The sequence below is a fragment of the Nicotiana sylvestris genome, chromosome 5 (assembly GCF_000393655.2).
Source record: "Nicotiana sylvestris chromosome 5, ASM39365v2, whole genome shotgun sequence".
NCBI classification, from domain to species: Eukaryota; Viridiplantae; Streptophyta; class Magnoliopsida; order Solanales; family Solanaceae; genus Nicotiana; species Nicotiana sylvestris.
In genome coordinates this window covers 167,305,410-167,372,233 of record NC_091061.1, presented here as the reverse complement: position 1 = coordinate 167,372,233, position 66,824 = coordinate 167,305,410, and the positions used below count along the sequence as shown (strand labels likewise).

Genomic DNA, 66,824 nt, shown 5'->3' with positions numbered 1-66,824 from the left:
TTGGGTCTGACCTTTAATTGAGTCTTAATTCCGTACAGAGGTTAAAACTACCGAAAATACACGTTGTGCTCCTTTTCTCTCTCTTGACATGAGGTTATGAGCTCGTTTTGCTTAGCTGATTTAGAGTAGCTGATAAGCATTAGGTGCTGAAAAGCACTTTTAAGTGCTGAAACTGATTTAAAAAATAAGCAGTTACATGTTTGGATAAAAGTGCTGAAATTAATAAGATGCAGCTGAAGAACTGGGTATTCGAAGAGTTTTGTTTTAAAAAGAAGTATTTTAGGGATAGAATAGTAAATATTTTGGTCAAACTTAAAGTTCTTACCAAACGCGTAGATAAATCAAAAAGTGATTATAAGCTTTAATCACTTTTTTTTGAATTGTATATGTTTTTATCTTGAAATTATATATATATATATATATATATATATATATAATACGTATTCAGATGTTGAAAAAACAAACAATCTTAATCATTCAGTGTTCAGATTTGCATACCACATCTTAATATTCAGACGTGCATTCAGATACTGGCGTCTTAATCTTAAAAAAAAAAAAAAAAAAAAAAAAAAAAAGAGGCCTAAAGCTGGTCTCATAATACAAGTCTTGGGTTTATACTTTATATGTCAGAAACTCTAATTTATGAATGTGCGCCCTCCCGAAGTTGACTGTAAATTAAAATACCAAGAAACGAGCATTACTATTAAAATACCAAGAAACGAGCATTACTACCTCATATCCGTCACATCTCCTTTTTGTGCGCCTACCCCGAAGGATAAATGCGTGAGGGAGTTTTTCCAATTTAAGTGACAATATTCGAAATGGGATTATTTATTTAATTCAGAATCGCCACTTGGGAAAGGTTTGGCTTTTGGTGTCCCAAGTCACCGGTTTATCTTGAATCCCAATTCGAGGAAAATATTCAACTTTCCAAATGAAGTCTGCGAACTAGAAATTCTAAGTAAGGAATTCTGTTGACCTGAGGGAAGGTGTTAGGCACCCCCGAATCCCGTGGTTCTAGCACGGTCGCTTAAATTGTTGTAATGGCTAAATATCTAATTTTTATACATGTTATAACTTGTGTGCTTTTATTAAGTTTAAACCGCTTTTATTATTTTTTTTAATAGAATTGCAACGTCGTGAAAATGCATCTCGAACCACGTCACAATCAATGCACCCGTGGTTGTTAATACGTTCCGACTCCGTTGAGATTTGGAGTTGGGTCACATAAATGCGCACCCGAATTTAAAAATGTAATTTAATTAAAATCGCGTCTAAAAAGTCTAACGCGTTATTATCTTTGGGGAAAACCGTGAAGTTCGCTAAATGGCCCCTCCCGAAATCTAAGTAATTATTAACATCTATTGAGGGCCCCGCAGTTTGTGCGTCTTTATTTGGCGAGGCTCGCCTCATTTATTTTAAGGATATCCTAAAGTGACTACATTTCTATTAAATTCGTTTCTAAAATAAATGAGAAAAAATCCTAATTAGTTACATGCTTAAAAAAAAGGGGCGTAACATATTAAATGCTAGATTAAGACAAATGTTAACGGAAAGGAATATTACTAAAATTGAAATTATAAATAAACTACGGAATCGACAAATAATATGTTCAAAAGAAACTAATTATCCTATAACTAGATTAAACTCGCATTGTTAGATGACTTGAACCGTTGGAATTAATTATTTACGACTATTTGAAACTAGAATCAATCTTAATTACTAATGCATATTCGAAAGTTTATTAAATTCAAACGTTAACTCGTCTTGTTTGAACTCAAATCATGCCATAATGCATAATTCACGAAATTAATTTAAATTCATGTTTTAACTAAATTTAGATACATGTTCACGATTAACCTCCTGTTGACAATATTAAAACCTTCAAGCTAGTGAACTAACCAGTTTTACCAAGCCGATTCACTAAAGACCAACTTATGTTATTTTCCTCTTACTCCAATTGTTAAACAGTTTGACAGTAATGAGCATGCTTAAACATATACTACCTAATAACCAAACTAAAATAGAGTATTATTTAATACATCACTACAAGATGCCTAGTTATGCAAAGCAACCGAAATTTACAGAATAATAATACATGAGATAACCTAAACACAATCAGTAAAAGAGACAAAGAAAAAAGCTAAATTAAAACTTCAAAGTTCCATTCTTCATATGTATTCATGCTTTCACATTTCAGCTTACAATATCGATAAGGTTACGGCCATGTACCTGGTATTGGAAGTAAAAGAAGAGGAAGATCAGTAGAAGCAGCAGTAGCGTAAATACACAGCAACAACAGGTTCAGCAACAACAAAACCAGTAATGACCAGTAGAATAACCCAGTAACAGATTGAAAACCAGCAGTACCAGAATGCAATCACAGTCAAAGCAGAAGAGAGACGAATACAAGACGCAGTAGTTTACTGATTTTTGAATAACACTCAAGGAAAAGCAGCCTGAAATTATTCAAGTAAAAGTTCAGCTTGTTTTTCTCTTTTTGCTCTCAAATTATGATTTCTCAAAATTCAGTCAACTCTCTCAACTTTCTCCTTTATCCCCTTTCTCCTCCTACAATGTGTAAAAAATGACTCTATTTATAACCAAGACTCTTGTCTTGAACCACTAGCCCGAAATATTCCCATAATTGCATGTCTTGCCCCCACTACTTAATGTTTTTCTTATTTAATTCTCTTGTTCCCCATGCCTACATGTTTTGTCCCCCACTATATTAAACAAATATATTATTCTCACTCCATTATGTCTTGTCCCCCACTATATTAAACAAATACATTATTCTCACTTCATTATGTCTTGTCCCCCCACCATGTACTATTGTAATATTATTAATGCCTAGTGGACGGAGCACTCAAAATTAAGGCTCGTTTCCCATTTTACCCCTGAAATAATTTGAAATTACCATAACACCCCCATCAGCTATATCCAAATCCTAATCAATTAACCGATTACGACAGCTATAACCAATTCCGAAAATTCAAAAATTGCAAACAAAGTAAAATTGTTTTATTTTGAATTTTTGGGAGTAATTCTCATATAGGGCAAAAATCACGTGCTCACAGCTGCCCCTCTTTGTCCGAAAACACGAAGAGTTTTCGTGCAAAGATAAAGTGAGCGGATACGAGCGATTTTTGCCCGTTGGAATACTCCGTGTGAAGCTTTTTTTTTTTTTTTGAAAAAGATTTGACCGAACCTTTGCTTCAAAGGTTTCCTACATATCCTGGGCTAAACAGGAATCAGGTCAATGTAGTTCGGGAAGTTTTGGTAGTTGGGACTACCATGGAACTGCGATGCTGCTGTTACTGCTGTTGCATGTTGTTACTACTGCTTCACTGACCTCCTTATTACACCAAAGGAGAATTAAAACTAAGCTAGCTATGCCTATCAACTACTAGTTACAAGATTCCTATCTATAATTCTTTCGCAAATTGATCTTGAGTCTTAGCTGATTCTGCTTGTAGACTTCGATCTGAATCTTGATGCTCGCAAGTTGTAGGCGCTTGTTTATTTCTGCAGCATTGAGTGAAGTGGGATTGGCGGAGCTCGTGACTTCAATCATATTTTGAGCGATACGCACTTTGTTTGTTCCAGTATTTGGGCTCATCTTCTTTTGTTCTTTTCTTCCTTTCTTTTATTTTGGATTGCGACTCACTCCATAGGTCATCTCGATCCCTGTGCCTCGAGGTCAAACCTGCTCAGACAACGAAACAAACAAACGAACGAAATTTTTCTGCCCTAGTTTCACTAGGAAAATTTCGGGAGTTAATTGCCATAAAAATCTACAGAATTGATGAGGGGATTGGAAACCTCAAGTCTAAAAGACGCAACTCAGGGATTAGATCCCTAATGTCGGCTAAAGAAAAATCGCTCAACTCAGGGATTGGAGCCCTAATGTCGGCTAAAGGAAAATTGCTCAACTCAGAGATTGGAGCCCTAATGTCGGCTAAAGGAAACTTGCTCAACTCAGGGATTGGGGCCCTAATGTAGGCTAAAAGAAAACTTGCTCAACTCAGGGATTGGAGCCCTAATGTCGGCTAAAGGAAAATTGCTCAACTCAGGGATTGGAGCCCTAATGTCAGCTAAAAGAAAAATCGCTCAACTCAGGGATTGGAGCCCTAATGTCGGCTAAAGGAAAATTGCTCAACTCAGGGATTGGAGCCCTGATGTCGACTAAAGGAAAATCGCTCAACTCAGGGATTGGAGCCCTAATGTCGGCTAAAAGAAAATTGCTTAACTCAGGGATTGGAGCCCTAATGTCGGCTAAAAGAAAATCGCTCAACTCAGGGATTAGAGCTCTAATGTCGGCTAAAGACGACTAGGGAATGGAGGCCCTATGTCTAAAGTCTCAACTTAGGGATTGGAGCCCTAATGTTGGCAAAGGTGACTATGGAATGGAAGCCCTATGTCTAAAATCTCAACTCAGGGATCGGAACCCTAATGTTGGCAAAAGGCGACTAGGGAATGAAGGCCCTATGTCTAAAATCTCAACTTAGGGATTGGAGCCCTAATGTTGGCAAAGGTGACTAGGGAATGGAGGTCCTATGTCTAAAATCTCAACTCAGGGATTGGAGCCCTAATGTTGGCAAATGTGACTAGGGAATGGAGGCCCTATGTCTAAAATCTCAACTTAGGGATTGGAGCCCTAATGTTGGCAAAGGTGACTAGGGAATGGAGGCCCTATGTCTAAAATCTCAACTCAGGGATTGGAGCCCTAATGTTGGCAAAGGTGACTAGGGAATGGAGACCCTATGTCTAAAATCTCAACTTAGGGATTGGAGCCCTAATGTTGGCAAAGGTGACTAGGGAATGGAGACCCTATGTCTAAAATCTCAAATTAGGGATTGGAGCCCTAATGTTGGCAAAGGTGACTAGGGAATGGAGGCCCTATGTCTAAAATTTCAACTCAGTGATTGGAGCCCTAATATTGGTAAAGGTGACTAGGGAATGGAGGCCCTATGTCTAAAATCTCAACTCAGGGATTGGAGCCCTAATGTTGGCGAAAAATAGGTTGATATTGGGGGTTCTAAACTAACCCTTTTTCTTGGAATTTTCTTCTTATTTCTCTTTTCGTTTTTTTTTAATTATTTTTTTGTTCAGTAAAAATGCAGGAAAGAATTTGGAGGAAACTTCCCTTTTGGGTTGATTCCTTGCTGCAAAGCTGTTTCTTGCACTTGTGCATTTCTTTTCCCTTTTGGTTGCACCTGCTTCTTGCACGGTTGCTTTGGATTGCATATGTTTCAATTTTCCAAACAAAGAACAATTGTCAGTTTGAAAACGGTGGTTGGTTCGGTGGCCTTGATCATTCCAATTGCTTGGTCCCGGCCTCATTTCTGTTGAGAAACTTCGCCATTGATTGGCTTCAAAGGCGACCCCCTTTCAAACTGATAACACTCAGATTTCAGGATTTCATGATGACTCGCCCGTGTAAGGCTTTGGTTCTCATTCCGCTTCCCAGACCTTTGCCTTTGACTTTCTTCTCTCTTTTTTTTCAATGCCTTTGCTTTGGAGGTAATCAAACATCATGATCAGTCGGGATTGGACTGACGCACCGCTGAGGCTGGGTATTTTCTTCACCTCTTGCCAGACGGAGCTCTGTGAAACCGGTCATGCCACCTTTTCTTTCTAACACATTTTGGAATTTAGGGTTAAGCCGAAAAGGATTCAAGGAAAGGTAAACAAAGAGCGGAAAAACGAATTTAAAAGAGAAGCGTCCCTTTCGGGGAAAAAGAAGAACTTATCTGAGGTGCATGCTGGCTTCAAACTGACATGACATGCTTTTTGGACTGGATGCCCGAATCCTCACGAACTTGCATTTCCTCATGAACCAAAACGGATCTATGTTTCCCAACCAGGGAACCTTGCCAGAACTTTCTGTGGTGAAATCATCTTTTCGGCCGACAGCGCCCTTTGCGGGTTTTCGCTAGTCGACCTCTCTCATTTATCTTCTCACTGTCGCCCGATAGTACTTTTTGCGGTTTTCACTAAACGGACTCTCTCATTCTTGGTTTCTCTACTCTCGTCGCCTCATGGTGCCCGAAGGTTTTCACCGACAAGACTCTCTCATTTTATTGCTCTCAATTTTAGAATGCATCGGCTTCCAACCATGATATTTCTTGGTTTCCCCCGCCTTTGGCAATTGATCCGAAGGACTTGTACTTGGTTTTTGGTAAAAAGAATTGTGGATGAAATTACAACTTCGGAACCATTTGGTGTGCCCGTGGTTGAACCATTATTATAACATCTGCCCCAGTTTCAACTTCAGGGAAAATTGGATTTTGGTTTTGGTGTGACTGAACCCCAGAGAGAGGCTGCCTACGTATCCTTTCGGAATCAAGTCAGACGTAGTTCAGGCAAATCATTTGTTTTTTTTTCCGGAGCATCAGGGAATTTTTTATCCTCAAACCTAACTGCAGTGGCTAATCGCGTGGGACTTAACCTTTCCAACTTTATTTTGCCTTTGTAGGCCTTTCTTTTCTGTCTTCTTTCTTCCAACTTCAATTTTAGAGCATTTGGGGGTATTTTGGTTTCTTCAACTTCGCTGAGGCGATTAGCCATGTGAAACTCAACCCTTTCAACTTCAATTGCCTTTATAGGCACTTTAATTTGATTTTCTCCTTCCAAGAGTTTTGATTCCTGAGCATCGGCCGCCATGGCCAGTCGAGGTCGACTTGATGCACCTGCTGAGGCTGGGTGCCTTTTGCACATTAGCGTGTATCAAACGAAAGCCCTGTAAATCAGTCTTGCCATCCTTTCTTTGTCTTGGTTTTGGAACAGTGTTAGACCAAAAGGGATTCAAAGAGAAACAAATAATTGAATGGAGAATGAGTTTAAAACTAGAAGTGTCCCTTTCGGGGAAAGGAGAGAAGGACTTAACTGGAGTACATGCGGACTTCAATGAACATGACATGCTTTTTGGACTGGATGCTTGATCTGTGTAAACCGTCCGACTCTCAAAAATTCATCACAACTTTGCCTTGAATACCGAGGAACCTTGCCAGGACTCTGTTGATGCCGATGGCTGTGAGGATCTTATTTTCGATCATGGGCGCCCTTTGTGGGTTTCACGAGCTGGCATTTTTCATTTCATTTCTTACCATCTCCTTATAGTGCCCGTGTGGGTTTTCACTAACAAGACTCTCTCATTTTCATTTTTCTTTACTTACCGTCGCCTTACGATGCCCGCGTGGGTTTTCACCAATAAGACTCTCTCATTTTATTTCTCTTATTTTGCTTGCGAGGATCTAAGTAACTACATTCTCTGATCCTTGAACATTCTTACCGATTGATCGGAAGGACTTGAACAGGATTTGGGGTAAAACGAGCTTGGATGGAATTACAACTTTAGAACCTTTCTGGCAAACTGTCGCCGAACCACTATAACTTTTGCCCTAGTTTCACTTTTTTTTTTTTGGGGGGGGGGGGGGGGGATCTTGGATTTTATTTTGGTGTGACTGAACCCCAAGGAGAGGTTGCCTACGTATCCTTTCGGAATCAAGTCAAACGTAGTTCAGGAAAACATTTTGTTTTTGATTTTCTTTTGTTTTTCTGATTTGCTTTGTTTTTCACTTTCTTCTTCCCTTCCGTTTCCTTTTTTTTCATTTTCATTGTCTTTTCTTCCTTTTTTTTGTATATATATATTCTTATTTTTCCAATTCTTTCTTCTTCTTTTTTCATTTTTCTTTTTCATTTCAATTTCTTTTTTTTCATTTTATTTTTCAATAATACTTTCAGGTTCCAAAGAGGGTAATCAAAGAAGAGTAACCAGCTCAAATGGGTTTGCAAAGGGTTGATAGTGTTTGGGTAGCAAGAATGAAAGTCTTCGTCATCTCAACCGGAAAATATTAGAACTATATGTAGGATCCAACATAGTACCTTTTGACTGCATTTGTATTGACAGTTATTTCAAGGGCATTTCCTTCGATGTGTCCCAAGTACAACGCACTCTTTTGACAGTACTCTTGTTGCAATGTATGTACCTTTCCAATCTGGACCCAATTTTCTTTCAGCTTTTCCAACTCTTTGTTTTATTTTCTTAAACGTATCTTCATTGCGATCTAATCCTTGATTCATTATTTCGAGGTCTGACGGCTTTCAGGATCCGGGCATGAAGTCCGCAAGCATGTCGTGTTATTGAAATCTACATTTAAGAGAATTGAAAAGAGAATAAGAAAGAAAAATGACAAGATTAAGAGAAGAGACATTCCTAGACATTGAAATATTAATTTCATTTTTTTTTTTGATTTTGATTGAATTTTTTTTTTTTGAATTTTTTGAAGATAGAAGGGTTTATACAAGAAAGTAAGACAATAAAGTAAAACATCTGGATCACACCCTGAGATAATCTGGATGCAGAAAGGATAGCAAGACTGGCTACTGAGACTCCCGTCTGATGGGGAACTTTCATGTTTGGCAACCATTTTATGGATTTTCTTCTATCTCGGCAATGGTTGTAATGGCCTTCAGTGCCGGATCAAATTCCTCATCTTCACAAATCATTCAAACTATTGGCCTGTTGTTGTGGGCGGGCAACAGATTGTTCATCACGTTAGGAGCTTCTTCATCCCGAAAAATGATTCTTTCAGCTTCAATCGAATCTTCAACTGCCCTTTCGAGGGTCCAACAGTCCTTTGTACTGTGCCTCACTGCTCCAGAGTGGTATTCACATATAGTGTCAGCTCAGTGCGGTGGGGACTCGGGGTTCAGCCGAATTTGGTCCACTAGCTGCAATAGATCTAGCCTAATCAGCTTTTGGAACAAGCTTGAATACGATTCACCAATATGGGTGAACTGATTCTTTCTGAAAGGCTCTCTTGGGCGAGGATTGTACCGGAGAACATCTGATTGAGGATTATATGGAGCTTGGTAAGGATGGACATTTCTGGGAAGTGGAGCTCAGTTTTGTGGATAATATTGTGGCCGCGTGTAAGGTTGCGCATTCATCAACGCATACCAACAAAATCAATCACCTGAACAAAACCTGGTTAATTTACTCACACACACAACCTTGTTAGTTTTGAGGCATTTAACATACAGGAAATCGCACGTTGGGATGCAATGCACCTAAACAGTTAAACGCTTCTACCATGTGTTTGAACGAGTTGCATGTTTTATCCCGACCTTAAACTAGCCCTTTTCACTATGTACCTCTTTTCTTTTATTCCTGCATCTCTTTAACCACTTTTGATCTTGTTTTTGCCGCTCTTTTTTGTTTTTGTTTTTGGCACTTTTTTTTAATTTTTCTCTCTTTTTTTTCCATTTTTTACTCAATTATTTTATGCCTATAATCGAATCCGATGGGGATTGCCTACGTATCATGACCCCGTATGAATCAGATCTTGCGTAGTTCGGGAGGTCGTGAATGGAGTAAGTAAACTAACTCTTTTTTTTTTCTTTTTTGGATTTTTTTTAAGCAAAAAATGCTTTGAAAGAATAAAGGCTTTTTTGGATTTTTGTTTCTTTTTGGATTTTTCTAAAAAAATGCTTTAAAAGAAGAAAACGATATTTTTTTTTTTGGATTTTTTGAATTTGACTCTATTTTTATTTTTTGAAAGAAAGACTTCTAAAAATTCCTTTTCTTTTGATTAGAACTTTGAGAATTTTAGAAGTAAAAAAGAAAATATTTTTGTTTGAATTTTCATTTGTTCTCTCTTTTTCTAAATAAGAAAGAAAATATTTTCTTTGGATTTTGGCTGTCGCCTCTTAATTTTCGAAAGAGGCACTTTTAAGAAAATATTTTGGATTTTTGAGTTTTTTATTTATTTACAAAAGCACTTCTAAATAAAAGCGAAAATATTTTTGGACTCATATTTACAAAGTTTTTATGGATATTTACAAAATAAAGACAGCTAAAGAGCAATTTTTTGAATTTTTGTTTCTGATATTTTTTTTTTGGATTTTTTGGAAAAATACTTTAGAATGAAGGAAACCCGTATTTTAGATTTTGATTTTTATTGATTTCTTTTTTTTTTTTTTGGTATGAAAGATATTAGAAAGAAGGAAACCATATTTTTTTGAGTTTAAAAACTACTTCTTTTTTTCAAAAAAAAATTTTTAAGGAAATATTTTCAAAAAAGGGACTGGAAGAAAATATTTTTAGATTTTATTTTGAAAATTGGGGTCGGAACCGATGAGGTTTGCCTACGTATCTCACATATGGTGAGAATCAGACCCGCATAGTTCGGTCAGATAAAACAAACTTCTTTTGAAAAACAAGACTCTTTTTCCATTGGCAAACAAAACCATTTTTCAAAACTCTTTTTTTTCTTTTTTTCTTCATAAATTCGGCAGAGTTTCGACACTATTTGGACGTTGATTTTTTTTCAAAGCAGGCGATTAACTACCTCTATTTCCCTTTCCTCAAGACATTCAAAAGTCGGTCGGCATGCAAATCCGAAACAAACAAATGCACAAGTAGCAAGTTTGATGCATCAGGATGGTCTTTTGTCATTTTGGTACATCTGTCCTAGACAGACCCAACCCCTATGTTGAGCCTCCAATGTCAAATGCACATGATGCAAACAAACGTTCCTACTAGGGATCCGGCATGAAACTGAGTTATTCTAGGTTCGTAACCTGGGTATTTGTTCTAGACTGTGTACAAGAGCGGACAACTCGAGTCGAGGAGGGGGCTACGTACCGGGGACCCGCGAGATCGTCCGGCTTTGTAACTTGTCCGGCCTCTTTCTTATTCAGGGTATGGCACTAACAGAATAGGGAGTCTCGACCAGCAAGCACATCCCCGAAGATGAGAAGAGGAGGGTTTCGGCACAGTTTATATACAGTTCAGATAATATCAAAGCGGTAAAAGGCAACATTTAACACGTTATGCCCAAACATGTAATAAAGATCAGATAATAAAGCCAAATATAACAATTATTCTAATCTCGAATTCTTGAACCCTGAACCCGAGATTCTGGGTTCGTTCCCCAGCGGAGTCGCCAAAGCTGTCACACCTCCTTTTTGCGCGCCTACCCCGAAGGATAAATGCGTGAGGGAGTTTTTCCAATTTAAGTGACAATATTCGAAATGGGATTATTTATTTATTTCAGATTCGCCACTTGGGAAAGGATTGACTTTTGCAACGTCGTGAAAATGCATCTCGAACCACGTCACAATCAATGCACTCGTGGTTGTTAATACGTTCCGACTCCGTTGAGATTTGGATTTGGGTCACATAAATGCGCACCCGAATTTAAAAATGTAATTTAATTAAAATCGCGTCTAAAAAGTCTAACGCGTTATTATCTTTGGGGAAAGCCGTGAAGTTCGCTAAATGGCCACTCCCGAAATCTAAGTAATTATTAACATCTATTGAGGGCCCCGCAGTTTGTGTGTCTTTATTTGGCGAGGCTCGCCTCATTTATTTTAAGGATATCCTAAAATGACTACATTTCTATTAAATTCGTTTCTAAAATAAAAGAGAAAAAAATCCTAATTAGTTACATGCTTAAAAAAAGGGCGTAACATATTAAATGCTAGATTAAGACAAATGTTAACGGAAAGGAATATTACTAAAATTGAAATTATAAATAAACTACGGAATCGACAAATAATATGTTCAAAAGAAACTAATTATCCTATAACTAGATTAAACTCGCATTGTTAGATGACTTGAACCGTTGGAATTAATTATTTACGACTATTTGAAACTAGAATCAATCTTAATTACTAATGCATATTCGAAAGTTTATTAAATTCAAACGTTAACTCGTCTTGTTTGAACTCAAATCATGCCATAATGCCTAATTCACGAAATTAATTTAAATTCATGCTTTAACTAAATTTAGCTACATGTTCACGATTAACCTCCTGTTGACAATATTAAAACCTTCAAGCTAGTGAACTAACCAGTTTTACCAAGCCGATTCACTAAAGACCAACTTATGTTATTTTCCTCTTACTCTAATTGTTAAACAGTTTGACAGTAATGAGTATGCTTAAACATATACTACCTAATAACCAAACTAAAATAGAGTATTATTTAATACATCACTACAAGATGCCTAGTTATGCAAAGCAACCGAAATTTACAGAATAATAATACATGAGATAACCTAAACACAATCAGTAAAAGAGACAAAGAAAAAAGCTAAATTAAAACTTCAAAGTTCCATTCTTCATATGTATTCATGCTTTCACATTTCAGCTTACAATATCGATAAGGTTACGGCCATGTACCTGGTATTGGAAGTAAAAGAAGAGGAAGATCAGTAGAAGCAGCAGTAGCGTAAATACACAGCAACAACAGGTTCAGCAACAACAAAACCAGTAACGACCAGTAGAATAACCCAGTAACAGATTGAAAACCAGCAGTACCAGAATGCAATCACAGTCAAAGCAGAAGAGAGATGAATACAAGACGCAGTAGTTTACTGATTTTTGAATAACACTCAAGGAAAAGCAGCCTGAAATTATTCAAGTAAAAGTTCAGCTTGTTTTTCTCTTTTTGCTCTCAAATTATGATTTCTCAAAATTCAGTCAACTCTCTCAACTTTCTCCTCTATCCCCTTTCTCCTACTACAATGTGTAAAAAATGACTCTATTTATAACCAAGACTCTTGTCTTGAACCACTAACCCGAAATATTTCCATAATTGCATGCCTTGCCCCCACTACTTAATGTTTTTCTTATTTAATTCCCTTGTTCCCCATGCCTACATGTTTTGTCCCCCACTATATTAAACAAATATATTATTCTCACTTCATTATGTCTTGTCCCCCACTATATTAAACAAATGCATTATTCTCACTTCATTATGTCTTGTTCCCCCACCATGTACTATTGTAATATTATTAATGCCTAGTGGACGGAGCACTCAAAATTAAGGCTCGTTTCCCATTTTACCCCTGAAATAATTTGAAATTACCATAACACCCCATCAGCTATATCCAAATCCTAATCAATTAACCGATTACGACAGCTATAACCAATTCCGAAAATTAAAAAATTGCACACAAAGTAAAATTATTTTATTTTGAATTTTTGGGAGTAATTCTCGGCAAAAATCACGTGCTTTTACAATACGCACAAGGCAGTTTAATTTGATATGATTGATATTCCGAACTCAATTTCCTTCCCCATATTTATTACTCCACAGTCTAGTTTCTTCAGTTTCAGTTCATTAAATTAAAGAAGCTAAAGACATGGCTCTGTTTCATAGCCGCATTCCGTTTTCAGCATCTGCATCTCTTTCTGCAAAAAGAGACCTTACTAAATTATTTCTTGGAAGTAACCCACCTGCCAATATCACCCAAAAAAAGTTTTCAACTCTTCATTATGCTTTGACCAATTCCTCCAATAAGCAGTCATCCATATCCACCTTTAGCAAGGTAATAAACAAGGATGCTTTTTCTTTTTTTCAAATACAATGCTGAATTGGGTTTTTCTTATTGTGATTAAAGTTTGTTCCTTTTTTTTGATTGGTTCAGTTGATCGAGGATTTAATTAGTGGGAAAGACTTGACGGAATATGAAGCAGAAGAATCTCTTGATTATTTGTTGGATGGTGCTGATGAAGCTTTAATTAGTGCTTTTCTTGTTCTTTTGAGAGCTAAAGGTGAAACCTTTGAAGAAGTAAGTTCCTTCTTTAACTATTCCCATATTAGTAAAGGTTTATGTATACCCTTTGAATCATAACTTAGGTGAAATAAATATTTTAGTACAGTATTTCCTTTCTGATGAATTTTTTTTCAGAAAATTCTATGCTTTTTGAAGAACAGACCCTAATTTAAAATATAATCTAAAGCTTCCATTTAGATGTACAATCCTCTGCCTATGAATCTGATTTCACAGAACCAGAATGTCTTTATTCGCTCCTTCATTAATCGAGCTAGTGATAATAATTAGGTAGTCGGATTGGCAAGGGCAATGATAAAGCATTGCAGACAAGTGGAAGGCTTAAGCGACGTGGTTGATATTGTTGGAACAGGAGGGGATGGTGCAAACACGGTGAATATCTCAACAGGTGCTTCAATACTTGCTGCAGCTTGTGGTGCAAAAGTAGCCAAGGTTGACAGAGCTCTTTTTTGTTGTCCAAAGTTATTTAATTTCACTAAAAACTGTGGACATTTGAGGCTAAAAATTTGTGGGATTAAATTGCAGCAAGGTAATAGGTCGAGTTCATCCGCTTGTGGGAGTGCAGATGTATTGGAAGCACTAGGCATTGCCATTGAGCTGGACCCTGAGGTTGGTGATATTGCTGTTCTTGGCTGAAAAATGTTGGTAGTTGAGGACTTTTAATATTGTATTGTAGTTCTATGATTATTTTTTTTTATGAAAAGAGAAAAATATGATGTAGTTTTATGAAATGAAGGTTTAAAAATGAAGTTTGCTATCGCATTAGTTAATATTTGCTTTATAAGGAGAGACACTAGATGTGGCGTTCACCAAATCAAATTATTAACGTAATTTAATTACTGAGCCATCTAATAACCATGCATTTATTCTTTGTTACTGGCTTCAGGGGGTGAAAGAGTGTGTAACTCGAGCTGGAATAGGTTTCATGATGGCTCCAATATATCATCCAGCGATGAAGATTGTCAGACCTATCAGGAAAAAGCTGAAAGTAAAGACAGTGTTCAATATCTTGGGGCCTATGTTGAACCCAGCAAGAGCGCCATTTGCTGTAGTTGGAGTTTACAAAGAAGACCTGGTATATTTTCAACTGTTGAAGTACACTAATATCACTTGTTCTATGAATGTGGCTTTAAGAATCTTGTAGTCTTAAATTATGTGAATTGAGGTGCTAAATTTTCTGGTCTTATCTTCATTCTGCCCTTTGGTTCATAGCTTTCTGACCTGTTTCAATGTTATTCTTTATGTGTTGTGTACATTCATTTGGTGAATGAAACATCTCTTGTTGTAGGTCCACAAAATGGCTAAAGCAGTCCAGAGATTTGGCATGAAAAGAGCATTGGTTGTTCACTCAGAAGGCCTAGATGAGATGAGTCCTCTTGGTATGGTCCCCTTCCACGACACTAGTAAATATGTTGTCTTTGGTAACATTGTCCTTTTTAGTTTGACTTTGCTTGTATATCTTTTAGTATGACAATTCATTTCATAGGCCCTGGATTAGTCCTTGATGTCACACCAGACAATATTGAGAAGTTCTCCTTTGATCCATGTAAGTAACTCATGAAATCAGAAAAAGGGCAGCCCGGAGCCAGATGTATTTATTGCTTCGCACTGATAACAAGTGAATGCCACCCTAAGTAGTTGGTGAACTCTGCAGTAAAAAATGATGCAATATGATTAATGTGTTTTTCACTAGTCATATAACATTGTCTCTTTGGGGTAGGCTGCCTACATCACACCCCTTAGGATGCGACCTTTCTCCAGACCCTGCGTGAACGCGGGATGCTTCGTGCACCAGGCTGCCCCCTTTTTTTTATTTTTATATACAACATTGTCTTTGTGAAAAAATAAATCTGACAAGATTATTCTTCAATAGTGGACTTTGCCATCCCGCGTTGTACTCTGGAAAGCTTGCGAGGTGGAGGTCCAGATTACAATGCCGAGATGCTCAAACGCGTGTTGTCCGGAGAAAAAGGGCCGATTGCTGATGCATTTGTAAGTTTCTTTGTCTGTTATGCTTCAAGTATCCTTATAAACTTATCTAATTGATGTAGCTTGTTGTCAGATTTAAGGCTCCTCCTTATAAAAAGATTGACAGAGCACTTGTTTCCATTTTCAATAATGTCATTTCACCTTGAAAGTTCTTACATTATCTATCAAACAAATTCACAGGCACTAAATGCAGCAGCTGCTCTCCTGGTAAGTGGACATGTTAAGAATCTGGCTGAAGGAGTTGCATTAGCTCGTAAGACACTAGTCTCAGGCAAAGCGCTGAAGACACTTGATCTATGGGTAGAGGTTTCGAATGTAAGGAGAATTTCACAGTAATTTCTTTAGATAGAGACTTGATCACATAAATTCATACTGTGTCTTGTTTACTAAATTCCAGGAGGTGAAGGAAGCAATACCTCAGGTCGCTTGATTGATCTTCTGCATGAACTCATTTATAATGCCAAACTGACCATGTTAAGTGCATTTGACCAGACAGATATATTCTTACGGCTCAACTTCGCTGCTAAGTTATCGTTAACAGATTCAAAATCAGAGAAAGAATGGAAGGCACTACTCAACTTGCAATTTTAGCTTGGAGAAGGATCAGAGGAAATTACTTTCTGCCGGTGTCAACAGAAAGCGGAGCTTTTGCATCTATACTCGATTTTGGGGTCACAATTGAACCTATACCCATTTTGCAAAAAAACTTGCAAACCTACCCCCTCTACGATCAACTTTAGATTTATTGGGTCTGAGGTGAAAATTGCCGAGAAACATAAATTTGTTCTTCGAATTTTAACAATCCAATATACTATTTAATACCAAAATTTATTTCAAATGAGCTCAAATTTGAAACATAACCTCCAAATATCATGAGGAACAAATCTCAATCATCAATTTGTCAAAACAACAATTTGCTGCTGTTAGTTTTGGCACTCATCTAGAAAGAACTTTTGTTATATATATATATATATATTTTATTTATTTTATTTTTTTTAATATCTCAACAAGAATATTCAAATTGAAAATAAAGTAGAATAATTTGAGTAGTGTTTATTAACATTGAATGAGTAATAAATTAGTTATATTTTTGTAAGTTTGAAATTGACCAAAGTTGGTCTTGTCCGTTTGCTAGTATTAAATTTGATAATCATTTCCTTCAAAAGTTAGAAGGAATGCTTATAACTGCTTCATTTTGGAATTGAATTCTTTGACTTGAATTCTTGATAATCCGTTTCGGCTTCAAATTCTTAGCATTGAATTCACAATGAATTCTTTACGTTTCTTTCATTAACTTTTGAGAATAACAGCTGCATTTTAACGTTTCATTTTAATGCTTTTTAAATATTGTCTTCTTTGGACGTTACCTATCAGATGGTCCATTTGTTTTTGGACTATATATATAGTTCTCATCTTCAACAACAGTGAAAAAATAAAGTAAAACTTTCTTTCTTCTTTCTTTTGTGCTGGGTTGTCTTCTTATAAATCTTTGTTGTTTCTGTTTCTAGTTATACTAGAAGAGCTTATTGAATCCTGGGGATACGCCTAATATTATTCATCTCGGTGTGGGCGAAATATCCTTAAGGACAGTGTCTTTGACACGCCTCAAGCTAAACCTTTTATTCTCCATAATCATCCAATTTTTCCAACAATCTTAAGGATAATTCCACGTAATTATTATGGAGAATAACATTGCTAATGTTGTTGTTGATGCTACTACATCTGCTGCACCAACTGTTTCTGTTGTTGTTCCATCACCAATTACCTATGCCAAATCTTTTCCTGATATTTCAAAAATTGAGGTTTTTGGTGGAGATAATTTTAAGCGTTGGTAGGAACGGGTGCATTCTATTTTGGATATGCATGAAGTTGCTTTTGCTCTTACTAATCCTAAGCCAACTGAAGCAACTTCCATTCAGATGGATCAATGGGTTCATGCTAATAAGGTATGTAGACATATTATAATTTCTACTCTTTCTAACGAATTGTTCGATGTCTATGTTTCCTACAAGGAGGTAAAAGAAATCTAGGAGTCAATGATAACAAAGTACACTGCTGAAGATGCTACTAAACAAAAGTTTGTACTTGGAAACTACTACAAGTGGGAGATGACGGAGGACAAGGACATAACTGCGCAAATCAACGAATATCACAAGTTGATTGAAGATATCAAATCTGAAGATATTTCTCTGCCTGAACAGTTTGTTGCTGGTATACTTATCGAAAAACTTCCCAAATCTTGGAGTGACTACAAACAACAATTGAAACACAAACACAAGCAATTGTCGCTAAAGGCCTTGGTCAAGCACATTATAATTGAAAATACAAATCGCAAGCAAGTTGTTGCTGACAAAGGAAAGGATATTGCTACAAGAGCCAACCTGGTGGAGAACAATAAGCGGCAGAACAAATCAAATAACAGGTATGATAAAGGAAATGGTTATAAGCCCAAAACCAACAATCAAACCTTCAAGAAAAAAGGTAACTGCTTTGTGTGTGGCAAACCTGGCCATCATACTGCTCAATGCCGGAAGAGGGTTGGGAATGACAATCCCGCTAAGGCTAAAGTAAACTTAACTGAAGCCAAAGCGGATGACATAATTGCTGCAGTTGTTTCCCAAGTGAACCTTGTGGCCAATTTGAAAGACTGGGTGTTAGATTCTGGTGCCACTAGGCACATATGTGCTAACAAAAAAAAACTTTGTGTCTTACACCCAAGTTGAGGAAGGAGAAGAAGTTGTATATCTTGGTGACTCAAGGACGACTCTAGTTCTTGGAAAAGGCAAAGTTCTTCTCAAACTCACATCTGACAAAATTTTGGCATTGAATGGCGTGTTGCATGTTCCTAGTATCTAAGCCAATTTGGTCTCTGTGGGATTATTAGAAAAAGTGGGGGTGAAGGTTTCTTTTGAATCTGATAAGGTCGTGTTGACCAAGAATAATAATTTTGTTGGCAAGGGTTATGATAACATGGCTTGTTTGTACTCAATGTTATCAATGAAAATGCTAGTACTTCTGCTTACTTGATTGATTCTTTTAATTTATGGCATGCTAGATTAGGACATGTATCTTATATTAAAAAAATGCATTTTGAAGGTCTTATTTTAAATATTAATTTTTTGAATATTGATAAGTGTGAAGTTTGTGCATAAGCTAAACTAACTAAGAAATCATGTGCTTCAGTATTTAGAGAATCTGAATTATTAAGTTTAATTCATACTGATTTAGGAGACTTGAAACAAACTATGACTAGAGGAGGGAAAAAATATTATGTGACTTTTATAGACGATTTTTCTAGATATACAAAAGTTTATTTGTTGAGAAATAAAGATGAAGCTTTTGATAAGTTTTTAATTTATAAATCTGAAGTAGAAAATCAGTTAGATAAGAAAATCAAAAGAGTTAGATCTGATAGAGGTGGTGAATTTAATTTGTTGAATGATTATTGTGAGAAAGAAGGCATAATTCACGAGATAACTCCACCATATTCTCCACAATCAAATGGTGTAGCGGAAAGAAAAAATAGGACTTTAAAGGAAATGATGAATATCATGCTTGTTAGTTCTGGTGCTCCGGATAATCTTTGGGGTGAAGCCATTTTATCTGCTTGTCATTTACAAAATAGAATTCCTTATAAGAAAACGGGTAAAATTCCTTATGAGTTGTGGAAAGGGTATCCACCTAATTTGAAATATTTGAAAGTGTGGGGGTGCCTTTCTAAAGTTATGTTGCCTAATCCTAAGAAAAGAAAAATAAGATCTAAAACATCTGATTGTATATTTATTGGATATGCTAAAAGCAGTGCAACATACAGATTTTTAGTAGTCAAAAGTGATGTACTTGAAAACAATACTATTGTTGAAATAAAAAATGCTGAATTTTTTTAAAATATTTTTCCTTTAAAATTTGAAAAAATTTATGATGCTCTTGTTATTCCAAGTGATAATATTTCACATGTTCAAATGAGCTCAAATTTGAAACATAACCTTCAAATATCACGAGGAACAAATCCCAATCATCAATTTGTGAAAACAACAATTTGCTGCTGTTAGTTTTGGCATTCATCTAGAAAGAACTTTTTGGTCACGTCTTCCATTCCTACATTTTCTGTTTCACAGTTTTTATGCCTCTTCCATTGGAGGTAGTCCGTAATCTTAGTCTTCTAAAATAGACATATCTTTAATGCTCTAATGTAGGTCTAGATTCCATAGCTAACTCTTGCACCGGCTTGGGAGCTTGATTCTGTCTTATGTTTAATTATCAGTCATCCCTAAGCTGTTGAAACCATAGGTGTTTTTGTATTTCTTTGCTGCCTCCTATTCTTTTCCTCATTTTTTATGATTTCAAGTTTCCTGGCCTGATCATTGATTGCCATAACGATGCTCTTTAAGAAATCTGATATCTAGACTTTTGATGCTTCTGTATCTTGCATTTTTCTTTCTACTACTAGTATAGGGCATGAAAGAGCGACTCTTCATGATATGACAGCAATACGTGATGGATTGATTTTGGGTGTTATGGCTTTATTGAAGTTTCTGTCTTTTTAGGAATGATATATACAATGCTTGAGGTGTATTAATTAAGTCCACTGAAATCGTGAAAGTTGTCTCAGGCATGTACTGGGTCGTTGTTGTTGTCGTCGTCTCAGGCATGTAATGTAGATAGCTTAAGTGCATCTCAGTTTCGAAAATCTTGAAACCTCGTTGTTTAGACTTCTAATTTTGTCTCATGGTTCCTATTTCATTCTTTTTTATGTTATATGGGAAAATGTAGGAAAAGAAATTGTTGAGTGAATTGTATTTTATGGTATACAACAACGTGTACCATTGTATAAATGGTGCTTTTCCTGATTACCATTGTATAAATAATTTTTGTCATGTTAACCGGGAAAAAAAATTGACTAGAAGGCGAATATTATGTTCGCTGTAGATTTTACCGTCTAAATTTTGTAACCCAAATATGTTCTCTCCCAAATATCACGCCCCAAAATAAGGAGTCTATTTTAAGCGATTGTATATTTTTGTTGGGAAAATGGAGAAATTTTACTATGTGAGTCATATAACCAACATTACTTATGTGGGTCTAGTTTATTTCTTGAGAAGTGGACTCACGTTCCTACTTACTTATTTTAAAGCATAAGCTAAAAAAGACAATATTTAGGTCTACGCTTTCGGCTAATTAGAGGCTTAACTAATGGACAATAAAAGGAAAAGAAGAAAGAAAAAATTAAAGAAGATCAACGATTTCTGGAGAGATAGTATATCTAGATTGCATTATGAGTGTTTTGGAGATGTGATGATTTTTGATACTACATATGGTACAAATAAATATGACATGATTTGTGCTCCATTTGTGGGCATAAATAATCATTGGAAAAATATTTTTTTGGGTGTGCATTCTTAAGTGATGAAACAACTAGTTCTATTGTTTGGTTATTCCGTACTTTTTTGAAGGCAATGGGAGGCATATCACCCAAAACTATATTTACCGATCAAGCTCCCGAAATAGCGGTTGCTATTCAAAAAGTTTTTCCTGATACTTGTCATCGTTTATGCGAATGTCATATTGATAGGAATATCCAAAAAAATATACCTCAACTTTATTGGAAATTGGGATTTAGAGAAAAATATTTTGGTAAACTCCTATAGAGGTGCAAGTTGGAATCAGAGTTTGAGTTGGTATGGCTAAAAATGATTGAAGAATTGGATTGCAGGAACAATAGTTGGCTCTAAAGATTATATGACTTAGGGGAAAAGTGATGTCCTGCATTTAGTCGTTATATTAAATCAAATCAGAGAAGTGAGAGCACTAATAGAGTCTTTACAGAAATGGCTTGCAAGACTATGAGTTTAACTGGATTTGTTAATCATATGAGCAACGGGCAGCCGGAATGCGTGACATTGAGGCAACAAAAAAGTTTAAATGTCGAGGAACACCTAAACTTGTAATAGATAATTGCGGGTTATTAAAGCATGCTGCAACTTTATAGACGAACTATATTTACAAGATTTTAACATGAATTTTTGCAGGGGATATCCAAAAAGGTGATCAATATTAAAATTAATGACACCTGTCATACATACACAATCCCCAAGGGAGAAGGTAGACAAATTGAGATAGTGCAATTCAATTCTGTGGACAATTCCATAAGTTGCAGTTGTCTTATGTTTGAATCTTTGGGTTGATTATGTTACCATGCACTAAAAGTTTTATTCCTTGACTTGGATTTTTCTTATATCCCTACACAATATATTTTAAAAAATGGACAAAAAATACTAAACAAGGGAATGGTTTGGAGGAGTACAACAATAAAAAGAAAACACCAACTTCATCTGTGGCTATTCGCTTAAATAGATAGATGAAAGAATCATTTGCAGTTATGACTTTAGCTGCAAATGATGCCGAGTCTGAAGAAATTGCTAGAAAATATTTCTTTCAAGTAAGGGTTGAGATTACTAAACTCCATAGTGATTATATGCAGAAGGTGCCCATAGGAGTTGTTCCAAATCTAGTACATTTAGTGGGACTTCTTTGGATTCAATGATCAAGTTTTGGATCCAAATAAGAAAAAGGGTAATCGAAATGGATACAGAAGATTAAAATCAAGAACTGAGCAAAAAAAAAGGCGAGCACCATAAAAGACATTAAAAGCTAGAGCAACAGAATAACATGAGCAACAATCCTTGGGATTAAAATTTGAGGTTCAATCTCTAAATAATCAAGTTATAATTTTCAATTTGTCACTAGTATTTATATTTTAATTTACTTAGCGGTCTTGATTTGATTTTTTTTGCTTTACTCCTTTTAATTCAATAATGTAGTTATATGGAGATCAAAACACTAGCTTTACACAACTAGTGACCCAGGCTTCAACTAACCAATTTGGAGGTGGCATTGAGAACCAAAGTTCAAACATCACTAGAAAAAATGTTGATTTTAGTGGCCAAGCGAATTGAGCGTAGAAATCGAATTAGTAATTGAGTTGGATTTATTAGTATTGAGATTGATAAAGATTGTACTTATTTATTTTAATTATGGATTATATTGAATTACGGATGAACTGAATGATAGTGTCAGAGAGATCAATTGAACAATATTTATAGTATGAATAACTTGAAGAGGCAACATATATTTATTATTTTATATTATTTGACCTTGATTTATATTTGTGTCTAGTGATGCAATTGTGTATATCCTATGTAGCAATGTTATCATGGTGTATGCTAAATGTATTTGGAGCAACGTAGTTTACTATAGCTTGTTTATATTGTTATATTTTATTCTTGCGAATTAAATTGTTCATTATGTATAGGTTGTATGACTGTCGACATTAGCTTCTTCATCCTTTTCTTTGTGAAACTCATTTTCTTTTTCTAGTTTGTCATAATTTTTTTTTTCTTGTACTAAGTGATTGGATTATCATAAAATGCAATTATAATACCTCTAATAGGAGTAATGAAATTGATCTTTTTCTTTCTTCTTTTCCTTTTATTGTCCATTAGTTACGCCAATAATAAGGAAAAAGAGTAGACCTAAATATTGCCTTTTTTAGCTTATTCTTTAAAATAAGAAAGTAGGAACATGAGTCCATTTGTCAGGTAATAAACTAGACTCACATAAGTAATGTTGGTTATGTGACTCACATAGTAAAATTTCTCGAAAAAACGTGTTTATTGGGGGGGGGGGGGGGGAATTTCCAAAACTGAGACAACTTAGTTAAATATGTTTCATATAATGTATAGGAAAGAAAAAATCTCATATTATAGTAGTAGAAAACCGACTATTTTAACAGTCTATTCAGAGCCTACCTATCCAGTTACTCCAAGTCGGCCCAAACCTAACCCGTTACATAGATATAGCGGCAAGCCAACCACTCTATTTAAAAAACGGAAAAGGGTCAAAACTCCAAGTATCAGAATTGGTACAAAAATGCCTTATGTCCACCTATTTGAATAAAAATAGCTCAACCGTTATTATTTTAGCTCAACATTACCCTTACTAACAGAAAATTTTGAAAAAAAAAATTAATTAATATCCAAGCGTCACCATTCCATGGACCTAACTTGAACTTCAGCCAAAATATAATTAAACTCACCTGTAACCCGTCCGAATATTGACCCGCTCTGATTTTAAAACACAATCCCCCCCTCTCCTTATATATCTTCTCCTAGTTGCTACTTGGGCGGAATTCACCTGCGGATCTGCCGGAAATAGCAACAAACACGACATCCCATCTCACTTGCAAATTATGGATGAAAAAATCTTTTTTTACTAGACTTAGCACAGTAATCTAATCAAGAAAAATTGAATCTATGATAACAAAAATACAACAACAACAACAACGACTCAGTAAAATCCCACTAGTGGGGTCTGGGGAGGGTAGTGTGTACGCAAACCTTATCCCTACCCCGAAGGAGTAGAGAGGTTGTTTCCGAAAGACCCTCGGCTCAAGAAGACAAAAGGAAATTATCTTCTAGTGAAGAAATTATCCAAAATTATAACAAAAATAATTTCAAAAAAAAAAAATACTAGTGAAGAAATTATCCAAAAGATTGTCGACTGTTTATTAGTACATCATACGAACCCAATATATGAAATGTGATAAATGCACAATATTGGTTACACAGAACAGAAAAACATACATAGTAATAAAACAAAATACAATAAATTAAGAATACTCATTAAAAAACACATTACATGAAGCAAACCACTAGAAATTTCAAATAACAAAATACAATAAATTAAGAATACTCACTATATATATAAAAAAATATCTAAACTTTTTACATAAAGAAGAATATGACACCTCCTTCTACTTCTATAAAAATTATTTTAATAGAAAACTTTATTTAATTATATATGTATACTCATAAAAAATGCTCATTAAAATGAAATGACGAAGAGGCAGAGGTGAGAAAAGAGAGAGAGAATTGAGGGCAAATTACAAGTAGGTTTAATTATATTTTGGTTTAAGGTTAAGGTTAGACCAATGAAACGGTAACATGTGGATATTAATTTTTTTTTACAGAATATTGTGTTAGTAATAAGGGTAAAAAATAAATAGTAAGGGTAGTTTTATTCAAACAAGTAACCGGATGGCATTTTTGTATCAACACGATACTTTAGGGAGCTGGGGCAAGAATTTGGCCAAAATCATCCCTCTTGTTTCACCCTAACTTTCACTACATCCTTATAATATTTCACTTAACCTAGAACATCCTTTATGTTTCCCAAAAGTTGAACAAAAATATCCTTCCGTTAAATTTCCCGTTTATATTTGACGGATCTTGTATTCTCACGTGACTTCTCTTTTCCCCCTACTTTTCTCACAAAATTTTCCCTCCTTCCTCCTTTTGACACAACAAAAAGCTCCTTTTGGGAAACTTGAGAGAGGGTTTCTAATGGTTGAACAATTTCTTCTTGAGTGAAGCTTTTACCTTTCAGTGTAAATTTGACAATCTCGCTATTGAACCTGTGATACACTCCCAACCAGGGTTCCAAACAGTAAGTCTAATTTACTTTAAGTTTTTCTTTGTTTTTTTTATTTATTTATAGACATTACTTCTTATATTCTTCCTCTAAAATGAATGTAAAAGTAAAGGTAAAGACATAATACCTTATTATAATATACAGTAGGTCATGGACAAATGAACGTAAAGATAAAGGCATAAAAAATTACATGTTAAAATAGCGGGGGGGGGGGGGCCACTTTTAAGAAAGAACCTTATGTTTCACATATAAAAATTAACTTCTTTTATTATTATATAATAAATATTACTTTATTGGCAAATTCAATGTTCGAGAGTCAAGCAGTATATAGTGATTCTGATAATGAGTCCGATTATGGAGAGTTTAAAGATTCAGATTATGAAGATAACATTTTATTTGACAGAAATGTTGATCCTTCTGTTGAAACATTTTCTGTCAATGCCAACAGAAATACGAGAACAAATGATGATAGTGAAGAGTTTATTAGCAAAGAGTTGCAAAAGCATATGCAAAACGAAGATGTCGACTCAGATTGTGTTATTTTCAGTGACACAAAAAGCTTGAATAGTGATAGCGATGCATCTAATGAAGATTTTAATTTTCCAAAGCATAATCCGAAGACTGATGGCTCTAATCCTAAGTTAGCATTGGGACAAGTATTTCAAAACAAAAAAGAGTTTAAAGAAGCTGTAACTACTCATGAGGTTAAAGGAGGAAGGACAGTCGAATGGATTAATGATGATTCAGAAAGAGCAACGGGAAGATGTAAGCACCGTCCCTATTGTAAGTGGGTAATTCTAGCTTCAAAAATGCATAGGGATACAAATTTTCAGATAAAGACTTACAATACCGAGCATACATATTTTTGTTGGAATGTCAAGAATAAGAATGTTACTTCCAATTGGATTGCAAAAAAATATATGGACATAATCAAATCAAACAGAGATTGGAAGACATCAAAATTCAGAGATGAAGTCAGTAGAGCGCTGGGAGTAGACGTATCTTTATGCCAAGCAAGAAAAGCTAAAAAAAGGCTATTTCTCTGATTGATGGTAACTTAAATGACCAGTTTAACATGTTGTGGAATAATATTAATGAGATTGTGCGATCTAATCCTGGAACATCAATTTACATGGAGTTAACACCAAATGAGACCCCTAACAATCCGTCTAGATTCCAAAGATTATACATTTGTTTTGCAGCATGTAAAAAGAGCTTTAAGACAGGTTGTAGGAAGATTGTTGGTGTTGATGGTTGTTGGTTGAAAGATTCTATGTATGGAGCACAGTTGCTTGCTGTTGTTGGTTTGGATGGCAATAACAATATCTTTCCTATAGCCTATGCCATTGTGGAAAAGGAGTGCAAGGATATATGACAATAGTTTTTGAACTATTTGATGATTGATATTGAAATAGGAGAGCAATATCTCTGGACATTCATGTCAGATAAGCAAAAAGGCCTTCTTGAAGCTTTTGAGGAAGTGTTACCAAATATTTCTCATAGGTTTTGTACGCGACACTTGCACAATAATTTCAAAAAGACTGGGTTCCCTGATCATACGTTAAAAGATGCTTTTTGGGAAGCGGCTAGAGCAACAACCGTTGAAGCGTTTAATATATGTATGTTGAAGATACTCGAATTGGATAAAGAAGCGCACGAATGGCTTTCTACTAAGTTACCTAGTGGATTGTCCAGATCTCACTTCTCACCACTTTCCAAGTGTGACATGCTGTTAAACAATGTGTGTGAGGTCTTCAATAGTTTGATTCTTGATGCTAGAGATAAACCCATTATTAAACTTTTGGAGACCATAAGACATATATTTCATTTTCTGCATTATATTTTTCTTGATTCTGCACTTACGTTTCAGTTTCTGCACAATAATATATTGCATTCTGCACACCAAAATCTGCATTTTTATTAATTTCTGCATACATTTTTCAATTTCCACACACTAAAACTGCACAATATTAAGTTTTCGCAGACCAAAATCTGCATATTTTTTAATTTTTGCGCGCAATTCTCTATCCAAATACAGGAAAAGGCGCTGAAATCAATTCAAAAGGTTCACATTCTACAAAAGAAAAAACTGTAGGAAAAAGAAATGAGAAGTTTTGATTGATCAATAATCGAAAATCTGAAACATGAAAAGGATATAGAAATAGCAAATTAGAGAAAAGATTGTTTTAATTGATTTCACAAGAAAGAGATGGAGAAAATCAAAGACTAAAAAAGATGCAACACGCGTTTGTTAAGAATGAAGAGCTCGGTGAAGTTGGAAGGCTCTCCCTTCTAGAAAAAAGAAAAAGTCACGTAAGAATATTAGAATTGTTATGAATAGTTTGTACATTGGATACTACTTTGGATACTACATTGGATGCTACATTGGATGCCCATGTTGTGAATAACTTAAAGATTAAATTTCCTACTTTATGTCCATCATCTTTACTTTTTATGCCTATAAAAGGCCATGTAATTGCAATGGAAAAATACACCAAAGTGAAAGAAGAAAACACTTCTCCCTTCTTTCTATCTCTTCTTATTTATATTTTACTACATTGCTTTTGTTTTATAACACGTTATCAAGACGAAGCTCTAATTTTATTCTTAACTCCCGCTAAGTTGAGTCATATTTTATTAAGGTATGTATCATTATAATCATCTTATTTATGGCAGTACATATCATATGCTCACTGTTTGCAGATTACTTGTGCGCTTGGGCATCTTAAATAGTTTAAGTACATTGCAGTGATTAAATAACTATTTCCTTCCGTGCTCAACTCTTAGAGGACCTCAAAGTCATCAAACTAGCTATGCACTAATGTCATGGACTCCCTGGATCAAAACATATCTTTAAGGCATTTTGAAGAACTGTGAGAAATGAATTGACAAGCAATAATTTTTTAATTACTTTATATTTATTGGAACATATAAATAATGTTAGTCACGTTCAATTCTATTAACACCATATATATCAATAATATAAAGTGAAATGAAACAAGTATGTAATTTCTACTTTATGGCGAGAATAAAATGAAATAGTAGATTGTTAACATGATATAGCTCTATTTTCATTTCTTTTACCTTAATCGTTTTGTTTTCATTAATTGTTTATTATTATAATTATTTCTCTAACTTATTCATCTTTTATGATAGTTTTCACTATGTCAAATTTATCAAAACTTGAATTTGTGGCACTTGACATCACCGGAAGGAACTATTTATCATGGGTTCTTGATGCTGAAATTCACCTTGACGCTAAAGGTCTTGGAAATACTATTATACAAGGAAATGAAGCATCAAATCAGGATAAAGCGAAGGCCATGATTTTCCTTCGTCATCATCTACATGAAGGGTTAAAAACTGAATATTTAACCGTAAAAGATCCACTTGAATTATGGATTAATTTGAAGGATCGATATGACCACCTAAAACTTACGGTATTACCGAAAGCTCGGTATGAGTGGATACATTTAAGGTTGCAAGACTTTAAAACCGTAAGTGAGTATAATTCTGCTATCTTTAAAGTAAGTTCTCTATTAAAATTATGTGGAGACACTATCACAGATGAGGACTTATTGGAAAAAACATTTTCTACTTTTCACACTTCAAATGTGGTGCTACAACAACAATACCATGAAAAAGGTTTTAAGAAATATTCTGAGTTAATCACATGCCTACTTTGGCTGAGCAGAATAATACTCTATTAATGAAAAATCATGAAGCCCGTCCCACCGGGTCAGCTCCATTTCCGGAAGTGAATGATGTAGCAACATATGATAAGTTTGAAAGAAAATAAAATAATTACCGTGGTTGTGGACATGGTCGTAAAAATGGACGTGGCAGGAGGCGAAATAATTATCGTCATTATGGTGGAAATAAATTGGAGAACAATAAGGGTTCTCAAATTAATCATTCAAAAAGTAAAGCTAGTATGTGTCACCGATGTGGTATGAGAGGTCATTGGGCACGCATCTGTCGTATGCCAGAACATTTTGTCAAACTTTATCAAGCCTCCCTCAAGAAAAAAGAAAATAATGTGGAAGCACACTTGACCTTTCAAAATAATGATGATGAAGCAGGTCCCTCAAATAAATATGATTCTAAGGCACATCTTGCATATAAAGATGATGATTTTGAAGGCCTAACAAATATTACTCATTTAGAAGTTGGAGACTTCTTTGAGGATATTGACTGAAGAACTAATCATCTTACTGGGGAATGAAGCTATAAAAGTTGTTATTTTTATGTTTGCAACTAGTTTATTTTTCTTGAGTGTATTTTCCTAATGCATCATGTGTTGCTAGTTTCTACATTCCTAATGTATTTCTTAATGTTTTTTTTCGCTTGTCTTTCATATTTCTTATGATGTATTATTTGTTTTTTTTATGAAGAATATAAAAATTCCTCAGTCTTCAGTTGGACTCAAGATTAATAAAGATGATATATGTCTTCTGGATAGTGCTACAACACACACTATTTTAAAAGATAAGAGATATTTCTCTTATTTGGTAATGAAAGAAGCGAATGTTAATACAATATCCGGTAGTACAAGATTAATTGAAGGTTCTGGAAGAGCCAATTTATTACTACCAGGAGGAACAAATTTGGCTATTGATGAAGCACTATATTGTAGTAAATCTCAAAGAAACTTATTAAGTTTCAAAGATATTCGCCAAAATGGCTATCATATTGAGACTACAAATGATGAAAAGATTGAATATCTTTATATTACTACAATAATGTCCGGTAAGAAATATGTGCTTGAAATGTTACCTGCTCTTTCCTCCGGCTTATACTACACAAGTATTAGCAGGATTGAAACACATGCCATAGTAAACGAGAAGTTTACTAATCAAGATAATTTTATTATTTGGCATGACCGGTTGGGCCATCCTGGTTCTAATATGATGCGTAAAATAATTGAGAATTCACATGGACATGCAATGAAGAATCAGAAGATTCTTCAATTTAAGGAATTCTCTTGTGCTGCGTGTTCTCAAGGAAAATTAATTATTAGACCATCAACTATTAAAGTTAGGATGGAATCCCCTGCATTTCTGGAACGTATACAGGGTGATATATGTGGGCCCATTCACCCTCCATGTGGACCATTCAAATATTATATGGTTTTGGTAGATGCATCTACAAGATGGTCACATGTGTGCTTACTATCAACTCGCAATATGGCATTTGCGAGATTGTTGGCTCAAATAATAAAGCTAAGAGCACAATTTCCAGATTATGCAATTAAGACAATTCGTCTTGATAATGCTGGTGAGTTTACATCCCAAGCCTTTAATGATTATTGTATTTCAACTGGGATAACAATTGAGCATCCGGTTGCTCATGTTCATACACAAAATGGTCTAGCAGAATCATTGATCAAACGCCTCCAATTAATTGCTAGACCAATGCTTATGAGAACAAAACTTCCCATTTCAATATGGGGTCATGCTATATTGCACGCAGCAGCACTTGTGCGGATAAGGCCCACAAGTTATCATAAAGTCTCCCCCATTGCAATTGGCTTTTGGTCAGGAGCCAAATATTTCCCATCTTAGGATCTTTGGTTGTGCGATATATGTTCCAATTGCTCCACCACAACGCACAAAGATAGGTCCTCAAAGAAGGTTGGGGATATATGTTGGATATGAATCTCCTTCTATTATAAAATATCTAGAGCCGATGACTGGAGATTTATTTACGGTAAGATTTTCTGATTGCCATTTTGATGAATCAGTATATCCAACATTAGAGGGAGAAAATAAGCAGCTGAAAAAGAAGATAGACTGGAATGCATTATCACTGTCTCATTTAGATCCTCAAACAAATCAATGTGAACAAGAGGTTCAAAAGATTATTCATTTACAAAATATTGCAAATCAATTGCCAGATGCATTCACTGACCTACCAAGGGTGACTAAGTCACATATTCCAGCTGTTAATGCTCCAATTCGAGTTGATATCCCGGCATGACAATTAATTAAAGCAAATGAGTCTAAGACATGCTTGAAACGTGGTAGACCAATCGGTTCTAAAGATAAAAATCCTCCAAGAAGAAAAGGAGCAAGTGATCAAAGTGAACATAACACAGAGGTAGTAGCTCAAGAAGAGCCCCAAGACATAGCAAATGATAAGACATTAGGAGAGGTTCAGGTACCTGAAAATAATGAAAATGAAGATATATCAATAAGTTATGTCTCAACCGGGAAAAGATGGAACCGAAATAATATTGTTATCGGTAACATTTTTGCTTATAATGTTGCTGTTGAAATAATGCAACAAGATGAGGATCTTGAACCAAAATCTGTCAATGAATGTAGACAGAGAAATGATTGGCCAAAATAGAAAGACGTTATCCATGCAGAGTTAACTTCACTTGGAAAACGTGAAGTCTTCGGACCCATGGTTCGAACACCTGAAAGCATACAGCCAGTAGGGTATAAATGGGTTTTTGTGCGAAAACGGAATGATAAAAATGAAGTCGTTAGATATAAAGCTCGACTTGTGGCACAAGGGTTTTCCCAAAGGCCTGGAATTGATTATATGGAGACATATTCTCCTGTAGTGGATGTTATCACCTTCGGGTATCTCATAAATATGGCAGTGCAAGAAAAACTTGATATGCATCTAATGGATGTTGTTACAACCTATTTGTATGGATCATTAGACAACGAAATTTTTATGAAAGTACCTGAGGGATTTAAAGTGTCAGAAGCATATAAAAGTTTTCGAGAAACTTGTTCAATAAAGCTTCAGAAATCTTTATACGGATTGAAACAATCAGGTCGTATGTGGTACAATCGCCTGAGTGAATACCTGTTGAAAGAAGGGTACAAGAATGATCCAATTTGTCCTTGTGTCTTTATAAAAAGGTCTGGATCTGAATTTGTTATAATCGTCGTGTATGTTGATGATTTAAATATCATTGGAACTCCTAGGGAGCTTCCAAAAATAGTAGACTGTTTGAAGAAAGAATTTGAAATGAAAGATCTTGGAAAGACAAAATTTTGTCTTGGTCTACAAATTGAGTATATGAAAGATGGAATATTTGTCCATCAATCAACATACACCGAAAAGATTTTAAAGCGATTCTATATGGATAAAGCACATCCATTGAGTACCCCGATGGTTGTGAGATCACTTGATATAAAGAAAGATCCATTCCGACCTCATGAAAATGATGAAGAGCTTCTTGGTGCCGAAGTACCATATCTTAGTGCAATTGGGGCATTAATGTATCTTGCCAATAATTCCCGACCAGATATAGCTTTCTCAGTAAGCTTATTGGCAAGATTTAGTACTTCGCCAACACAAAGACACTGGAATGGTATTAAACATATATTCAGATACCTCCAAGGGACCATTGATATGGGTTTATTTTATTCAAATGAATCCAAGCCATCATTGATTGGTTATGCAGATGCAGGATATTTGTCTGATCCACACAAAGGTCGATCTCAGACAGGCTATTTATTTACAAGTGGAGGTACAACCATATCATGGCGTTCGACAAAACAAACTATGGTTGCTACTTCTTCAAATCATGCAGAGATAATAGCCATTCACGAAGCAAGTCGAGAATGCGTTTGGTTAAGATCTATAACTCAACACATTCAGCAAACATGTGGTCTTTCTTCGAAAGAGAATATTCCAACAATATTGTATGAAGACAATGCTGCATGCATAGCTCAATTGAAAGGAGGATATATCAAAGGAGATAGAACAAAACACATTTCACCGAAATTCTTTTTCACTCATGATCTTCAGAAGAATGGTGAAATAGATGTACAACAAGTTCGTTCAAGTGATAATTTGGCTGATCTGTTCACTAAGGCATTACCAACCTCAATATTTGAAAAGCTGATATATAAGATTGGAATGCGTCGTCTTCGAGACATTAAGTAATTTTTCATCAGGGGGAGTAACTACACGCTGCACTCTTTTCCTTAACTAAGGTTTTGTCCCACTAAGTTTTCCTGGTAAGGTTTTTAATGAGGCAGCAAGCAATGCATATTATAAATAACTATGTACATCCCAATATTTTTTTGTAAGTTTTTAATGAGGCACATTATCTTACATGGACATCCAATGGGAGTGTTATGAATAGTTTGTATATTGGATACTACTTTGGATACTACATTGGATGCTACATTGGATGCCCATGTTGTGAATAACTTAAAGATTAAATTTCCTACTTTATGTCCATCATCTTTACTTTTTATGCCTATAAAAGGCCATGTAATTGCAATGGAAAAATACACCAAAGTGAAAGAAGAAAACACTTCTTCCTTCTTTCTATTTTTTCTTATTTACATTTTACTGCATTGCTTTTGTTTTATAACAATAATCTGTTAATTTTTTTGGAACTTTTGGGAAACTTAAAGGATATTTTAGCTTAAGTGAAATATTATAAGGACGTAGTGAAAGTTGGGGTGAAAGAAGAGGGATGATTTTGGTCAAATTCTCAACTGGGGCAACTCCTTTCTCTACTTCCACCGCCACGCGTTTTTCACGAAGAAAGCTTCGCGCCCAACTGTTTGTATATCAATTGGAAAAAAGCAGCTGTCCGTCGCTGCCGAATTTCGATTCCATTTAAATTTTTCTTCACCACTATGGTAGGTTCTTGTTTCTTATTTTGAATATGTTTGCTTTTTTTTTTCTTTTGAATTTGGATTGGATTTTCTTCTATTGTAGGTCGGCCAAATTGGAGGCGGTGATGTACTGGTGCTTGCTGAGGATGTTATGGTACCAGTTAGTGTGGTATGCAGTGCAATCAGCATCGTAAGGAAAGAGGGGATTGAGAATTTGAACCCTAATATTATTACTCAAGCTTCATCCCAGAGTAAATTTTCTCAAAAAAAAAAAAAAAATCTCCCTTGTGTCGGCTGAACTGATACTTCTCTGCTCTGCTTATGCTGTGACTACGAGTGACTCATTTTGATGAAACTGTTTGCTAGTCTATGTGGTTTTTACTATGTTCTTGGATTCTTTTTTCTAAGTCCTTTGCTATGTTTATTTATTTAATTTATTTATCACTATGTTCATACCTATCAAAAGAAGAAGTTTGTTGCTATGTTTATCGGAGGTTTTATATGCAGAAGATTTTCATTTCAAATTTGTTTTTGGGATTTGATGATGAAAGAGATAAGGTAGGAATTTTCTATAAAGTGGCCAGGTTTATAGATGCCATTAAAGGGCAACACAACACCATAATTTCTTATGGTTTTATAATGGCATAATGATAAGGAGCCTCCAATCACATTCTCAACTCTCAAGCAGTTGGGCTGGCCTTTTGTCTTGTCCAAATAACTTATGTTTAGTTTTTATGGTTATGTTTATATATATATAAAATTTCTCCAGTGGTGCCTCTCTTTGCTAATGCTATGCTTCTATAGCGTTTTGAAGATTATCTTTTTAATTTGATAATGAAAATTGGGTTTTGTGTTAATCTCGACGCATTTCTAAGCTTTTCGTGTTTGACAAGTCTGAGGACTAGTGTTTGTGTTGTATGGGATTTGAGGGCAAACTAGTACACCATAATAGATTGTGGTGCCAATTATTAAGATGTCCTTTTGTCCAGAGACTAATCAGTGTGTTGGAATTGCAATATTATACTGTAAGAATTGTGTCTGTTTTTGTGATGTAGACCAAAAAGATAAAGAGGGACTATATGGATTTTCTTGTTCTGGGTTTTCTTTACTTAATTTTATAGCATTCAAAGCCCTTGTTTATTTCATATATTAGATTATTAACTCCGAGACAAAGGGAAAAAGCTCTTCTTCACCTTAATGATGTGATGAAAACATGAAATTGGTATGTAAGAGAGAAACGAGACAGATAGATCGCCCTGATCCAATACAGTTCCAATACTTTACTGATCAAAAGGAAAAGACAGAGAGGGGTGTAGGTGTGGGAAACCATCTGCAGATAATAAATTTCCAACTGGGTTAGGATAGAAAGGGAGCTTGTCTTCTTTCTTTTATTGTTCTTTTTCCTTTTCCTTTTCTGTGCTCTCTGCTTAAGTGTTTAATACCACTCTTTTGTAAGTGCTTGCCTCGTGGCCCTAGATTCTTGTGATATTGAATCTTTTCCCTGTGTTAACCTCTGGTTATTGCAGGCCTGACATCAGTGAAGTCTGCTTCTATGGATATTGTTGCTCTCATCTGTAGGTCCCTCGAGTTTCCTAGTGATAAGTTGTGTGGGGACATTTCAAGAGTGTTGAAGCCAGGTGGAACAGTCCTACTTAGTCTAAGTTCTCAGTTAATCTCGAAGGTTACTGAATCCTTCCTTTGTGCGTATTTTTTCGTGGAAAATTTGTATGCATGTGTGAATTGTCCTTTCCATCTGAATTGCAGGCAAACTCTACCCATGAGCGCACATTATTGTTGGCTGGATTTTCTGATGCACAGTCATCTGAAGCTGGCCAGTCCTTCGTGGTTAGTATTATATCCATGTGCCTTTATTTAGCTTCCTGTCTTCCTCCACCCCCTTCAATACAATGATTCTTTTATCAGAGAACTATTAAGTTCCTTCTTCCATTTTAAATTCTCATAACACCTTTTATATGATGAATTTAAATTGGCATAACACCTATTTCATGGCATGATGACGCTCATTGCTTCATTATTATTTGTGCGACATCAAATTTGCAAGTCTAGGCATTTAGATAAAATTTGAAGTTTATTCAGTTTTCAACTGATCGTCGCACCAATCTCATATGTTGAAGTTATTGAAGGGACCCTTGAAGTTAGTCATTATAGGAACACTTAAATTAAGTCCAGTTTTTTAGGAGTCCTTCAGTTTGGCTATATATGTATGATGGTGTTATATGGATACATGTGAAATTTAGAGACTCTTAGCTTTAGAGAACCCATGTTTGTTTTAAAGATAAATAATTGCGATGGAATGATTTGGACCAAAGAGGATAGACAAACACCCGACTCTCCTACTTGCTTGAGATTGAGACGTAGTTGTTGTAAACAAAACTTGAAGTTATTGATCTTGACTCAAATAAATTGTGTGGTGAATTTAATCTCTGAACAGATAACAGCAAAGAAACCTTCATGGAAGTTTGGTTCATCCTTCTCTATCAAGAAAGTCACAAAAAGTTTGCCGAAAGTTCAGATTGATGATGATTCAGATCTCATTGATGAGGATAGCCTTCTCAGTGAAGAAGATCTGAAGAAACCTCAATTGCCAAGTGGTAATAACGTGCACCAGGATTGCCTCACTCTGACATTATCAGTTTCTCCATTAGTTTTTGAACTCAATTTGATGTACACTTGGTGGTGCAGTTGGTGATTGTGAAGTTGGAAAGACAAGGAAAGCATGCAAAACTTGTACGTGCGGAAGGGCTGAAGCTGAAACAAAGGTGCAACTTGGACCAACGGCGGAGCAGCTGAACAATCCTCAGTCAGCCTGTGGCAGTGTATGTCTCCTTCTATATTGATTTCTGTTATACTAGTTGATTACTCTCGTCTTCCAAAACTACTGTGGAGTGATGGAGAAGCTTCAACAGCTCTACGATACTATTGCCTCTATGTGATTCTTTTGGCCATGAATGGTAAGGTTGTGTTTGGTTTTCATAATAGAAACTGATTATAATATCTGAACTAAGCGATTATTGAATAATTAATTAGAAAATAATGACTTACATGAAAATCTTATGCTGGTATTATTTCTGACAGTGATTCCTCATATAATAACTAAAACCAAATAGAGTTGATGAAACAAATTTGATAGGAATACTGATTAAATAAGATAACAAACCGTGTCATCCTTGTCTAGAATGATCCATGAGAAATTCTATTTCAGATTTTTGACAGAAAAGGAAACACTGACAGCTTGAGTAGGTTCTCCTTTGTTTTTGTATGGTTCATTTGTATTATCGTGAGATAATTTCACTACGACCTGATGGAGCTACTGACCATGATCTAGACTCAAAGGACCTTCTCTCCATATTTTATGTGAGTAAGGCTAAGTGAGCCCACAAGAAATTCCACGCTGAAACCTTTCTGTAATACTGAAAATTGAGGGACCCCCTCAACAACTGTCGAATATTTTTGGAAGGTCCAGAAATTTTCTTATTTCTATCTTCCTTTTCATTAATCATTTTGGGTGCTTAAGACTTAATTTGATTAGTTACCTTGATGATTTGTCCTCCCATATCCTGATGTTGTGACTTGAAAGGAAACAATTTTGATCATGAAATATTATGGGGCTTTGGCTTTTTATTAACTCTGTTGATTTCAAGTTTCGGCAGCTCATATCTATTGGTGCTTCTGTGGTTCCTGTGTATTTATAACCAGGCCACAGCACATGAATTGGAGCTGATTTACTTCCATACGCTCTTGGCACCTAATCAACCTATAGCTCTCAGTAAATAACACCGGAGAATGTCGAAAACTTTGCAAACAAACTACTTTTAGCAACAGGATTATCTTATGAAGTTGGCATGATATTAGTTTAAATAGAGTAACGTGGAAAATGAAATTCATATAACCGATCCAAACTTATTTGGGACCGAGGTGTAATTGTAGTAGTTGTTGAGGATCATTTTATGAAGCAAGCAGCAGTTTGTGATGATAATTAAGCAGGTCCGCTGAAACGTCAATTTTAGTAAATAATGATGTGGAGACAGCTGTTTATATATGGAAAAAAGGTTGTGAAGAACTGAAGATTGCATTTCCTAACTTTGGCTTCTATTCTAATCAGTCAATGTGTTTGATTTTGTAATTAACTTTACTGCTGCAGCCTCCACGGCCAAAGTTTCTTAGATAAGAGTACTTTTCATGTTTGAAATTTCTGCGAGTGATGCAGTTCTTGAGCGTTAATAAATTTTGGCAAAGCAGAACCGAAGCTCTTAACTGGGGTCGGCCAAGTTTATCCACCAGTCGTTTTTGTTGTTCAGTATTGTTGAAGTGATACAACCTTGAAGCATGCTTTTGAAATTGGTGACTTTTGGTAGAGATAAAACTTTTGGCAAGTTTCTTTTGGAATATGCCATCTTTTGTGCTTTTATCGCTCTGAGGACAGGGCACTGTCTTCTTGCTCATGGAGGATAACCAGGACGTTCCAATTAAAATGCAGCAAATACCTGTATGATCAGAAACGAAAGATCCCAATATCCCTAATCGTTTTAATTCGTGGATTATAAATCCTTGCCATTCCAGAAACTTTTCCCATTTTTATAGTATTGCTTTACTGGTAACGGTATTTGTTATAGCCTTTCCGCCTATTTTCCGTCTCTTACAATGTTGATATTATATTATCTCTTTGGTTGCTGCTGCTAGTAAGGATCTATCATCTCTGTTCGCCTTTTGAACCGAGGGTCTCCCGGAAACAACCTCTCTACTCCTTCGGGGTAGAGGTAAGGTCTGCGTACACTCTACCCTAGTACCCTCCCCAGACCCCACCTGCTGGGATTTTACTTGGTCGTTGTTGTTGCTGTTGTTGTTGTTTGAATGAAAAAATTCTTCTTTCAAAGTATTCAGAATGGTGTTAACTTTTAGCCTTTTAAAAAATTGTTCGGTGGCTATACAAAAGTAAAGAATCTGCTCATTTTTGTGCGGTTTTCTATGAACTTTACTGTCTATATATACTGATAGTTGCCTTTCACTATCTCAATTCAACTCTGAATTTCTAATAAATTTTTGAATAGGTGCATACGCTAGTGTCTTTACTAGTCGTCAAGCTAGTACATCTAATTTGAGTGTATAGGAGGGAGTACTTAAGTTGAGTAGTTTCTGCAGAAAACTGAAAATCTGTTTTCAAGTGCACTGTCATCTACCGATATACTTGTATATTTGGTTGTTGATTGGTGTTATAGTGTGATTTAGCAGACAGCTGGACAACTAGTTGGTTTCTTTCTTTTGATTATTACCTTCATTGATCAGCCTTTGAGTCTTGCAATTAGTCTTCTTGTTAATTGTTTTTTCTGGGACATGTCTTCTATGTTGACAGTGTGGTCTAGGTGATGCTTTCCGTTGCAGTACGTGTCCTTATAAGGGTCTTCCTCCGTTCAAACTAGGCGAAAAGGTACATGGCAAGAACAAGTTATTCCCCTCTATTTTTCTATTTCCTTCTCTGAGATTTCATTATGCAGGAATAAATATACATTTATATATTCCTTACTTGCCTAAGGAAAAAGATTGCAGTATACATGAAGATGATGTGTACTGGCATTTTATTGTAATGATGCCAGTATTTATGGTGAACATGAAAGTGAAACCTTTTGATTAGTGACCAAAATCTGATTGCCTCTTTGAAGCTTTTATCTCACCAATCATTTGCTTATGGAAATAATGCATTTAGATTACAAGCAACGTAGTTGTGATTCTGCTCTTTGTTAAAATCCTGAATAAGAGGAGGGTAATATGAACTGGTTTATGATTGGCATCTAAAGTATTCTTTCTTCGTAAAAAAAAAAAAAAATTCTAGAAGTTCTGATTTGTGTTACTTTGCTTTGATTGGATCTCACGTGTGGCTCTCTTAAAATATGAACAGACCCAGTTGACCTGTTTAAAACCGATGGTGGATCCTAAATATAGGACTATATTTATGTAAGGCTTTGAAGTGATACCGGTTGTTAAATCTCATTGGGTTTTGCTTGTTGGTGGTTAAGAATAATAACTTATGTCTCATCGTCGTCACTACCATGTAAAGAAAAAGTTCTTTTGAGGATTTAAAAAGTTCTCTTGGTATTGAGTTTTGAATAAAATTCCAATATACATTATAAAAAAGAAGGATTTAAAAAATCAAAGCCAGATTGTCTAATTATCCTGGAGGAGAGCGAATCTTATTGTCACAACCAGATTTGTTTATTGCACATAGTTGGGGCCTTGGGCATCTGACTGATGCTACTGATGATTTGGTTGCTTGATTTTTTTGTTTTTGTTTTTTGTGAAATGGGAAACCATTTAGTCCAACGCGATCAGTTATGGCTGTTGCACTTGATGTTGTTCTTCACTGAGCATAATAATGATTCCTGGGGAGCCCTAGTCTCTGGTTGATTTCATTATTATATTCTTGTTTGCATTGTGATGTGTGATAAATTCCAATTGAGTATGACACCTCTCTCACTGCTTTGGCAGGTTACGCTTTCTGGGAATTTTCTTGATGCTGACATCTAATTGCAGATGATAATAATCGATATGAGATTGCAGAAATAGTTATAATTAGTTCAAAATTAGTTTGTTCATTTTGGTTGAGGTGAAATAAGTGAATGTGTAATATGGATTCTTGAAGAAGTGAGGGAAATAGCAGTGGAGTGGACTGTGAACTCCTGTAAGACTTCTAAGAGCTTTTAGAAGAGACTTGGATTTATATGACAGAATATAAAGGTCCCTCTCTCTCTCTCACACCCCTTGCTCTGGTATCTTGTGTATATGATCATTTGGTGTTTGTTGCTCCATTCTGCGTGACAGTATTTTTTTTATTTTTTATTTTTAAATAACTTTGGGTAGCCTTATCCCTCTATTTTTAACGCAACCAATAGTTTTCGAAATTTCACCAGATTGCATGTGTTCTTGAGTTTGATAGCGGATGGTCCATGCTCGTTTTCTAGTGCTTAGTACGGAGACTTATAAAGATAAATGTTCCATTATGCTTGAATGCAATTTACTAAACGACTGGACGTGAAAGTTAAAATGTCAGAAAGGGGTAGTCAATGGAGTAAATTTTATTTTACTTTCTTAAAGGCAAATAATCCACCTTTTGAATGAGACTGATAACTTCCTTGAGCAACGCTTCCCCGTTGGTTTAGGTAACAACAACAACCATCTAGTTAAATCTCACTAGTGGGGTTTAGGGAGGGTTGTGTGTATGCAGATGTTACCCTTACCCAAGGGGGTAGTGAGGCTATCTCCGACAGACACGTTGGTTTAGGTAAGAGAACTCTATTCAGAATGAAATTTCTTTGAACATTTTACGCCGAGCGAATAGGGACCCCAAGGCTAAAGCGGACAATGACGGAAAAAAGCCTAGAAGTGAGGCTTCGAGTTGTAACTTTTTGTTGTTGTTGGATTGAATTAATTTTGATTCATCGACATCAATTTATGTAGAGAATACCTTGAATTGGACAGTTGAAGAATTGGAAATCACTTCGCACTATTTGGTATGCAAAATCATAAAACATTTTCAAAATGAAACTGGAAAATTCTTAGGGCTATTATAAAAGATTGTAAATACATGCTAAAAGCCAACAAGGTCACTATTAAACTAAACATACTTGGATGGCAGCAAACCAACATGAAAATTTTCGAGCAAATGAACGTCAAAAACATGAAGAAAATTGAGATTTTTGCTAATAGGAAGATACGCTAAAAAAATGGAGTTTCTTCTAATTAAGCCGTGTAGCTTATGAAAGAGTTTAAGAAATTTATCTCGTCTTTTTCGCAATATACCCAGTATAATCTCACATAGTGGGGTCTGGGGAGGGTGGTGTGTACACAGACCTTACCCCTACCTTGTAGAGGTAGAGATGCATGTTTCCAATAGACCCTCGGCCCAGGAAAGCATAAGCACCATGATAATAAAAAGAAAAACAAGACGGGACAACACCGAAAAGCCATGTAAAAACAACATAAATAACAAGATAGTAAAATGATCGAAATGCAAAAAATGACAGGTAGTCAAAGAAACATAATACCAATCAAACACGAGAGTACGTACTAATACTACCGGTATGAATAATCTAGACTACCTAACCTACTACCCTAATCCTCGACCTCCACACCTTCCTATCAAGGGCATGTCCTCGGTCAGTTGTAGTTGTGCCATGTCATGCATAATCACCTCACCCCAACTCTTCTTTGGCCTACCTCTACCTCTCCTAATGCCCCCCAATGTCAACCCCACACCTCTTTACCTGGGCGTCTTGCTTCCCGCATCTTGTCCTCAATAGGGGTCACACCCATCTTGTCCTAAATAACTCAATTTCCTAATCCTATCTAACCTAGTATGTCCGCACATCCAGCTCAACATCCTCATCTCTGCTACCATCATCTTTTGGACATGAGAGCTTTTGACTGGCCAACACTCAACCCCATACAAAATAGTCAGTCTGATCACCGCTCTATAACACATACCTTTAAGTTTTTGTGGTACCTTCTTGTCACACAAAACACCGGAAGCAAGTCTCCATTCCCTCCATCCCGCCCCAATACGATGTGTAACATCTTCGTCAATCTCCACATCCCCTGTATAATAGACCCAAGGTACTTAAAACTTTCCCTCCTAGGGATGACTTGTGAATCCAACCTCACATCTCCTTCCATTCCTTGAGTTGCACCACTAAACTTACCCTCTGAAAAAAATTTAAGTGTCAATTTCCTTTAATAGCCAAAGGGTTAATATGCAAAGATCAGCGTTTGAAGCAAAGATCTTTTATTACTCAATACAGTATTTTACAGACATGATCCATTTCATCCAAACTAAAGAAAAGCCCTTCATATGAACAAGAAGAAAATAAAAGCTTGCCAAAAATGATGCAAGACACTAAAGAATATGACTACAAAAAGAATAATAACAACAATAAGTCTATCAGACCTGACCAAAACCATGAACATTTATCGTCCATCTGAAGGTGCACTATGGTTATGCTTCTTCCATGCAATTTAGTTCCAACTCCAGTTTAAGCACCCACTATCATAGCCGACAATCTATACATATGCCTGCACTTCACAAAGCTCTGCAACGGAAAAAAATCAATCTGCAAACACTGTTGTTCAGCAAATTCCAATAAACGCAGGGTTCTTGCTGCACTTCAATTTGAACTAGCGGGGCAAAATTTCAGCTACACGATCTTGTGCATCAGCTGGAATTTCCCTACCCGGGACCTGGACCTTTAGAAGATCAGAGTACCTGAAGAGAAGATATTGAATGTCATTCTTATCACCACTTGTAGCCCAATTGTCACATCTATTAACCGCACTAACATCAATATACTTACTCTGCAAATGTAAACAGGTTCTCATGCTCCGCGATAAATGCAAGTAGGGCCTGAGAAAAGGAATTCAATGGTTACACACATGATACAACTAAATATCAGAAGCATGACATAAAATTAAACGACGTGAACTTCCAGACTTAATTACCTCAAATGGCATGTTCAACAGCTCATAGTACGTTCTAACACGATCTAATCTCAACTGCACAGCCTCACCGTCTATCGAAGGAATAGCAGCCAGAGCCTACACCACTTGGAAGAAAACTATTAGCTATGCTGTGGGGGAAAATAATAACGCAAGCATTGGAGCTAGAAGGAAAAACGAAAATTAAGTAGAATCATTGAGTAGACAGATAATAGCACATTGGTTTCCTTGAGGTGTTAATTGAGGGATCAAATTAATTGAATTGCATTTAGCTCAATAAATGGAAGCAATATAAAGAAATCCTTTCAAGGAAAGAGAAACCACCTGTTCCAGTGCAATGGAATTACGGCATATTTGCTGAACTCCAAACAGGTTGATAGATTTCAAATCAGCCAAAGCCTAAGAGGTGATAAAAGAGAAGAATAAGGTGGGAGGTGGTAAGAAATTCAGTTGAGTATTAGAATTTTTTCAACAGAACAGCTCTATGCAGACCTTGATTGATGCATTTGAAGCAACACTACATATACCACCGAATATGTAGTTCCGCCTTGATCCTGCAATGAAGGGTGCCATTTCCTCATCCCGGCGTGTTATCTGGATTACAGAAACCAGAGTAAAACATAGATATACTAAAAGTGTAGGTTCTTCAACTTTTATCTAATAAGAGTGAAGAATTAAATAGAATAGGACAAAAAAATTCAATCGGTCGATAACAAACCCAAAAAGATGCAATTGGAAGAAAGAAAACCAATGAATTAACCCTGAACGAGTAATATGCAAAAGCAAAAATATAAGCGTTTGTCATCTAGCTTCAATGGTTTCTCAAATCTTCTGGAGAAAGCTACACAACAAACACAGCGAGATGATTTTCCTCCTCTCCAGTCCATGCCATCCACATCTCTGAACGACTTTTAAGTATTTGTTCTAAAGACCACATGAGGCCATTCCAGAAGGAAAGTTATAAGTCAATTGGCCAAATGGCAGTACCATTTTTATATACTCAAGTTCTCTAAGTTCATACCAACTAAGCTGGTCCCCGAAGCCTAAGTTACTCGTCAAGTGCTTAGAATGTTTCACACATTGTTATAAAACTTTATCTTCTAAGTGATTTTCTAATAAATTTCCGTATATTTCTTTAGAATTAATATCACCAATGGGGCACCGAGGAGGTATGAAACCCTGTAATGATGTCGGGATACAAAATAAAATACAAGAAACATGATATTGTTGTGCTACCCTTCCAAGAGAAAATCAACATACAAGTTTAGCTATCATGTGATAGACCACAACAAAATACTAGCACAAGGAGACTTTGTAAAGGGTAAGGAAAGAGATCTTTACGAGGAAATGGTAGGAAAATTATAATAAGCAAAGACCGAAGAAATATTTACCAGGTTAGTTAACGAAATTATATAATCATCCGGCTCCTCTGCATCTTGATCATCCAGGTATTCCTTGCTCGTCATTTCCTGTAAAGAGTTGTTCACCACTGTTGGTTGTAACCTCTTCCACAAAGTTAATGGAATTCACCACACATGCCACAAACCTGCAGATGAAAAATAGTCTCCAATTGCATCTCCACACGAAGAACCTTGAGGCAATCAATTGCAAGTTTCTTATATTCTTCAGCGAAAGATGTCAAATCCTTAGGAGGTGTACTGCTTGTTCTAGAATGCTTTGGAGCTTTCTGCTTCTCATTTTCTTCTACCTGATTTGATGTGCTAGGGCAAATCTTCCCAAGCCTGTAATTTGCATCAGAACTAGGCTTACTAGCAATAAAAAGGTATTCCAAGTTCAAACAGAAAATTTCATTATATTCAATCAACAATCAATGTCAAAGCTTCCCCTAAATGAAAAATGATGCATTTAGCCAACAACCTTGGGGAGGGGAAAGAGCTTGTGAGGGGAAGAGGAGGCAGACGCAGCAATTTTAAGGGTACCAGTATCTCAGATGTGTCTATGTTTTCAAGACAACTTTTCTTTTTCCTCTTCTCTAGAAAACCTTTTTCTTCCTTTCAGTAAGAGAAATCCTTCCTATTGTCACACAAATAAGACGTGTGGTCAAATTAAAAATTATAGATCATTCTACGAATTAAAACTCTAAACGGACGGGTCCAAAATTGATAAAAACATAAAAATAAATTTGAAAAGATGAGATGTCGGTTAGGAGTATCAAAGTAAGACGCCAAGGAGTTGTCACTGCTGATTGGTAATGACAAATGATAGGCAAATATGCGGCAGGTATTGTGCGGTCTAACTAAATTAGTGTACCATAACCAAATGAACAGACATATTTTTGCCTATCTATGTCATGAGTGCAGTTATTCATAAATGCTTGTCTGTCCAGTCCTCTCCCTAACTATGTGAGAACACATGAAAAACTCTATGTTCTCCAATCTCAAGTAAACATTATAAAACGAAGGACAATACTGCAAAAAGATTTAAGAACTTGCCTTTCAATTGAATCAGCAACATATTCCAATGAATCACTTAAAGATGCCAGTAAAATTAACTTGTTATCATCACGAATCAAGTTTTCCTGCAAAAAGGAATCGAAACTAGCTTATCATCTCAAAATCTTCTGACACTGCACAGAGAAAATTTAAATCAACTTATTTAGCTTGACAAGTTTTCTGAATCAATGTCAGCTCTATGCTATCATCTATTGCTCCATTATTTTCACATTCATCTCATTTATGGGGTAATGCAGCAAGTAGTAATTCCACCTCTTTTCACATTAGCATTCATCTTCCTCTTCTTCTTCATTCCAATTAGAACAAAAGCATTGCATTTCTAATAGGTCTGATACTGATCATTCTGGACCAAGTCTTAGCCCTCTTTAGCTATTATCTATGTAGCCACGGTGTCGGTAAGTATCTCCCATTTAATCTAAAGCTTTTTTACACAGGCATTTTCCAGCAGCATTTGTTTTAAAACATGAGTAATAATGTTAAATTTTTACTGTGAATATCCCATTGCTTTCCTTGTAGTTCATTGATCAAGTAACACTCTTCGGAGTCATTTAGTAGACAATAAGCATGAAATGGAGGTAAACCAGTTGATGACAGAAACGTGCTACAAAGACGGAAAATATGCAGTGCATCTTGTAACAGCCCAAGAATCATCAACTATTAAATGTAAACCCCTCCCCCCCTCCCAAAAAAAAAAAAAAAACTGCTCAAGAAGGTACCTGTCTGATTGGCCGCAAATTCAATAACGTGTCACTGATTTCCATTTCAACCTCCAAATTTTCAGCATAGGCAGCACCATTTTCTGCATTTAGCTCACCAATTGAACAGGGTAAACATGTAGTGGCTGGATCGCGTCGCATCAGATTTTCAATGTCATGTCTGCCAATGAGCATATAACTTTGCTTCTCAAGAACTGCCTGAATAAATAAGATATAGGATGGTCAAGGGAATAAAGATGGAATGAGGAAATTGAGGCAACCTAATAATACTCTACTCCATCTTTTAACTATGCCCCACAAAGGGAAGGTTTACCTTTTATGAGGAAAAAGATAATAAACATGATGATATAAGAATTAAGGGTATGCTCCTAAGGAAACTCTCTGATTTGTTTGGAAGACTTTTGACTACTTGTATCTTGAAAAGAAATTTTTTTCTCATCTGAATATATAGAGTTATTCTGATTAAAGAACAGTAGAGAATTAATCCTCCCATTCTATAGACGATCCTCTTCGGAACAAGAAATATTGATTAGCATCTCTCTACAACAACAACCACCACCACCCAGTGTAATCCCACAAGTGGAGTCTGGGGAGGGTAGTATGTACGCAGCCTTATCCCTACCCAGGAAGGGCAAAGAGAATGTTTCTGATAGACCTTCGGCTAAGAAAAAATGGAAGAAGCACGGATAGAAAATAATAATAATACAAGATATTTAGAAAACTAAATCCAAGAATGCAAAAGAGAAGATGACAGGAATATTGGTAGCAAGTAGCAAGTAATAACAGTACAAGATATGTCATGATAACAAACTAAGAGAGTACTGATGGCAAGTAATAACAATGCAAGATATGTGATACAAGCACCTCTCTACCTATACTAAAAACCACCAAAGGAGAAAGAATTGTTCAAACCTCCATGTATGAAGTGCGACATCTTTCATATGTTCTTTCAAGAAAAGTTTGAACATAGTTCACAAGAGCAACAGCAAACTTTGGCATTGCTTGTGCCCATCCAAGCACCTGTGTGAATGTAAAATATCATAAGAGGACAAAAACAATGATGTCTTCACTTGTATACAACAATTTATGATGTTAACCATCGCTCGTACTTGCTAACAGCAGAGAACAGATTAACTTTAAGGCATTTGACTCCTGCTCAAAAATAACGAAATGACAAATATCCAAGATTTATCAGAAAAAGCAATGAACATATAGTACCTCTTTTGCTAAGAAATCTATTGCCAAAAGTCCTTGGAGGATAGGTCGACCTTTTTCAACCAATGGGGTATAAGATGTGATAGCATGTGCGCGCGGACGAAATGCCGCTGGGCCTACAAAAGAACTTTAAGTTTTACAACTTTATAGTATCTATCTACACAATTCAACAATGTCAAAGCAGATTTTATATTTCTCGTACATTTGAGGAAAATTGTGAATATTAAGCATCACCTTAAACTCCATCTCTAAATTTGCTCTAGCTGTTTCTTTTATGACCAAGAAATCCCAGAGGGCCAGTAGCACACAGTTCAAAACTTAGTGAATAATGGGGCCCCGCCCTTCTACCTTTCTCCACTTAAATACCAGGCTTTTGTTTGTGGCATAGTTCAAATCGACCCGCACATCACGTTTTGTGCTCTTACCACTAGACCAAAGCCCCAGCCACACTTGTTGGTGTTTAATAAGTAAAATTATCAAGTATCTGTCATTTATTGTACTTTTGGCGGTATGTAGGATAAAGTTGAACTTACCAATACACAGGCCAAGAGCTAGTATGTTGATGCATGGTTACGCATATCATTTAGTAATAGTACTTGTTCATATGTTATACATGGACAGATAGATGCAAGACTCCACTATCGAGAAAAAAGCAGCAATACACAAGAAAGGTTATCGATGCTAAGGAAATATGTCACTAGTGTAATGTGTGGATGGCCTGGGAACTTTTGAGATCAAACACAAAGATCCGCATCAATCAAACTTTCGTCACAAAATCAATCAAAAAGGTGTCGTTGAAGGTATTTGGCTGGATGCTTAAAAAGACAATGGAATTAGGAACTTGTCTCATCAATGCCACATCTTCAAATCTATTTCTCAATCAAGCAAGCAATATTCTTTTTGATAACAGCATGCAATGCAATATTCTTTCATGATTATTTTCCCATTTAATGTGAGCAAGCTTTCTTCTTCTTCTTGTTTACCATTAAAGTTCCTATTTGTGTTTTAACAACAGACGACTGTTTTGCAACTTCAATAACTCTCATTAGCTAGCAGAGAATGTAGCCTGTTAAGAGACTTGCTTGATATTGCCTGCTGTACAGCTTTCCGATAATCAACAAACATTGCTGGTAAGAAGTGATCCTTCACAAAGTTCTCCACAAATGCCAGAAGTCCATCATTCCTGCTTATAATTATAAGTAAAAGTTAAGGGTGAGGGTCAGATTATAATGAAACTTAGATTTGCAATATTGCTGATGCAACCTCTATTGGAACAAATAACATGGTTGAAAGTGCATTTAATGCTCCTAAACAAAAACGTAGAAGATGTGATACCCACTAGCATTAAGCTAATAAGCATCTAAAACCTGTTACAAACACCTAGGAGCAGCTTTTTCACAGGCATGTGCTGCAACGTCCCATACAACTTTAAAATCTGGGAGGTGCCAGAGACTGTTGGCAACCGATGTTGGTATAGGGGCAATTAAACAGTTTATGAAACAGGTTGTCCTCATAAATAATACCCGCATAACTTATACCTGAATCTATATATTATTTTATGCGGGATAGAATGTAGAATAGGAACGCAAGATTAGTAATACATGGTTTACTACAACAATAACCCAGTAAAATCCCACAAAGTGTGGTAGTAATACATGGATTAAAACTATAAATGACAAAAAACCCTTCATGTAGCAATAATATTTTATTTTGTAAAAAAAATTAAAATATACACTATATACTATTTTTTTAATATAATTAAACCAAACATCCAATAATAAGTATTTCCTAAATTACAACTAGTACTGTAATCCACATTACTAATCCTCGTATAACTTGCTTTTAGACCAAACAGTCCTCGGTGAATATAATAACTCCATCAAACTTTTTAAGGAAAATCACGCAAACATACAGAGACAAAATTGCCTTCCATAACTCTAGGACATTTTGTTACACTATAAGCGCAACATGGAAATGAGAAAAGTAAACACCAAAACAGAAATATGCTAAATCATTAACTGTTTCTTTAGCAATATAGATTTCTCTATACCAAAGCAGTAGAATTAATAAAGCAAGATGAAATTAATCCTAATTTCCTATTTACTTTGGTGGGGAAGTGCTTCTGCTGGTTAGTAGGCAAATCACTTCAAGGTGGGGTCAATGTGAAAAGAAGGTTACTTGTCATCAATAACCCTTACATTTCACACAAATATTGAAAACATGATAGATCAAACAAGATAAGGTAAAAAAGAATCCAGCTTACCCAAGTTGCGAGTACTTCTGTGGCAGCATGGAAGCGACTTTATCCGTGAACTGTTCACAGAATGTTGGAGTAAAATTAGTGTAGACCTTTCCAGTACTCTTGGACTGATTATAGCATTATGATTAGATCAAACCTGAAGAACAGGCCGGTATATCGAGGCTGCTAAATAAATTCCCTGCTCAGGTAGAATAGCTGCTGTACCATAACCTTCTTGGAGCACATTGGAGCCTCTCTTACTCCATCCTTGCCTAATGAGATCAACCCCTGAGTGAAAATTGTTAAGGAGTCAAATCATTAAACTAACCAAACAAGAGATGAAGGTGCAATAAGAAGCTTTCTCACCCTCTCATTATTTTAGTAGGAAGATCAATAAGAAAATAGACATGTACAATGCCCAACAAAACGAATCTAAAGCTAAGAAACTTTGTTGTTTTGGTAAACCTCCTGACATACCTTGATTTGAAATGGATACAGTAGCATCTGTGAAACGAAATGCAAATGTTAGACCATCTTCTGACCCATCCCTGTAACCAATACGAATCAAAGATGGTCCATGATCACTAGAGAGAAAGTTGACATACGATAGCTAACAGAACAAAAGTTAGTTCCTTTTTTCCATGGAAAACGAAATGTTGAGAACAATATATGATGACATCAATAATCCAAGTTCCACAACAGTCCACTACTCTATCTTATTGCAAGAGGGAAAGCATTTTCACCACTTAGCTCACAAACAAAAAAACAATTACTTTACGTTTCTTCTTTTCATAGTGCTGCCACCAGCTAAAATTGGATGTATTTCTGCGGGCATAAGTGAAATATGAATTTCCACTGGAAAACTACAGAATGCCCAAAGTGAACCATCTGTTCTGCAATTCAATACCATTTGAAGAAATCTTAGGCACAAAACTTCAGATGGCTTGTGGGCTAGGTTTTGTTTTTAGTCTTTACGTAAAACAATCACATTCTAACAATGTCAACTGTGTGAAAATCATAGGGCGAAGAGCTTCTCCCTTAAAAAAGTGAGAAAAAGCAGCTTGATGGTGCGATACAATATCAAAAAACTTGATGGTGCAAAGAAGAAGATGAAGAGGAAGAGGAAAAGAAGAAGTAGCACCGAACAGTAACAACAGGAAAATAAGATAATTAAAGCGAACAAAACAACATGGTGTAAATAGAGCTCTAAGAATATGAAAATACGAGTGCTACTAATACCACTGATAATGGACGGGAAACTCACGACCACCTACTAACCTTCTACCCTAAATCTCAATCTTCACAACCTCCTATAGTCCTATCAAGGGTCATGTCCTTAGTAAGCTGAAGCAACAGCAGTTCTGCCAAATCACCTCTCCCCAGTACTTTTTGGGTCTACCCCTACCTCTTCTCAGACACGCCATGACCAACCTCTCACACCTCCTAACAGGAGCATCAGCGTTCCTCCTCTTTACGTGCCCGAACCATCTCAGCCTCGACTCCAGCATCTTTGTCCTCATAGGGGGCCACTCCCACTTTGTCGAATAATTTCATTCCTAATCTTATATCTCCCGGGGATGACTTGAGTATCAAGTTTCACATCCACGTCCACTACATGAGTCCCGTTACTGAATTTACACTCCAAGTATTATGTTTTGGTCCTGCTCAACTTGAAACCTTTAGACTCCGGGGTGTGTCTCCAAACCTCTAGCCTTGCATTAACCCCGCCTCGCATCTCGTCAATCAGCACTATGTCATAGGCAATAACATGCACCATGGCACCTCCCTTTGAATGTGTCACGTCAGCATATCCATCGCAAAGGCAAATAAAAATGGGCTAAGCGTCGATCCTGGTGCAAACCCATCACAACTGGGAAGCGTTCTAAGTCACCTCCCGCAGTCCACAACCCAAGTCCTAGCACCATCATACATATCATTACTCTAATGTACACTACCAGAATACCGCTAACCTCCAAACATCTCCACAGAACCTCCCTCGGAATTTTATCGTATGTTTTTTCTAGGTCAATGAACACCATATGCAGGTCTTCCTTCCTCTCTCTATATTGTTCCGCCAATCTCCTCACCAGATGAATAGCTTCCGTAGTCGATCGCCCCGACATGAATCCGAATTGGCTCTCAAAAGTAGACACACTCCTCACCCTGACTTCCACCACTCTCTCATAAACTTTCATAGTGTGACTTCGCAGCCTGATACCCTTATTGTTGTAGCAATTTTGGATATCATCCTTGTTCGTGTACAACGGTATCATCGTACTCCACCTCCATTCTTTGGGTATCGTCTTTGTCCTAAAAATGACATGGAACAACCCACTAAAATTCTGTCGGGATTTCGTCTGGCCCAATTGCTCTACCTTTGCTCATCTTATGCAACGCCCCCTCAACCTTAATACCCCTACAATACCCAAAATCACAATAATCCTTGGAGTGCTCCAAGTCACCAAGTACAATCCTTCTGTCTCCCTCCTCATTCAATAGTTTATGGAAGTAAGTCTGTCATCTCCATCTAATAAGTGCCTCTTCCATCAACAGATAAAAAAAAATTAATGATTTAAATTTATGAGTAGTTGCCACTTTCCAGCTACTCTACCCCACTAAGAGAATTGGGCCATATCTTTTTCCTAACAATGCCCCAAATATTTTATTAACAATTATAGTCCTTAGCATACAAATTGTGATAGAGAAACAAGAGATACGAGAACCCCCTCCCCCTCCCCCCCAAAACCCCCCCCAAAAAAAATCCTGAGCTAGTCATGTGCTGGTTACAAAAAGAGATATGTCAGTAGCCCTTAGCCTTTCCAATTTGGTTACAAGCATCAAGAGATATGTTAAAACGGATTTGACTCGATGAATGCGCATGATTTCAACCAGTCCCTCCCCTTAACATAGTATATACCCCAAACAAAAGGACAAGAACAGTGATAAGCAGTCCATTAACTTGCCTCTTATCCTTTGAAGGGGCCTTGCTTGCAAGTCTTGCTGTTTGGACAGCAGCATCTGCGGATGCAGCTTCTGGAGTAGCTCGCAGGATCTCACATATGAGTTGTTGGCATTCACTCTGTTTACAAATAACATTAGTGAATATATTTGTATCATCCATCATCGAGTTGGCACTGCTTTGTTACTACACCATACATCTGTAATCTAATCAACTCAGGGGATTTTGGGCATCAGGATGCAAATGATTAACATGGAAGAAGCTGACCTGTAAGACGGTCAATGAAAAGCCAACACTATAGCCTCCAGTGTCACGAGATGCATCTGAATCAGGGTTCCAACTGATGTCTGTAGGCATGGACTTAGGCGTGTTCAAGTCAACTTGTTGCGAGCACTTTGACTCAAGAAGTTCTCCAACAATGACATGGTTCTCTGGAAATTGTTCCAGTTGCAATCACAAACCGAAAGTAAGAGATTGTGGAGCTGAATGTAGATTACTAGAAGCAAAATCAATAAGGAATGAAGAAGCAAAACTGATGAAGAAATCTGCAAGACCTTATTATCACTTACCAAATATGTGAACAACAGTATCAAGAATTGAATCAAGGAGTTCCTTTGCAGCAGCCTGTGCTGTTCCTGTAGGAGCCATGACAGGTGAAACAGGGCTGACTGCTAGTAGCACTGCGAGATATATCCCATTCTGATGCTTCTGTTTCGATGACTGAAAACTCTCCAACTGCCCTTTTAGATAGTGAAGACCTGTAATGGCTGTTTGGGCAGCCTGGCCAATGCCAGGCCGTGGAGCATTTTCTGCATGAGCTTTGATCTTTGTTGTGATTATCTCATGAATTGTAGGCCGCAACCTTTGGCTGTTGAAATGTCAGAGACTAAATATTCAAATACCACACGAAAAAGATAACCTCTTTACAGAAAGAAAAAATATAAGTGTCAACCAATTCAATCATGAAAAGTAAACAAGTGAAATCATCATAATTTAGAGCAAAGATAAAATCATAGTCTCGAATCATAGTTCTGGGGCAAATACATACTTTACCCATCGACCTTGTACTCAAATCCCTCTTACACACTTGTTAGATAATATTACAGACCAAAACTTTTAAAGGTGTGTCAATTACGCACCTCTTTTGCTATGTGTCACACGCGTGTATTACACATAAAAGAGGCGCGTAAAAACTACAAAATTCATCTGAAATTAAGTATTTTTTTATTTTTCCCTTTTTTAACTATTTTCTTTTCAAATTAAAGAAAAAAATATAACCCATGTCTCCTTCCCCAACCCCAAACACCAGTGTTTCCTCCCCCCACCCCCCTCCCGTTTCGTCTTCTTCCTCAACCTCCATCCTAGTTTTGTCTACCCCTCATGTTTCTTCTCCCAACCCCCATGACTAAGAAGAAAAAGAAAAAGACAAAAAAAAGAGGAGTTATTGGGTCTTGTAAAAATCACCATTATTGACCTCTTGAAAAAGCTTGAAAATTTAAACGGGTCTTGTTGATTTTGGTGTTCCATGACCTAGAAAATTAGTTTGAATTCGTGGTTATGTTGAATAAAAATTTAAATTAATTTTGATAAAATTCAAAAAACACCATTAACAAGTTTGAAGCTTTGGGCTTGAGATTGAATTTGAAATTTGTATAAGGATTTGTGATGGATGTTGTTAAAACTTGTTAAAAATCGAGCAAAGAGTTGAATCTATAGTTAGGGAAGAAGGTGCTTGTAGTGGAAGAATTGGTGGTAGTATGGAGGTGGTGGAGAAGATGATGGGGCTGGGGAGATGAGGGGGTGGGGTTTTTTCTTTTCTGTATTTTTTTTTTGGAAGATGAGTAGAGGGGGTGGAGTGGGGGTAGGGGGCAGAGGTTTTTTTTTTTTTTGATTTATGACTCGTGTCGGATGCTGATTAGCACGTGTTATAGCAATCTTTAAGCATATCTGGTCAAACACCGAAGTGGTGTGTAATTGATACAACGTTAAAAGTTTTGATGTGTAATATTATTCCTGTATTTAACAGGTGTGTAAGAGGGATTTGGGGACAAGATCAATGGGTAAAGTATGTAATTTGCCTAGTTCTGGTAACCTCCATTAGCATTGTATTCAAGCATTATCAGGAATACATTTATTTGCTAATAGGTGCCAAAAGTGCAAAGCTGCCATAAGACCGTGAATGTCATCCTTCAGTTGACATGGTTTGCAGTATTGAGAAATTGGGTCTTAGCCAGTTCGTTTACAAGTTTTAAAAGAGCTTCTCTATCTCAACTGACCAGCAAAGCTCTACAACCTTTCTTTGATCATTTCTCCACCATCAATGGCAGAATCACCCCTCCCCTATTGCCAGATTATCTTTTTGGTTAGCACCTATTTGAATCCCACAGCCTATGAGGTCATTCTAAAACATATCTCTACCCGAAAAAAGAAGAGAATTCAGCTGATCAACTCAGAGCTTTGCTTCCAGTTGGCCCAAAGGTATGAATATGAGGACTAACCATATTATGGCTCCTGCTGCTGCAACTTTCCCAAGCATGCAAAGGCACTCCACCATGGTCTGCAAGTACTTCACATGCAACGGGGCTTCAGTTTTCCGGATTGCTTCCTACATTTGAAATATATCAGAATCATTAGCACTCTTATGAATATATATCAGAAGTTTTATCAACTATGCCACAACCCCAAATTAGTTGGGTTTGGCAACTTTCTTACAACAAATTCATCTGGTGTAGATTCTGAAAGCCATGTCGGAATTTGATGAGAAACCATTTTGACATCCTTCGAAGCACCATCAGTGCCATTAATCCTTAAAGAGGTAGGATAGCCATCTGACACAGTATCTTCACCATCCTCATCATGACCTTCTGCTACAGAGCTGCAAATAAGGCAGAAGAAAGTGACTCAGCAGCTATCATTTGCACCAGAAGAAGAATAGATGGAGAATCTACCAAAAGATTGATAAAGTTAAACTATCACTGCAAGGCGTTTAATGAGGATTCTGTCAAGTTCACTTAAAGATGAAATCAATGGAAGAGGTAGGTCTAGATTACATGTGGTCATCTGCAGCAATATTGAGGATGATATTACCAACAGAACCACATCATTTAAGTTTTTTGTCTTACCTGCCATCAATAGAGCTAGTTCTGTGAGATCCATCCCCAGGTCCAAATGAGCCGAACTGATTTTCACCTTTTAGCAACCTAGTTCTTCGAGAGAGAGGCTGCGAGTTGTTCATGGACAATGGTACAGCAACAGTGGTCGGTACTTCATCATCCCTTTCACTGATACTGAAGAGAGTTGAGCTGCAAAAGGAAGGACAATGTTAACCAAACATACAGAAACATCTAAAATTAAAAGCATGTGGCTCCTCTTTAACAGAAAGTTGAGGATAACAAAGTACAAGAAGAATCGCCTCCAAAACAGCGCTCAATTAATTCCAAGCACAATGAAATTAGTTAACCACCCAGTTATGTCAACATACAGAATATCAAGTCACACTGCCAGAAGAAGCCTCAGCTTCAATATTTTAAGTGGATAAAGACAGCAAGATATGGATATCAAACTTCAGATTCATCCATCAAAAAGAAATAATGTCTACAAATGAGAGACTTGGCATGTATACAATCTCAAAAAACTAGAAGGTTTATATAGACTCAGGGGTAAATAATATGTACCTGTATTCACCCTTATTATAAAGATGGGCATGCAGATCCTCCAAAACTTTATAGAAAAGAACTCCTCGTAGCTTTGTCAACTCAGATCTGACATCTTGTAAAGCACCAACCTGTGTGACGCCAGCAATATACAGTAAGTACACTGGGCCATCCTTTCAACATTGAGCAAGGATTGCCAACAAACAATGCTACAAGAGATTAGTGCTAAAAACTTGCTCATCAGCTTGAAATTGGTTATGCAGTGTTGACAACAGGAGATGCAGCATTTGTAATATCAATGCAATTCCTATAGAACAAAAAGCTGCCTCTTTTAACAAAAATCAGTTTTAGCGTACATTTCAAACTAGGTATCATGAACAAAGTACAGAAATTTGATCCACGTGAGACAAAAAAAGTCAGTGTGTTAAAATTTTGTCCACCGTTTTTTTCGAGCAGCCACAAGGAAAATGTGAAGGTAGAATCAGCTATGAAGTTTTAATTGGCCCACCGTTTGAAGGCCCTCTCGCTCAAGCATAAGAGCTGATTGAACATGCAACTGCACGGCAGCGTAGAACTGCTTTTCATTAATCAGCTTTTCAATACGAGCAGGAACCTGTGGCAGAAAAGACAAGGTAATGCATCAACAAGAATGAAGACGGGCAATGAATGCTAAAATAAAGCGCTGAAGGAATCTGAGAATCAGCATAGCGTCATCAATACGTGCAGCCTCTTCTTGATCAAAATTGCTGCACAGGCGTCTCCGGGAAGGTGGCAGCATCATAAACACTTGAGAAGCCAAGAGCATAATACAAATATAAGGCAAGTCCAAGATGAAAAATTCATACCACAATTTGGGAAGAGCAAGTGCTCAGATGAAGTTTACTAAAGTCCAATTAGTCATGGACTTGAAAAAATTTACAAAATATTTTCATTATTGAGACTGAGAGCTGCTCCCCACAAGAATGGTTCAACAGTTTATCCTCAACCTGGCACCCTTGACCCTTCTAGTAACTAATAGAGAATCCTCTCGGCTTCGTGAGTCTTAATGATAATATAGAATACAGTTAAACTGTAGAACGGAAAGACCACCCCTAACTATCCTGTCAAGCTCATATAGCCCAATCAGCAATCTCCATAGGGCCTCATCTTTTTACTAACTAACCCGCTAAGCAATACCAAAGCCAGCCCTTCCTTTTATCAGATTAGGAGGAGAATATAATTCTGGTCAAACATCTTCTCACAGGTATAAGAAGCATCAGGTCAATAAAAATTAATACGTAAATTACCTTTCTTTAATGCAGAAGGCGAGAGACCAAAAGACATAAAAAGGGAAGGGAGAAATTTCATTGAAGAATTCGTGTGCCAAACAGAGGATAGATTGTATCACTACTTCCAACTGCGATGAGCTACTTATCATATAGAATCTCGGGCATTGACCTGTGTGTATTTAATGGTTTTTCCCTTTTCGGAATAATTTTATACGATTGATGTATTTTAGATACATACTGTACTGTTTCTCTGGGATTAATTACTTGAACACAGCGATTAAAACACATGACAATTATATTCCACTATGCTTTTACAACCAAACCATTGATCCAGAACTACATGGATACTAGCATGAACAGTTTAACAATATGACCATTTTAATCATGTTAATTACCTACTGAGAGGTTCTTCTATTTTCTTTTTTTATCTTTTTTTACAACAGTGATGTATAGGTCACCTTGCACGCGACTCGACTATCCCACTGGGTGCTACATCCTCTCACCTATTCAGCTACCAGGTAATTTTATCCACAAAAACTTAGGCTGATCGAAGGAAATCATCCAACTTTTTCTGCCTCCACTGGGATTCAAACCATGGCCTGCTATGATCTTTATTCCAGCTTCATGACCTCTGAGCCTCACCCTTGGATGCGCTGAAAATGTCCTTTTATAGCTTCATATTTATAGCACAGAGCTCCAGAGCCACGGCCCAAGCTATTTGGTAGTTTTCTTTATCGACAAATTAAAACTATATTTACTCTTCAGTAAGACCTTGAAAAACTATATTTTGAATCCTTCAACTGATTCAAAGTAATATCCAACTTCAGATGTCTATGGTTTTTTGCTGTTTGGTGCAACACCCAAAATGTAAAGGATGAAGACAGCATGCTAGATTACATCAATTTACTACAGGATTAGGTTCTTCTGTATAGATGAGATCCCTTCTTTTTGTTTTTGTATGGAGGGGAGGGACCCAATAACATGTAATCACAAGCACTGTCTTAGTGCTTGGTTGTTGTCATTTATAAAATCCTTACCTGTTTCAGAAAATATATATAGCTTTCTACTTCTAAGTGGATGCACAGATACAAGACTCAAAATTATCTTTCAAAGAAAGTAGTTTAAGCATTTTTCTTGGTAAGTAGTAGTTTAAACATTATTTTTTTGGCAACTAAATTTTTTTATTACCGAGTAAACTTTACAGCTCAACACAAGAAAAGAAACAGAACTGGAACTGGGAAACAACCCCAATTACAGGGAACCATTCTAATCATTTTACCTCCTATCGCCAGTACATCAAGTAGTTTAAACATCTTTTTCATTGCTAGTATGCACCTATCCATTCTTAAGATAGACAGCACGTATTGAATTAAACTCGGCAATTAATTAGAGATATGGCAGGGACTGGAGCAAGAATACAGCAACAACAGCACTAATAAAAAAAATAAAAAGCATAAAGACAACTGACCTTAGCTATGCCTTCTATTTGATCTAACAAGGAGATAATATGTCGCAATGTAACAGAGCGATACCACAACTGATGCAACTGCTTGTTTCTGGCACCAAGAAGCTTCTTAGCCTCCGCCAAGTCACCTTTTAAAACACCAATGCTTTGAGTAGATTCACTGAATAACCGCAAAATCTGAAGGTAAAAGCAGAGCAATAGAATAAGATGAATATCTGTCGATAAAAAAGAAAAGGCAAAAGAGAAGCATAAAACTAGACTTCAGCAATTGCTTAACAGTAATTACATACATAAACTCAAGTTTCAGGCTGCTGAAAGAAGCCCTCTTCTGAGCTTACTTCAGAAGTAGCATCAACTTCACCAGATACAAGTCAATTTTCATTTCACGTTATTGCCATAGAGAATAACTTTAATAAGACCTTTAAATATTTGCCCCTTTCAGAAAGACCTAACACATAAATTCGATTGATTTCATAAATTGTGAAATCAACAGCGACATTATTAGGTTAGTTTATATTATGAATTCAATCTATTATAAGCTTTTTGGTTATAATTTTTTTGGGACACTCTAGGATTCTGCACTTCTTGTACACACAAGTATCTCTGCTTTCGTATATCAATAGATGCTATTGTAAAATGGATAAATTACTATCTAATCATAGTAAACAAGCTTTTTGGTTAGTGTGTTCTCATTTTTCTTTCCTATTTTGGGCGCAAAGTAAGGGCTGATGTCAAACTCATTGGTTCAATTTTTTTCTTCATTAAGATTTTTTTAGATACAAGAGTAACTTCTATTGACAAAAAGGAAAAGATAAAAGAAACCCTATATGCAGGATTCATGCACTGGGTAGGAGTCCTATTCAACAACACTAATTCCATTATCTACACATGTCATTGTAATCACCATAAAAATGAGGAAAGTAAAGATGACAGGATCTTATGTATCTGCTCTGCACTAGTGAGCTTTCTTTCTGTTCATATCTTTTTTAATTCCTCAATGCACATGCAAAGGAGATTACTTCTTTCATATAGCACTAATTTCTTACTATATATTGAGAATATCAATTAATAACTTCTGAACATGGCGGAGACATCAAAGAGCATGATCTACGATCTACTTCATCGTAATTCAGTACTCTGCTAATTAACAATCTGCAACCATTGTGAACCATAAGTTCAGTATTTACTGACTACCAACTTGATAGAGGATAATATCGTATCCATGGAAGATAAAGCAAAAAATCAGCATCTCATTCAGTATGAATATCTCTTTTTTGGATAGTACGCTTACATAAATATTTGCTTGAAACTAGAAATTTGCATATCTAGGAAATTCACTACTTCCTCAAAATGAAATAAATAAACAAGAGACGATGTAACAAGACACCTGAGAATAATTTTGAATAGCTTTATTGAAGCCACCATGGTAGGCATGCACTACTTCATCTACAACTTCCTCAATAATTTCACTCTGCTCCTTTAAGACCTGGACATCACCTTCACGATCTTTCGAGGTCAATATACGAACAACATGAGGCAGTGAATCAAACCGAGCAGCAGCCCAGTTCTCGTCTACCCTAGCAAGTTCCTCCCTTAAGTACTGCAATTACCACATAGCATATGATCAAACAAATGCTACAATATAACCCAAGATATTAATAAGAGATAAAACCTAATTACTATATATTTAACACTACAAGTTACGGAAATAGGAAGACCACAAGCTACTTATCACAGAGCCTATATCAAAATAAATGCTTCAGAAAAAATGCAAGATTCAAATAACAGATAAAAACATAATTACTATAAAATTCATCAAAAGTTACCAAATAGGAAGATTGTACAACAGATCATATGATCAAAGAAATGGTACAGAAATACCCCAAGATTCAAATAAGAGAAAAGAAAGAACCCATATAAGTTGTCCTTTTTAACGGCGGTGGTGTCTGAGCCAGCTAGGGCACACATCGATTATTTCTTTTCAGAGCATATGATCAAAGTAATGCTACAGAAATAACCCAAGACTCAAACAAGGGAAAAGAAAAACACCGTGTGAGCTTTTTTATGTTATGATGGCGGTGTCCGACAAGCTTGGGTACACCTCGATAATTCTATCGGTATCGCTCACCAGCATAGGTACCGGGTAACTCTGCCCACCAAGGCTTAAGCAGATGGCAAGAAATTACCCAGTGTGTTATCTTTTCAGAGCATATAATCAAAGAAATACCCTAATGAGCTCTAAGCCTCCAACTTTCATTACAAGTTACCAAAAATAGAAAGATTCCAAGCTAATTAAGGAAAGCAGAAAAAGTAAAGAGGCAAGGCATGTCATAAAGAGTAAAAATATCTAGTGAAATTCATCAAATATCCCAAAAAGGCCAAAACCCAGCTGTAAAAAAGGCAATAAATAGGAAAAGTTAAGGAGAAAAGGAAAGAGTTAAACTCACCGATTTGTCCTTAGGAATCGGCAGTAGATCAAATTTTCCCATCTCAATATACTTAACACTACAAAATCACCAAAAAAATAAAAATCGCATCAAATAATAAGACAGACAGATTAAAAATAGCTCAAAATATGAATCTAAATTATCAGTAGGTTTGCATTTGTAAGAGAAGAGAGAGTACCGAAGAGGGATTTGTAAATTTATTCGGATCTAAGAAATAGTACGTGACTTAAATTGCATCAATTAAGAGTGACTGGAAAGACTGTGTTGGGTGGGGCGGTGGGTTGGGTAGGTGTGGGGGTGGGGGAAGAGGAGAGCTCCAGAGCGGAGCGGAGCGGAGCAGAGCTGGAGAATTGAAAATGGAGATGGAGATGGAGATTGCGAATGGAGATGGTGATGATGATGTCAGAATTTTAAATTTAATTAATGTCGTCTGTTTATTGCTAGTACTAATATTTTATAAAATTAAACGAAGTACTCTTCTGGCATAGACTGGTCTACGAAAAAAGTCTTACCTTCTTTTCTTCTACGTTGACCTTCTCAAGTGATTGTGTTAAGGAAAGAAAAGCTTTGGAAAAATTAGATATTATAGCCGCTCAAAAAAACATTACCCGGTAAATATATATATTTTTTTATATAATATATATATATATATATATATATATATATATAATTTTAAATATTTAGCTAGCAAAATATAATTATTTTTTATTGACAACAAAGGTGTAACTTGAATAGTTGGCAAGATGACCTCTTTTCAAACTTGAATTGGCCAAGTGAACTTCAGATTTTAATTATTGTAGGATTGATCTTCATGCTTAATTAATGGTTAAGTGAGATTAAAAATGAAGGGACAAGTTGAATCTTTATCCCCTAAAGCTTCAGTTATTATACTTTGGACCCAACTTATATAAAAAGTAATATTACCAGATTTTAAAAGAATCACATCCCTTCCCGCCTCATCTGCCGCACCAATTCCCATCTTCCACGGCTGGTTCCTCCATTGCAGCTTGTTTTTCTTGCACAACACATAGAGGTCATCTCCCTACTTCTCCATTCCTCTCAAAGCTTCATTCTTTTGATTTACCATTTATTTTGAAGAAATCGACAAATTGAGTTTTTTCGAATGTGACAAATTTGGGGAAGAAATTGACGGTACATTGGATTGATAATTCATTCTAGGTGGTATATTGTGTACCTCCTTCATCTAGTAAGTGTTTTCATCTCATCTTCTTCGTCATTGTTAATTTGGGTTTTTGCAAAAAATTCCTGCAAAGTGCTCGATCACTGGTGTACAATAGACCCTGTTAGAAATTAGAATAGACCATTGGTTCACAATAGATTGATGGGAGATTATATATTAATATGCGGTCTATATTCTGATGAATGGGTTGAGGGGCCAACTAGTTGGCATTGAAATTCCTATAGAAAGGTTACAGTACCTATCTATATACCTAGCAATTATACATTTGGCGAATTTGTTGATGTCATTATTAAATATGGAAAACTAACATGTTCCTAGAGAAATTTAAATATTACATATATACTTAGCTCTGCACCAAAGAGGGACAAGATTCCTCCTTCCTTCATTATGAATGACAATGATTTGCAATCGTACCTCCTTTATGTTACAAATGATAGTATGAAGATATTTATGGCTGAAAATGAGTTTAAAGAAGGGGATGAAGTTCCTGTTAAAAGGTCTCATCAAGGTTCATATGTTGGAGTTGCACTACCACCACCAACACAACCATCAATTTTAGAAGTAGACGAGGAAAGAATATTGAAAGATGGCTTTAGTGAATTTAGTGATGACTTGCATGATTTTTATGACAATAAAATGAACTTGTATGGTCTAGAAGATGGAGATAGAGTGGAAGAGCTCCCAGATATTGTAAGTCGGGCAGCTGGAGATGAAGGCTTGGTGGACCCGTTAGCTATAAAACACAGCCACCTTGATGGTACAGATTTTTTCCTTGGGAAATGTTTTGACAACAAATTGAATTTAAGGAAATAGTTGGAGATTGTTTATGTGAAAATGCATTTTACGTTTCGTATGAGAAAGAGTAGTAGAAAATTAACTTCAGCGGCATGTTGAGATGTAAGTTTCCCGTGGAAGTTACGTGCTTCAAATTATGAGAGTTCTGATAGGTTTTGTATTACTAGAGTTCTGATAGGTTTTTTATTGTCAAGTACCATGGTGAGCACACATACGGGGTACAACACATATCAAGTTGTCATCTTAATGCGTCGTCGAAGACTTTGGGTGCATATTACCAAGAACGATATGTTAATGGCAAAAGCTCATCTCCGTCAGATTTGAAAGATGCTATTTTTGCAACTTTTAATCAAAATCTTACTTACTGGAGGAGCTGGAAGATAGGTGAAATAGCTAAGACTATTATCAGGGGTACTCAGGAAGAGGGGTATACTTTATTGGAAACTTATCGCCATATTATGTTGTCCTATAATGAAGTAAGTATTGTTGATTTGATGGTTGATGATAAATTACATTTTAGATCTTTTTTCCTTATATATTGGAGTTTTCATTAAGGGATTCACGCGTATGAGAAAGGTTATTGTTGTTAATGAGACATTTCTGAGTGGCAGGTATGGAGGCTGTTTGTTGTCTGCTATGGCACATGATACAAAGAATCATATTTTTCAATTATTTTTGTGTAGTCGATGAAGAGTGCAATGATTCTTGGTCCAACTTTTCTGAAAAGCTGCTGCACATTGTTGACGACAGTGATGAATTTTGCAGTATATCTGATCGAAATCTATCTATTGGGAATGGCTTCAAAAAAGTTTTTACCGCCACCCATCATGGTTTTTGCACGCATTACATTGATGAAAATATGTGCAAGATGTTCCATTGTAGAATTTTTACTAAGCATTTCTTTTTTGTCACACAGTATTGGAGGAATTCTTTGACCTTTTTTAGCAATTGCATGATAAAAAAGGGAAGTAGCTAACTGCCTCGCGAATGAAATTGGGTTCCAAAAGTGGAGCAGGGCTATCACACCCCCAAACCTTGGGGGCGAGACCGGCGCCCGGTTCCTCATCTATCCTTACATACCAACTTGTGACTAAGGTGCTCTGAACATGTAATATCATACTTTGGCCATGGGCCACATTGCAAAACAATTGCGAATGCTGACTAAACATCAATATAAGGCTGGACCGACAAGGCCGTCATAACTACTACAATTGGCAAACCAATAAAGTATACATTAAAGGCCTACAAGCCCAACATACTGCACTAACTAATAGGATATGTCTACAAATCTCTACTAATGGATATACTGTGATCGGAATATGGCCCAGACCTACTCAAAACATATATACATATATACATAAGATGTACATAAAACTCTAGACTCGGCAACTCCGAAGGGCATGGAGCTTACCGATCAAGCTGAACTCGGGCAACACTTAATGAGGAGGTCTACCCGTCTGTCTGTCTAAACCTGCACACATGAAATGCAGCGCCCCCTCAAAAAGGGACGTCAGTACGAAATAATGTACCGAGTATGTAAGGCAATATACTGAAAGTTGATACTGAACTGATAATATAATAATTAAAAGTACATGGGAGTTAAAGATAATCTGAAGATATGCTCACTTGCTAATACTGACTCAACTCTCTCAATATAGTAAGTAAAATAGTTGTCCGGCCTTATAAGGCTCGATATATAAATATATATATATATATATAGGCCTCATAGGTGCTCAGCAATACTAGGCTCTGTATCTCGGCCAACTGGGCTCGCTCATAGGCGCTCAGCCACAGTAGGCTCGGTATATAACTTACCATCTGATCAGAGGTTGCCTAATAGAGGCCTGCCCATCGATTATAGCGCGATGGTAATGAAAATACTGTAATACCGTATATATAAACTCTTTGCTCTCTTGACTAGAAGAAGATAATACTCAATTGAATATGAAGTCCCAGTAAGGGAGAATATTGTAACTTATGAGATTAGGATAATGTATATAAATTCGGGAGTATGAAGTTCTTTTTATGCCTCGTTATCAAACATATGTAGTTACGAGATCATGCCAAAATGAAGGGAGGGCTTAACCTTAATATACCTGAGCCGATTTTCTTGACAATCCTTCCAACACACGTCAATTGCGACAATACATAACGGCGGATCGAAGTAGGAAAAAATTTCCGTATGATGTTCTTGAGAAAGATTGTACCGTACTCTCCTAGAATTGCAAATCGTATTGCTATTACGCATTGTAACTTTGTATGAATTTTTTTCTCAAAATCCGTTACTTTGCTTAATTCTAATTCACGTTTCTTTGTGAATTAGAAGTCTTATAGTGAAGTAAAGATATTCTTGGAACTGAGAGCTTCATCCGTAACCTTTTTGCAAGGTTAGATATTTTCCTTTAAACTTATGTATAGTAATCCCTTAACTTTGAGGTTTGTGGCCACCAATTCTCCTAAATATGCTACATAGCATATAAATAAAGAGTAATTCTTTGGGCTCTTTGTGGTTGTCACATGTTCAACAGTTTATCCAAAATCTTAATTAATTACCAATTTCCTAATTAACTTGGTAATTTTCCACTAATCTAATAATTAACCAATTATCCACATAATTAAGAATTATCTCAAATTACTTAAGATAATGCTCACTTTTAGCACATCTTATACACATCACTGTCATGGTCATGTGGTACCTTATATAGCACTAGTCCATAAATATCAGATATTTTAGCTCGGGCCACATTTTATCCCCAAAAATGTCAAATTTCGACGAAATTCATTTTCTTTGATTTCCATATCCTCTCACCTTCACGAATTTACTCCTCATTTGTTTGAAATAGCATAATGCTTATAATCTCTAAATAATTTTGTCTTTGAACTGAGGTCAATTATCTTACGACAATTTCACATATAATACTACAAGGTGTGACATCATCGTAATATAATACTGCAGGGCATAATATCAACTTAATACTGCGAGGCATAACATCATTCCTCCCTTTGGAACATTCGTCCTCGAATGTCGACTGATGCACTTATCATTCCCATAACTCATAGCTCTTACGAATACTTTAATATTCTCCTTTCCATTTAGGCAAATGTTCGTTGAATCGATCCAAAGGACCATGCATTCCCCCCCTTTAAGCATCTTTCTCACACCTCTACTTGTAGTCGGAATCCTTCTGATCTCGTAACTGTTGCTATTTGCAATCAGGCAACCT

General features: G+C 36.2%; 4 protein-coding genes across 6 annotated transcripts; 3 read left to right on the top strand and 1 right to left on the bottom strand.

Annotated features, from left to right (window-relative positions):
* The first annotated feature begins 13,092 nt into the window (after positions 1-13,092).
* Positions 13,093-16,422, top strand: LOC104235710 (anthranilate phosphoribosyltransferase, chloroplastic-like). Of its 2 annotated transcripts, XM_070174123.1 has the most exons (10): positions 13,093-13,346; positions 13,446-13,589; positions 13,863-14,024; positions 14,118-14,201; positions 14,479-14,667; positions 14,881-14,971; positions 15,079-15,138; positions 15,466-15,584; positions 15,762-15,896; positions 15,979-16,422. In XM_070174123.1, the coding sequence occupies exons 1-10, from the start codon at positions 13,161-13,163 to the stop codon at positions 16,009-16,011; spliced, it is 1,203 nt and encodes a 400-aa protein (XP_070030224.1). In that variant the 5' UTR covers positions 13,093-13,160; the 3' UTR covers positions 16,012-16,422. The 2 variants fall into 2 exon arrangements, with proteins under 2 accessions (XP_070030224.1, XP_070030225.1); XM_070174124.1 differs by lacking the exon at positions 15,079-15,138.
* Positions 16,423-25,375: 8,953 nt separating this feature from the next.
* Positions 25,376-26,445, top strand: LOC138869625 (uncharacterized). Its single transcript, XM_070147258.1, has 2 exons — positions 25,376-26,044; positions 26,140-26,445. Exons 1-2 carry the CDS (start codon positions 25,376-25,378, stop codon positions 26,443-26,445), a joined length of 975 nt encoding a protein of 324 aa, XP_070003359.1.
* A 7,042-nt stretch (positions 26,446-33,487) lies between these two features.
* Positions 33,488-40,435, top strand: LOC104235709 (anamorsin homolog). Of its 2 annotated transcripts, XM_009789523.2 has the most exons (8): positions 33,488-33,691; positions 33,771-33,918; positions 35,194-35,348; positions 35,432-35,512; positions 36,120-36,279; positions 36,371-36,504; positions 39,039-39,113; positions 40,169-40,435. In XM_009789523.2, exons 1-8 carry the CDS (start codon positions 33,689-33,691, stop codon positions 40,205-40,207), a joined length of 795 nt encoding a protein of 264 aa, XP_009787825.1. In that variant the 5' UTR covers positions 33,488-33,688; the 3' UTR covers positions 40,208-40,435. The 2 variants fall into 2 exon arrangements, with proteins under 2 accessions (XP_009787825.1, XP_070001731.1); XM_070145630.1 differs by lacking the exon at positions 33,488-33,691 and having other exon boundaries at positions 33,782-33,836.
* A 2,009-nt stretch (positions 40,436-42,444) lies between these two features.
* LOC104235708 (exocyst complex component SEC8) lies at positions 42,445-62,027 on the bottom strand. The gene is made up of 27 exons (XM_009789522.2): positions 61,783-62,027; positions 61,605-61,662; positions 60,545-60,757; positions 59,161-59,334; positions 56,933-57,037; positions 56,446-56,555; positions 55,894-56,073; positions 55,484-55,646; positions 55,270-55,376; positions 53,341-53,639; positions 53,039-53,202; positions 52,776-52,891; positions 50,290-50,360; positions 49,970-50,100; positions 49,837-49,886; positions 48,656-48,756; positions 47,577-47,689; positions 47,271-47,378; positions 46,359-46,556; positions 45,622-45,707; positions 44,715-44,910; positions 44,560-44,637; positions 43,661-43,762; positions 43,493-43,567; positions 43,172-43,267; positions 43,027-43,076; positions 42,445-42,938 (listed from the first exon to the last, which is right to left on the bottom strand). Exons 2-27 carry the CDS (start codon positions 61,644-61,646, stop codon positions 42,851-42,853), a joined length of 3,216 nt encoding a protein of 1,071 aa, XP_009787824.1. The 5' UTR covers positions 61,647-61,662; positions 61,783-62,027; the 3' UTR covers positions 42,445-42,850.
* Between the last annotated feature and the right edge of the window lie 4,797 nt (positions 62,028-66,824).

Coding starts and splice junctions, on each gene's coding strand:
- LOC104235710 (XM_070174123.1), top strand. CDS start 13,161: ATGGCTCTGTTTCATAGCCGCATTCCGTTTTCAGCATCTGCATCTCTT. Junction 14,025..14,117: donor GTGGTGCAAAAGTAGCCAAG/GTTGACAGAGCT, acceptor ATTAAATTGCAG/CAAGGTAATAGGTCGAGTTC. Junction 14,202..14,478: donor CCATTGAGCTGGACCCTGAG/GTTGGTGATATT, acceptor TACTGGCTTCAG/GGGGTGAAAGAGTGTGTAAC.
- LOC138869625 (XM_070147258.1), top strand. CDS start 25,376: ATGTTCGAGAGTCAAGCAGTATATAGTGATTCTGATAATGAGTCCGAT. Junction 26,045..26,139: donor CATCAAAATTCAGAGATGAA/GTCAGTAGAGCG, acceptor TTAAATGACCAG/TTTAACATGTTGTGGAATAA.
- LOC104235709 (XM_009789523.2), top strand. Junction 33,919..35,193: donor TACTCAAGCTTCATCCCAGA/GTAAATTTTCTC, acceptor TGGTTATTGCAG/GCCTGACATCAGTGAAGTCT. Junction 36,505..39,038: donor CTCAGTCAGCCTGTGGCAGT/GTATGTCTCCTT, acceptor CTATGTTGACAG/TGTGGTCTAGGTGATGCTTT.
- LOC104235708 (XM_009789522.2), bottom strand. CDS start 61,646: ATGGGAAAATTTGATCTACTGCCGATTCCTAAGGACAAATCG. Junction 53,640..55,269: donor GCAGCAGGAGCCATAATATG/GTTAGTCCTCAT, acceptor ACATTTCAACAG/CCAAAGGTTGCGGCCTACAA. Junction 52,892..53,038: donor TTTCATTGACCGTCTTACAG/GTCAGCTTCTTC, acceptor ATTTGTAAACAG/AGTGAATGCCAACAACTCAT.